At 38.2% G+C, this 72,089-nt stretch overlaps 3 protein-coding genes, 1 long non-coding RNA gene, 1 other non-coding gene and 1 pseudogene across 10 annotated transcripts; 2 read left to right on the forward strand and 4 right to left on the reverse strand.

The window, feature by feature from the left end:
* The first annotated feature begins 4,062 nt into the window (after positions 1-4,062).
* LOC115670829 (protein RADIALIS-like 3) lies at positions 4,063-6,888 on the forward strand. Its single transcript, XM_030592186.2, has 2 exons — positions 4,063-4,405; positions 6,540-6,888. Exons 1-2 carry the CDS (start codon positions 4,170-4,172, stop codon positions 6,565-6,567), a joined length of 264 nt encoding a protein of 87 aa, XP_030448046.1. The 5' UTR covers positions 4,063-4,169; the 3' UTR covers positions 6,568-6,888.
* A 2,833-nt stretch (positions 6,889-9,721) lies between these two features.
* Positions 9,722-9,794, reverse strand: TRNAA-AGC (transfer RNA alanine (anticodon AGC)). Its single transcript has one exon. It is a non-coding gene; the product is annotated as a tRNA-Ala (tRNA).
* A 13,168-nt stretch (positions 9,795-22,962) lies between these two features.
* Positions 22,963-25,131, reverse strand: LOC130138257 (uncharacterized). The gene is made up of 2 exons (XR_008816651.1): positions 24,809-25,131; positions 22,963-23,500 (listed from the first exon to the last, which is right to left on the reverse strand). It is a non-coding gene; the product is annotated as an uncharacterized LOC130138257 (long non-coding RNA).
* Positions 25,132-34,555: 9,424 nt separating this feature from the next.
* LOC115670776 (sugar transporter ERD6-like 6) lies at positions 34,556-40,149 on the forward strand. Of its 3 annotated transcripts, none has more exons than XM_056311421.1 (18): positions 34,556-34,708; positions 34,838-35,125; positions 35,386-35,448; positions 35,527-35,616; positions 35,729-35,788; positions 35,877-35,942; positions 36,031-36,096; positions 36,184-36,259; positions 37,245-37,309; positions 37,393-37,485; positions 37,671-37,926; positions 38,172-38,218; positions 38,326-38,388; positions 38,460-38,519; positions 38,616-38,681; positions 38,782-38,841; positions 39,459-39,573; positions 39,673-40,149. In XM_056311421.1, the coding sequence occupies exons 2-18, from the start codon at positions 34,934-34,936 to the stop codon at positions 39,783-39,785; spliced, it is 1,551 nt and encodes a 516-aa protein (XP_056167396.1). In that variant the 5' UTR covers positions 34,556-34,708; positions 34,838-34,933; the 3' UTR covers positions 39,786-40,149. The 3 variants fall into 3 exon arrangements, with proteins under 3 accessions (XP_056167396.1, XP_030447998.1, XP_030447999.1); XM_030592139.2 differs by lacking the exon at positions 34,556-34,708 and having other exon boundaries at positions 34,736-35,125; positions 37,671-37,751; positions 37,842-37,926; XM_030592138.2 differs by lacking the exon at positions 34,556-34,708 and having other exon boundaries at positions 34,734-35,125.
* Positions 40,150-40,904: 755 nt separating this feature from the next.
* LOC115670868 (uncharacterized) lies at positions 40,905-44,909 on the reverse strand. 4 transcript variants are annotated; one of them, XM_030592248.2, is made up of 10 exons: positions 44,783-44,909; positions 44,504-44,575; positions 44,340-44,414; positions 43,966-44,049; positions 43,114-43,194; positions 42,768-42,837; positions 42,596-42,687; positions 41,724-41,765; positions 41,539-41,619; positions 40,905-41,187 (listed from the first exon to the last, which is right to left on the reverse strand). In XM_030592248.2, exons 1-10 carry the CDS (start codon positions 44,807-44,809, stop codon positions 41,116-41,118), a joined length of 696 nt encoding a protein of 231 aa, XP_030448108.1. In that variant the 5' UTR covers positions 44,810-44,909; the 3' UTR covers positions 40,905-41,115. The 4 variants fall into 4 exon arrangements, with proteins under 4 accessions (XP_030448108.1, XP_030448110.1, XP_056167397.1 ...); XM_030592250.2 differs by lacking the exon at positions 43,966-44,049; XM_056311422.1 differs by lacking the exon at positions 43,966-44,049 and having other exon boundaries at positions 43,114-43,242.
* Positions 44,910-65,888: 20,979 nt separating this feature from the next.
* LOC130138173 (uncharacterized) lies at positions 65,889-67,957 on the reverse strand (annotated as a pseudogene).
* Between the last annotated feature and the right edge of the window lie 4,132 nt (positions 67,958-72,089).

Here is a 72,089-nt window from a genome sequence, read left to right on the forward strand (position 1 = left end):
GACAAAATCTCAGGGTCACTCTGAAAGGTAGTGTATCCTACTGTGGTTGGTGGGTTCAAAAGGTATGCACTGAAAAGAGGAATGTCTGTAATCATGATCAAATCTGACGTCGTACTAATACTCGAGTACTGATCCGCGACATGATCCGCACAAAATGTTGCCGGAGTACAATCAGTACGCTATGATATGTGTTTACTTACTCATGTGTGCTATATTTTCCTCCAATCTAGATCGGATGAAATTTCTTTCAATTGGGGCTCTGATTTGTCGAATTTTTACTACTATCATACCTAGATTAGTATTTGTCTTACAAAAAACAAACCCATTAAGGTAAAAAAGGTTCTACATTTTTCTCCGACCACCTTTTGGATTATTGGGTCTCACCTACATGCGAGATTCACAAAATATAAATGCAAGTGATATTTACGGTTCTAACCCTTCAATCAAACCAATTTCGGTAGAGCCGCCCATCAAACCAACTTCCCATGCCTTCATCATGCTCCCTCAAGCTCCGACGTGGCGGGGCGAACTTCAGGTTGCGGTGATAAAGGGCGAGGGTAGCTTTAGTTTAGAGAGAGAGAGAGAGAGGCGTTACGGGGCTTAATTGGAGAAAATTTCCTTCAATATTAGGGTTTGAGACAAACATGGCCCGAAATGAATAATGTTTTTCTTATACGTGGCACTCAAAAGCCATTTATCTTGACTAATGCCCTGAAATGGATACGGTCCCATCCATATCTATCAAAAAAGTTTTAACCTAGATAGGGTGGCGGGCATGGCCCCAAGGTTACTTTGAGTGGGGATAATGTGATTTGAGCATAGATCCGCCGTATTTAAACCGATAATTTAACCATTTAGTCAACTCCTTGAAGATACATCTTCAAAACTTTGAGATCCCCCCGAAGGTGATTAAGTGTTCTCAAAAAGAATATCTGGAGATATCAAGACTTTGTCGCTTACTCGATAAGATCAAACCGGGTGTCTATATAAGTAAGCCAAGAAATGGTCAAAACAAAGCTATGTAACCTCCTAGCTTATCGAGTATGGGGTGAAGGAATGGATGAAAGCAACGCCAGTCTAGCATCTCATTGTGGAAAATGCTTATGAGGAAAAGTGTGAAAGAACTCAAGAAATTAGATGAATTAATTAAGGATTATGTTTTCCACCAATCAGATCACCGATTGATGGATCAAAAATATGGGTATCACACATATGTTAACTGAAAATGTGGGTGATATGATTGATACGTATACACATTCAAGACATATTAATTAGAAGATTGATTGGAAGAAATTTCTTTTAACCAGGGATATTTGACCCCAACAAGAAAAATCAGTTAGTTATTTTCGTGGTCCGGAGCCAAAGAACTAGTTAATGCACGTACTTTATAAATGGGCTATTAGGAATTCCCACTTAAGAAAATTTTTGGGGAATGAATTACTCTTGATGGCACGTATAGGATTGTCAATTCCTATTTTTGACATCCGTGCCAACATGCAAATTAACCGTATTGTCTCAAGTCACACTTAAAGTTTAGGAAATGGCACAAATGGTCCCATAATTTTAATCTAACTTGCAATATTGTTCTTGGACTTTTAATTTGTTCAATGTAGTCCTTAAATTATTTGTAACTATTCAATCTAGTCCCAAATTATATGAAAATGTTCAATAGCATCTTTCCATAAGGTGACTTCCAATCAGTTAAGTTTGAACAATGGACAAAAAAAAATGTCATACATAGATTATCCAAATAAAATATTCATCTAAAAATTAAGAAATCATTTGTGTTATTTTTTCTTCAATTTTCATTCGCAATTCAGTTCAAATCTTGTTCCTGTCTTGTAAACTGATAGAGTGCCAGCCCGATGAATATGTCAAAGAAGCTTTACTTGGTCGTATGAATAAGCATTTGGGAGAAAAGAGGGTAATATTTGAAGCACCATACGTAAGAACTAAGAACTCAAGAAGTTGTGTGTGTATCTGTTTTGCACGCACATGCGATGCGTGTGTATATAAGATATACATAAAAGATTATTGAGGTTAACGCTGGCGTAACCAAAATCAGTATAATCTATATAATTAAGATAGTACATTATATTTGAACTTATAATATCGGAATACAAAAATAGGAAAGAGTGGGACTTATGAGAAATAAGAGTAGAAATGTAAAATATCTGCACATCTTTTGCTAGAATAGTTCATTTCGTTTTTTTTTAACTGATTAATTGTGAGGATGAATAAGATATAGTTGATGTTGATCAAAATGTATTTTGAGTAGTCATTGAAATTTAGGGAATATAATTGTAACACAATTAGTAGTTACATAATTTCAAACAATAACTGTGAAATTCAAAGTAGATTATGCTAATATATATGGGGCAAAAGTCATTAAAAAAAACCCCCATACTATGTTTCATTGTGACACATTTACCCTAAACTTTTTTACGTGATACAAAAAGTCTCAAACTTATACATGTCTGACACATTTACCCTTTGTAATTGTTCCGTCAATGAGCACCATATGCCTACATGGATGTCGGAAAGCAAACAATGTTGACATGATGCCCACGTGACTTAAGTGAAATAAAAACAACATTATTTTGACTAAAAAATCATATGATGGAACCTTGATGAAATGTAAATGTGTCGTATAGATACAAATTTGGGGTTTTTTATGTTACACAAAAAAGTTTAGGATAAATGTGCCTGGGCATAATTTGGGGCTTTTTATGTCCCAAAAAAACATTTAGAATAAATGTATTACGGTGGGTATAGTTTGAGGTTTTTGTTGCTTTTTCCCTATATATATATTTACCTATATATGGTGATAAATATTTCCATAACCAAAAACTCTTCTCCCCAAGTTGAACCTCTTTGATTATCGTCTAATTTGGTAGATCTTAATTGTCATACATCTAAAGAATCGTCATGGAGATTTTGGATGACTTTTAAGAGTACATTAGTCCAATAAAAAAATAAAGTTTGAAAAAGTTGTAGACGGATATTTTAGTCGTGGAAATTTGATACGATATTAATTTTCTAAGGTGAAAATTGGAATATAAAAGGTTTACTCTCGTTAAAAGTAGGAACCCTCTCCTCTTTATAGTAACTAGCAAGAATGGCACACACTTTAACGTGTTAAAAACGTGGAAATTTGCAATAAAGGAAAGAGAGAGTATGATATGATGTTTGGGTTATTTTAGGAAATAGATTCAGATTACTGCAGGACAAAGAAGATTGCTTGAATTCAAATTGGACATAGAAAAAGTTTATTATTTTTTTTGCTATGTTCCTGTATATATCTTCACATTTAATTTCTATTTCGTCCATTGTATTACTGTACACAATCATTATATTTTTAGCTAGCATGCCTTGAAGATTCCTTTTGTGTTTGCTTTATTATATAAAGAGATTTGGGGGAATTTTAGTCGAAAGTTTGAGATTATAGTTTCCTTTTGTGTTTGCTTTACTACCTAGAGAGATTATAGAATGCACCACTTGATTGTGTCCTTCATGTATACGTCTAGGACGGAAAGGAAAATTCGGATATGGGTAGAATACATTCATTGACAGTAGAGGGCACCCTTAGTAGCATCTTTTGAACGTATGCATACTAATCAAATAGGGCACTCATTGAAATGTTTTCTGTACTCACCGAGCTGTGGACCTAATAAAAATCCGAAATTATTTACCCATTGGAAGGTGTAAGTTTCCTCAGCATATCTAAATTTGTTAATAATGGATCTATGATCTTTGAATTGGGATCTAATACCCCCACCCAAGCCGATAAAATGCTCAAGCAAACCCACTTGCTAATACAAATATCACGCCAATAAGGGGCTTCATAGATTGATTTATCCCTCGAAAAGTTCTCAACCTTTAGCAATGAGGATTCTTGTTTACCTGTCTTGTCCTACTAGATCGAGGGAATCACATCTTCTTGGCAGTATCCATCAATTTCGATTTTATTTCCAAAAAAAGCCAACTTGGAGAGAATCCCACATCCTCCCTTGCTTATAAGTAGCCACATCGTTGCAATCTCTCAATACATACCACCAACCCTGGACCTCGAGTCTTCAACAAATCACACGATCGTTCTTTTTTTCTTCTGGGGTTTTCCACATCTTGCGTCCTTCTCATCTCGTTTGGTTATTGAGGGAGCAGTTGACATGGCATCATCATGGACAAGAGAGCAAAACAAGAAGTTTGAGGAGGCACTGGCTTTGTACGATGAGAACACTCCGGATCGGTGGCAAAGGGTGGCGAGAGCGGTCGGTGATGGGAAGAGTGTGGAGGAAGTGAGGAGGCATTATGAGGCCCTTGTGAGGGATCTCGTCAGGATTGAATCTGGCCAAATCCCTCTGCCCAACTATAGAGGATCCGACCAAAGTGATGAGACTAATAGGTAGTAATCTAACACTTTCTTACAAAAGTCATTCATGTAAGAATTATTATCTATTTAGGCATGGCGAGTTTTTATTTTTATTTTTTTGCTTGAAGTAATGCTACTTATGCAATGGCTTGTTTACAAAGTTAGTTTATGAAATTATGTGACAGTATGTGGTTGAGGTATTCTATTAGATGAGATATGATTCGATCATAATCGACCATCTCTTAAATAACAACTCATGATATTCGTTGTATTATTCTTGTTTTTGTGCTTATCTCTTCGGCTTTAACACTCTATTTCATTAGAAAACCGATCTGCATGAGCGACTGCGATGCTATCATAGTGCAGTGCCTAAGATCTTTCATAGAGATTATGAAGTTGAAAACCAGTCCCTTAAAAAAGGAGGCCTTAATTGTGTAATTTGTTCCACACACACACACACACACACATATATATATGAAAGCTCTAGCATCATGTATCAACTTGTCTTAAAAAACCCATCTTTCTTTTTCTTTTTATCGCAATATTATTCATTGTGATTGCAAAACTTTATTGAAGAAGGAACATCGAAAGACGTTGAAATCGAATCCGTGTAAAATTTTTGAAAGAAGTCTTCCAAATATATTCCTAAAAGTGTATCTTCAAAGATGTCAAGATATTTTCAGGATTGCACATTTATATCCAAGAAATATCATCATGTAAATATAATCAACAATTAAAAGTTACTTGATTAAGTGTCTACATTTATACAAGTTTTGATTGGGTGAACGATTTTCTCTTTTCCATGCACCTTAAGGTACAAGACTCGAACCATGCCCTTGCCTTCGTAAAGCGAAAGTTCCACTAACCCTAGCTTTCTATCGCAAGTTGACAGAGTCCAACCGGACTTCTACCGACCATTTCCCAAAGAAGCAAAGTGATCATTCAATATAGTCGTCTCTCATGTGCATGGCCAAGGATTTTATGTTAACATGATGGTTGAGCATAGCCTAATAGTTTCTAAAATAAAGCGTGTTGAGCGTGTTGCAAGGGAATCTAACATAACCTAATATTTTCTAAAATAAAAAGGTTGAGCATAAATTACATCTTACTTTATAATGATCAGCAATTCATTTGTCTAAAAATTCCTTTGTTTAAAGTATAATTTCATCTTAATTATTTTGCAATGAAAATAATTCGTCTTAATTTCAACCATCTATCATGTACTTAATTAAAAAGTTTGTCCAAACATGTTAGAAAAATGCTTATTTATACAAGGACGAAAACAATGAGTTTTTGGCTCGATGGTATGTGTAAGCAACCTAATATTTTTTTTTTAAGGATGTTTAATTGTGTTAGGACTATGAACACAGTAGACGACCTTTCTCTAGTGTCTCCTCAGGGGTCAATAGAGGTGCAAATATATAAGAATATTAAAACTAACAAAGTACATTGACGGCTGAAAGAATATTGGCAAAGTAGTAAGGAACCCAATAGTAGTGTACATCTTTCCGTGTATAAAGTACGATATTTCTCGATTTGGAAATAAGTTCTCAACTTTACTTCAAATATATTTCTTAGTATCCTGTTTTTTTTACGTGAAATTTCTTTAAAATAGCTTGTCAAAATCTTGGGATTTTGAAGAAATTTACAATCTTTAGGGGGGCCAAGGCTTACGAATTTTTTGTAAAATTCTCTTGTTAAATTGGGTCAATAAGCGACTTTGGAAGGTTTGGGGGCCTCTAAATTCTCCCATGGCAAAGTTCATGAATTGATTTGGATCGTAAGAAAATATGGCGGGGCTCGATTAAGAAAGCAATGATCGAGAAAGTATTTTATGTATCGATGACATCACGCGCCAAAGCGATGAGTATTATCCAATAATCACTATTCTTCACCTTGTTGACATAGTAAACTCCCTCTGAAGTTTTTTTTTTTAATAAATAAAATTTTTAGAGGCAGTGAATCAATTCCATGAATTTATCATATTATCAAGATGACACATGACATCACCAATTGACAAAGATGCAACTGGATCTAATAACTATATCAGATGCGACTAGATGCTACCCTTGAATGATTTATATATTATAGCATGACGATCCACAATTTGTTATGAAAAGGCATGATTTGATTCTCGTTCTTCTAATGGTTTGACCCCTCCTAACAGGCTCACGAGGAATATGAGGCTCCACTGAAAGCAAAGGGTCACTCTCAGATCAGGAAGTCCCTTAATTAGCCATAAAGAAGATGCTAAGTACGTGCCAAATATTTATAACAATAACTGTAAATAAAGAAGCCTAAGAAAGGTGGGGAAAAAAAAAAAGAAAGAAAAATAGGTAGAAGAGAAAAAAAGAGTGGTGATATTATGCGCTATAGGTATTAAGACTCGTGGGTCTTGACTACTTCTGTACCTTTTAAAACTTGTGTGCGAGCTGATATGGTTTCCTTAAAGACTGCCGTGTGTACTTGTTCTCACAAGATCCTTAATTGCCCTTGTTAGCTTACAATTACGCAAACATGTTTATATTCTTACTTCTTTGCGGGCTAATAGAGAGAGTGGTGAGCGCCGTACATTTTCTAAAACATATCTGTAACGTCGAACCCCGCGAGACGCACTACGTTTATAGGCGAGACTCGCTATGTTTGGTGGTCCAGATGCATTTTTGGCGCATTGATGCACCACAATCGCAGAATAATCCCCCGGCGCTAACAAATTCGAGATTGATTGTTACAAGAGGCCACCTCTCTATGCAAATTTTATCCTCAGCGACTTTTTCTTTCGCATGGAATTGAAATAGCGTAGTTTGGATGGCTAATATTACGATATCAGCATTTGTGGCCTCTGAGCACTTGAATGTAGTAAATCTATTTTTCGTTTCATTAATAAAAGTTTAAACCGGACATGTCGATCTCTTCGGATCATTTGTGTATGTTGCGTTCTTTTGTTTTCTCTTTATGCGGGTAGTGAGTTAAATAGATATTTAAGTTCAAAATGAGTCTTGATACCCAAAAAAAAACAAAGCAATACATAATGAGTAATTCCTTCCGACGAAGCTTGTAGAAAGCTGACCACACGCCACAAACAGAAAGCCCAGACGATAGAGGCCCAAGCAGTAACTTCTAGGACGAAGGCGAGGTGATATGATAGGTGGGGCATAGGGAGCGAGAATAAGCTGAGCCACTAGTGGGGCGATGAAGGATGCCTATCATACGAATATAACTAAATTCGTAACTGGTCATCCACCCAAAAAAACACAGGAAGAGAGAACCAAAAAACAAATAAGCTTAATAAATGGAGATGCAGGGTATCAATCCCCGTATTACGATATCAGCATTTGTGGCCTCTGAGCACTTGAATGTAGTAAATCTATTTTTCATTTCATTAGTAAAAGTTTAAACCGGACATGTCGATCTCTTCGGATCATTTGTGTATGTTGTGTTCTTTTGTTTTCTCTTTATGCGGGTGGTAAGTTAAATAGATATTTAAGTTCAAAATGAGTCTTGATACCAAAAAAAAAAAAACAAAGCAATACATAATGAGTAATTGCTTCCGACGAAGCTTGTAGAAAGCTGACCACACGCCACAAACAAAAAGCCCAGACGATAGAGGCCCAAGCAGTAACTTCTAGGACGAAGGTGAGGTGATATGATAGGTGGGGCGAAGGGAGCGAGAATAAGCTGAGCCACTAGTGGGGCGATGAAGGATGCCTATCATACGCATATAACTAAATTCGTAACTGGTCATCCACCCAAAAAAACACAAGAAGAGAGAACCAAAAAATAGAACCAAAAAACAAATAAGCTTAATAAATGGAGATGCGGGGTATCGATCCTCGTATTACGATATCAGCATTTGTGGCCTCTGAGCACTTGAATGTAGTAAATCTATTTTTCGTTTCATTAGTAAAAGTTTAAACCGGACATGTCGATCTCTTCGGATCATTTGTGTATGTTGCGTTCTTTTGTTTTCTCTTTATGCGGGTGGTGAGTTAAATAGATATTTAAGTTCAAAATGAGTCTTGATACCCAAAAAAAAACAAAGCAATACATAATGAGTAATTGATTCCGACGAAGCTTGTAGAAAGCTGACCAGACGCCACAAACAAAAAGCCCAAACAATAGAGGCCCAAGCAGTAACTTCTAGGACGAAGGCGAGGTGATATGATAGGTGGGGCGAAGGAAGCGAGAATAAGCTGAGCCACTAGTGGGGCGATGAAGGATGCCTATCATACGAATATAACTAAATTTGTAACTGATCATCCAACCAAAATAACACAGGAAGAGAGAACCAAAAAAAAGAACCAAAAAACAAATAAGCTTAATAAATGGAGATGCGGGGTATCGATCCCCGTATTACGATATCAGCATTTGTGGCCTCTGAGCACTTAAATGTAGTAAATCTATTTTTCGTTTCATTAGTAAAAGTTTAAACCGGACATGTCGATCTCTTCGTATCATTTGTGTATGTTGCGTTCTTTTGTTTTCTCTTTATGCGGGTGGTGAGTTAAATAGATATTGAAGTTCAAAATGAGTCTTGATACCCAAAAAAAACAAAGCAATACATAATGAGTAATTGCTTCCGACGAAGCTTGTAGAAAGCTGACCACACGCCACAAACAAAAAGCCCAGACGATAGAGGCCCAAGCAGTAACTTCTAGGACGAAGGCGAGGTGATATTGTAGGTGGGGCGAAGGGAGCGAGAATAAGCTGAGCCACTAGTGGGGCGATGAAGGATGCCTATCATACGAATATAACTAAATTCGTAACTGGTCATCCACCCAAAAAAACACAAGAAGAGAGAACCAAAAAGCAAATAAGCTTAATAAATGGAGACACGGGGTATCGATCCCCGTATTACGATATCAGCATTTGTGGCCTCTGAGCACTTGAATGTAGTAAATCTATTTTTCGTTTCATTAGTAAAAGTTTAAACAGGACATGTCGATCTCTTCGGATCATTTGTGTATGTTGCGTTCTTTTTGTTTTCTCTTTATGCGGGTAGTGAGTTAAATAGATATTTAAGTTCAAAATGAGTCTTGATACCCAAAAAAAAAACAAAGCAATACATAATGAGTAATTGCTTCCGACGAAGCTTGTAGAAAGCTGACCACACGCCACAAACAGAAAGCCCAGACGATAGAGGCCCAAGCAGTAACTTCTAGGACGAAGGCGAGGTGATATGATAGGTTGGGCATAGGGAGCGAGAATAAGCTGAGCCACTAGTGGGGCGATGAAGGATGCCTATCATACGAATATAACTAAATTCGTAACTGGTCATCCACCCAAAAAAACGAGAGAAACCAAAAAAACACAGGAAGAGAGGATCAAAAAACAAGTAAGCTTAATAAATGGAGATGCGGGGTATCGATCCCCGTACCTCTCGCATGCTAAGCGAGCGCTCTACCATCTGAGCTACATCCCCATCTTGGTAGATAAGTTGCATGCTTTTAATAATGAAGTGTGTCCGGTCCACGAGAAGTGTGATAAAAGTTTTAACATAAAAGATTCCGAAAGACAGAAAAAGAAAGAGCTCATCTATCGTGACGAATAGCGGCAGACATTTTTTCTTAAGACCGCATCGCATGTTCTCTAGGAATTAATCTTGCACGATGTGTTTGTCCGATGAAATCCATGTCGTCAAACCTCCAATCTTTCAATAGGAACTTTCTTTTTCTTTACTGTAAAAAGCCTTTTTGGAAGGTAACTTTTTTCGGTTGAAAGCTATTTTTCCGAAGGTTAACCCAAACGATGGAAATGGGAAGTATTATACTATAAGGCAACGCCATATGTCACTACTCACTATGGGCTTGTTGATTGTAAGGGCGTCAACGATTCGGCAGGTTTCCATAATACCTGATCCGACTCGAGACATTAAGGAAGTGTGTTAGCTACGATCGGAACTGCATATGGCCCGAACCAAAGAGACATTTTCACTTGCCTCGCGCTATTTCCACTCCATTATAGGCTCTTGACACCCACTTTTCATATTGAATTAACTATATTATCTCTTGCGGGTCTCACTCTCAATTTAAGATTATTTCTTACCTTTCTTCTTCATTTTAATTTGTTTCAATTTTATTAAAAGACAAAACTACCATCATCCATTTCAAACAACATTTTTGCCCCTAGCCGCGTCTCCCATACCCATTACAATTTAACATTTTCTTCATGTTTGTCTTCTTCTAAACTTATTCCACCAATAATTAACTTTATTTCCCCACATAATCATCATGATCGTGAATTTTCCGACTTCAATTTTTCGTACAAATATAAGACAATTTACTCAAAGATTGAATATTGTAGTTGATGAATGCATTATATACAATTTACTCATCTTTCATTGTATTGCTTTTTGTAGATTAGTCACTATGGAGGCACCTAAATTGCTTAAATGTATCTATTGATGATGAAATTGCGAATGGAGAACAACAATTGATCATGTTGACAAGATCATTTGGAGCTTCTTGCACTATAACATTGAAAATTATTCCTTGATATGTATTGGTTAAAGTGAATAATGATGTAATTAAAACTTTTTTTGTCCGATTCATGCAAAATATTTTTTTGAAAGAGTAACATTTTTAGGGGAGCCAAGTCGCTAAACAGATAATATCTTTTGTTAAGTTGCATATGCAACTTGTTATTATTGCAGCAAATCTGCATTTTCTGGATAATCTTTTTTTCATTGATGATTCTATGAAAACTCCTATGCATTTAGAATTGACAAAAAAAATGGGTTTGCAAGTGGTTTGATTGGGTTGTCTTATAATGTCATTACAATTGCCATAATTTCATGTCAATAGCTAATTATACCACGTAATCAAGGCAAAGATAGTATTATATGTAATAATGTTTTAGGGAGCATTTTATTTTGTATTTGCATGATAACAATGGATGTTAAGAATTTTTTATGTACTTAGCTTTGTCATATTTTTAACATCACGCAGTGATGGCATGAAAAATAATAAAAAAATTGGACTATTAGATTCACTTAATAAAATGAAAGTAACGAAGTTAAAATACACAGACTACAATGTAATGACACATATAAAAATTATAATTAAATGAAGTGCGTATTAAAACTAGTAGATGGTTCTTTTTACTCTTACTTGTGCCTATGTTATTTTTTAAATAATAGTTTCCTAGTACAAAAGAGAATATACAACTTATTAACATAATAATTAGTTAGCTATCTACCAAATAAAGTATTTTTTTGGAAAAGAGGGACACCAATTTTGTTTTAAATGGAGAAAGAAAAGGAAAAAAACAAAAAAGAAGAAAAGAAGTCAAGAAATAATCTTAAAAAGTGGGCCCCACATACTTTAATAAATATTATTTGAGAGAAGCGTGGATAGTTTCATCTCTAGCAAAATTAAAACAAAAGAAAAAGAAGAAAAGAAGGTAGGAAATCATCTTAAATCAAGAATGGGACCCACAAAAGATAATGTAATCAATTCAACGTGATAGGGAGTATCAAGAGCCAATAAGGGGTGAAAATAGCACGAGCCTGTCACTTTTACTTTGCCACACAATGTTTGTACTTCGCTAGAATTAAATAAAAGGAACACAAAAAGATAAGCTAGGATTATTTTCTCAAAATAATAGTGACATTCCCGTGCGTTGCAGAGGCTTGTGCTAATGAAATCTTATATGTAGTAAAGAGATTACTACTTTTCTTTCTTAACTTATTATAAGTTTGATAATGCGATAATTTATGGTTTAATTATTAGCAATGCTCTTGAAGAAGTGACGAGTATTCATAAAATCAGTTGCACCGCACAATTTGAATGGTAAGAATACAAATCAGATGCAAAATATATTGAATAGTCTCTGAAATGGCAAAATAGCTTTTGTATTATTATTCTTAATATTCTAAAGGAAACATGTCTACCCCATACTTTCATGCACCGCATAAAATAAATTTAAAAAAAAAAGAAGAAACAATAAAACAATAGCATATCAATTATGAGAATTTGTAAAGAGTAATTAAAGATATTTTAATCTGCAATGAGGTTAAGATATTTCTTTACATGTTAAGATATTGTTCTGCGGAGTTATCGACGACAAATTATATAATTCGAAACCTCTTAGTTCATGATCATACGGTATCTTATTAATGATCTTAATTACCAATTGCAGCACCGTTCCTATAAAAAAAAAATTGCAGACAAAAACTTGATCTAGTTATCTCCAAGATGATAAAATGAAGACGAAATGCATACTTTTAACCAGAACCTATAAACATAAGAAATTACTTTTACCTTTGAGATCTATTTATAAAAGTTGGAGATTGCAAACTAAATTTAAATGGAAATGGAAATGGAAATAAATGCTTAGTTTATTGCCAAATAATTGTTAGTATTAGCATTAATCTCCTGTATTAAAATTAATTAAGGGACTTATTTATGAATCACCCCGTCATATAATGACATAAAAATTCAATCTATTAATACAATTTTTGTTAGTTCATTAGTTCACGCCAATAAAAGTAAGAATCTACATAGTCATGCAAATTATATTTGCAAGATGTATCGGAGGTAATTGTTTATTTTATTGCCAAATTAGAGGTCTATAGCGAGGAATCCTGACCAAATCCAAAGTCTATCAAAAACGGTAATTACACTTGAGAGTGTGCATCGGTCATGGTCCAATCCCAGAACCGGTCCGGTTCCAAGTGGTTTTTGTGGGAATCAACAACATACCTAGCTTGATGATATCCTCAATGAGTTGCATGGATCGACGATATTCTCAAAGATTGATATAAGGAGTGGCTACCATCAAATCCGCATAAAGGAAGGTCACGAATGGAAGATAGCCTTTAATATAAAGGGAGGCCTCTACGAGTGGCTGGTTATGCCATTTGGACTTTCTAATGCTCCGAGTATCTTCACGAGGCTTATGAATGAAATCCTTTGTCCTTATATTAGTCACTTTGTTGTTGTATACCTTGATGATATTCTTATGTATAGCAGGAGCGAGAAAGAGCATATTCTCACTTAAGAAAAATCTTTGAATTCTCAAGGAAACAAAAACTCTAAGCTAAGATGGAAAAATTCAAGCATCATGTTCCTTGGGTATGTGGTTCCAAAAGATGGAATCTCTGCTATCAATCCAAGGTGGAAACAATAAAGATACGGTTGATTCCGAAGTCCATCACCAATGTAAGAATTTTTCATAGACTTGCTTCTTTCTATCGTCAATTTGTGAATGACTTCAGCACCATCATGGCTCCAATCAACGAATGTATGAAGAAGGGATCTTTGGAATGGACAAAAGCTACTCATAATGCTTTTGAAGTGATCAAACGAAAACTTTGTGAATCCGTTATTCTTGCCCTTCCTAAGTTTGATTAAGTATTTGAAGTTGAGTATGATATAAGTGGAGTTGGCATTGAAGCTGTTATTATCCATGCCCAAGAGCCTTTGGTGTAATCCAGCGAGAATTTGACAGAATCGAAAAAGAATTGTTCAATTTAACTTGGAGTTCTACACCATTATTAGAGTACTTGATCACTGGAGTCACTACTTAAGGCCAAAACAGTTTATTCTTCATTTAGATCATAAGGCTCTCAAATTTATCAATGGCCAACATAAAATAAATTCAAGACATGCCAAATGAGTATAATTTCTTTAATCCTTTTCTTTTGTCTCGAAGTATAAACCTGGCAACACTAACATTGTAGTGTATGCCTTATCAAGAAGATACTCTATATTTGTTGTTTTGGTTCCATAATTCTTGGTTTCCAATCGATGAAAATATTCTATGCTGATGATCTCGATTTCTCACCCATTATCGACAACTGTAAACATGGAGTTTGGGGCACTTATTCTATCTGGGATGGGTTTCTTTTTAAAGAAAATCAATTATGTGTGCCAAAGAGTTCCTTTAGAGAGTTATTAATTTGAGAATAATATAGTGGAGGATTGGCTTGTCACTTTGGTATTAACAAAACTCTTGAAATTCTTCAAGAGCATTTTTATTGGCCAAAGATGAATGGAGATGTGCATGCTATCATCTCGAGGTGTGCAACTTGTCAAAGAGCAAAGACTCATTTCCATCAAGGACTACATACTCCACTTCCGATTCCTATGCAACCCCAGGAAGATGTGAGCATGTATTTTATTGTGACTCTTTTGAGAACTCAAAGGGGGAAAGATGCCATCATAGTGGTCGTTAATCGATTTTCTAAAATGGTTCATTTCATTCCATGTCACAAGAAAAATGATGCATCTAGCATAATTGAGCTATATTTTAAGGAGATTCACCTTCATGGAGTACCGAAAACCATTGTGTCGGATCGCAATTCCAAGTTCTTGAGCTATTTCTAAAAGACATTATAGAGGATACTTGGTACTCGACTCTTATTCAGCACCACTTGTCATTCCCAAATAGATGGCCAAACGGAGGGAACCAATCGCACCTTCACCACTCTCCTTCAAAGTATGGTGAGTAAATCTTTAAAAGATTGGGATTTAAAGCTTGCACATGTTGAATTTGCTTACAACCCGATCACCGAGTTACACCACTAATTGATCACCTCTTGAAGTTGTGTGTGCAATTAATCTTCTTACACCTATTGATTTAATTCCAATTCCTTCCAACTGATAAGTGAACTTCGATAGCAAAGAAAGAGCCTAATCAATGAAGAAGCTTCATGAGCAAATTTGATGCAAGATCGAGAAGGCCAATGAGTCTTATAGGAAGAAAGCTAACAAGCATAGAAAGAAAGATCACTTCCAACCTAATGATCTTGTGTGGATACATTTGAGAAAAGACAAATTCCATCTCGATGGAAAAACAAGCTCATGCTAAGAGCCGATGGCCCATTATAAGTCCTCGAGAGAATTAGCAAATGGTGCGTACAAGGTAGAACTTCATGGAGAGTTTGGAGTTCCAGCAACTTTTAATGTGGGAGAGCTTTTTCCTCACTTGGAGGATGAAGACTTATCAAATTTGAGGACAAATATCAAACAACATGAGTAGGATGGTACGGGAGCATCCGACTTAAGAACCTGTTTGGTTCTGCTTTGCAAGTGGGCCTTGTCGGAATGCAAATACCTTTAACTTAAAGCCCTTTGGGGAAATACGAATTGAGTTTGGTAAACAATAATTGATGAAGTTACTTTGGCCTAAGTAGTGTATGACAAATTTTTTTTACAAAGGGCTTTTGGTTTTTTTTTTTACTAAAAAAAAAAAAAGCAAACCCTTCACTAGAGCCGGCGAAGGGCTACAGTCGCTGATGAGCTAGATCTAGCGCCGGCGACCATTGCCCGGGGTCGTGCGATCTCTAGCAAGGGTCGCTTGGGGTCGCGTGACCCAAGTCGCGACAGTTGCCAAAGGTCACACGACCCAGGCCGCCATTGCGTGTGCAGCCGCCCGAGCTTAAGCGGCCGTCGCTGGGGTTGTGCGACCTCGCCGGCCTCTCGCCGATCCTTACCGTCTCGATCTGGCTTCATCGACTCTAGCTAGCTACCCTCACGCAAAGAAGATGAACAATAACAATGAAGGACAAAATCGAAATATCAAAAAAATTAAGAAGGATAGTTTAGGAAGAAAAAAATTAGTTTCAGGATTCCCAATGCTGGCTTTTGGTTGAAAGCCCATTGGGAAGGCTTGCCAAATGCCCTAGCATTTTCTCAAGAGGCTTTAGAGGCCGAAAGCCCCTTGGAAAGCTAAACCAAACGGGGCCCAACTCCATCAACAAACTCAGCGCCATCGATGTTCATTAAAGCCAAGTCAAATTTTGGTCATAACTTGATTTAGTGGGTCGAGAATGAAGTTGTTGATGAAAAGACTAACGATCAGGTTACCGATTAAGGAATTGTCGATTCTTCCCTTGCCGTTCAAATATTAAGTTACCGATTCACCATATTAGTTGCCAATGTCAAAGCTAATCAACAACGTATCGATGAGAGGCCATTCTAAGCAATTTCCTCGAATATTTATTGAATTCTTAAGATGGTTATTCTTTGGTCAAGGCAGGTGGATGAATTTTGGAAGATGAATGGCAAGATTGAAGAGTCAAGATTTCAAGTCTCTGTGTCATTAATGCTTTTTCTAGTTACTAGGTCTCTAAATACTTTCTAGTTTCCATGCCTTTAATAATTGGGTATTCTTATGTCTCTGGTATTCTTATGTCTCTTTAATATTTGTTTATTTCCAATGTCTTAGTCCTTTTATAAATAGATGAGAGTTCTCCGTTGTAAGGAAAACTTGATGAATTTATGAGAATTCCTCTATGTGAGTGAATATTTATCTTGATTCTTTACCAACGTCGTTGGTGGTGAATCAAATAGTTCTTTATCCTTGGCTGGTGAAGCAATCCTTTACGCTTTGGTGGTGAGTTGCCAACTATCCCGATTCTTTATCCTAGGCTGATTGCTTATGCCTTTACATCGTGGTGAACCGTCCATATCATTCATCCTTGACACACCATTTCATTATCACTTATCACCCTACTTTGTACACTTCCCAGTTTCCAAAATCACTCACCCATGCATGCATCAAATCATATAAAATAAATGTCATGCCACATGGTGCAACCACGTTGATTTTACCCAACTTTGTAATGATATATGACATTTGGATCAACAAGAGTAAAAATGGATTAAGTTTTGCGGCCTAGGTTTTCCTTCTAGACCAAATGGGGTAAACCTTTCACATAACAAGAGGTCAATGATAAGGTCAATTCATTTGAGCCCTAGAGTCACGAGGAGAGTCTTTGTGTGAGTCCACATGAGCCCCCATTATCAACGATTATGATGCATTTGGATTTAGGCAATAAATTACTGCACTTACGATCACCTACCAATTCATTCTATATGTGAGTTGTGAAGGATTAAGATCCCATCCTCGGCTCCAATCAAACACGAGGGCATGGTTTTTGGGATTGTCCATGTTTGTCGTTTATGATTAACGAACCCATTTTCACAAATGGGTCTATCTCCACACATCGACTCCTCTACATCATACATATATCCTCCTCTCCCAAGGGCATTATTGAATCGTCGGGTCAATGAAGTTGGACAATTTACTAAATTCGAAATACATATGAAGCATACCCTGCACACTAATATAAATGAGAAAGTATTGGCAAAGACAGTCTTGCAACGTCATTGCTGAGACAATCTACCCAGCTCACGACACGTGTCCTTCGGGACCCAACGATCAGAAAATTTCAAAAACCCTCACCCTCTCTCTCCATTTGTTTCTCATTTGCTCTTTGTTACTGCCAACAGCAGCTGCCGGTCTACTCTGCTCTCTTCACACAAAAGCTTCTTCTCTCTTTCTATCCTCTTCAGCGACTCCGCTTCTCTCTCCGTTGTACTCTCTTCACGTCTCTGCACCTTTGCTCTTCTCTTTGCACTCTTCACTCTTTGTGACTCTGATCCATGTTCTAGGTCTAGCGAGCTCGCCTCTTTGTGACTCTGATCCATGTTCTAGGTCTAGCGAGCTCGTCGACCCCTTCGCGCACATTACTGCGTAGTGTTTTTCTCTTCACTCCAGACTACGCCGTTGCTTTCGTCATTGCCTCCCGGAGCCCCATTGGCAGCTCCGATTTGTCGTCTGCGTATGATAAACTCAGGTTAGCGTTAATGATTTTGTTTTGGCTTCGTTCGAATACTTCATTTGGCTCTTTTTTCTTTTCTTTTTGCCTTCTTTTGGCTTCTGTAATCCGGTAGTTTAATACCCATCATTGCCTAGCATTGTTGTGAAGTAAACCTTAGGGCATGTCAATTTTGTTTGGTCTATAGACAGCTTTGATGAAGATAATGTGCGAATGGATTGTGGTACTCTGTGTACGAGAATGCAGTGGTAGGTGATTGATTAGCTTCCCTAACATTGATTGGTGATGTGTCCGTGAGCATTGATTGTGGAAGCTGTGATAGATGGTGGAAATTAGGTCAGTCTGAAAAGTGATAGATGCTTAATTCAAGTAGACAAGCTATGTGATTTGTGACATCCCCAATTTGGACCGAGTCGACCAAAGGAAAATGGCCACGGAATTGGCGAGTAGATCGATCTGAGGGTTGGTCATGGATCGGCTAGTATGGTTGGAACTGGTATTTAAAGGATAGGTCATGGTTCGATCAAAGGATCGTCCATGGATCGGCCAAGGAATCGGCAATGAAATAGCTTTCTAGTCACGCAAGTCGATTAGAGTGATTTGACCATGGATCGACCATTCGACCAAAAGAGTCAACAGTGGAACGATCTCGAACGGCTATGGATCGATGCCGTGCGAACATATGTCGGTCGCGGGTGATTCCGCTCAGCCATGCACCCATTGCAGGCATCCATGGACCGATTCCGTTGTGTTCGATTCCATACGGCTACATAACAACCGAGGGTCGACCATGGATCGTTGATACTCGAACATGGACCGGTCGTGAATCAACCATGGATCATTGCGTTGAGTCAGGTAAGCCATAAATGGGCCATGTACCAAGCCAAGAGCCTTATGGCTTAGTCGCGGACTAGGCTTTATGCCGGTCATACAAGCCAAGCCTTTTGCCCGGCCATGGACCAGTCGTGAGCCGTCAATCAAGCCAAAAGCCAGCCTTGCACCCGGCCGTGTACCAGTCATTGTGCTTGACATTTGTGCCTAACTTTGTACCCATCAGTACCGGCTAAAACAAAGTCTAGTGCCGATCAGACTTGCCCGCGAACCAGGCATTGTGCCCGTCTGTATGCCAATGTATGTGTTCGGTCCATGTTCCGGCTCCTTGCTCATACAGCCCGGCCGTGAGCCAGGCCCTATGCTTGGTTAGGCCCAATCGAATAGGTCATGCGCTTGGTCAGTCCGGCTGGTCTAGCCTTACGCCATTCAGCTCGGACTTTGGCTCGATTATGTCCGATTATGCTTGGACATAGTTCTACACCGAACTTCGATCCGAATAAGATGGTCGATCATGAATGAACACGTAAACTCCTAGTTACCTTGGTTCGTCTCTTAAATAGGTAATAATGAATTTTGGGAGTTTAGTTATTGGCTTAGGTGTCTTGTGCCAATAAGTTAGTGATCTTGGAAAATAGCAACAAGCTACACACCCAAAGACTTGATGGGCAAGAAGACAAGTTGATTTAGTCAAGTCAATAGCTTTATTAGAAACTTATCTTGGAAGTTGGCTAATTTATCTTGCAATCTTGGACGTTGGCTAACTTATCTTGCAAGTTGACTAACTTTCCTAGCAAGTTGGCAAGATGGCCTATAAATAGAGGCATCATTCCTTCATTCTTCACCTCTAGCTCCCCTCTCCTCCTTTGCACGCCACTCTCTCTCTTCCTCTCCTCCCTCTTGCTCTCACGTCCTTTCATCGTCGCCTTCTCTCTCTCTCGCTCGTGCCCCTTACGGTGCGGCTCGCCCCCACCGCCGACCACCACCTTTAGGCATGTTGTAAGTAGACTTTCTAACCCTTGGTTATGGCATTGTGTTACGTCGGTAGGGCGGGATGTGTTCCTAGTCATTACTTGTGATTATATATGTTGTTTGAATGAATTCCTATTGCTTATTCATGTGAGGTTTCTATGTTTTGTTCACGTGCAACTTTGTATGGTTTGCTCATACGTTGGAAGCACACTCCGAGCCATGGACGGGTCTCGCTTGGTTGGGATCGGCGTCGAGATGCGTCGGAACGAACCTCGCTTGGCGGGTCGGTATTGAGGCGTACCGATTCAAAGCCTTGCTTGGTGTAGGTCGGTATTTTAACCAGTCAGTTTGGGCCACAAACTTGGTGCCGTGCCCGGCATGATGTACGGTTTTGGAAAGGTAAAGCATATTATATACTTGGCATGATTCACACCCTCGAGCTTTGCTTGTATCGGCTAATGTAACGAAGATAAGAAGCCGAATTGTGATATTTGTTTGCATGGTCACACGAGGGAATAAACCTAGCCGTCACCCTTGGATTAGGGGACATTGCCCGATTAAGTACCGATGCCCGATGGATTGGTTGTCGGAGGATCGCCGTCACCCTTGGATTGGGGGACGTTTCCCGATTAAGTTCGGATACCTAATGAATTTCGGATGATAGCCGTTGCCCGGTGAATTTCGAAAGAACCGTGTGAACGGTTGAAATAATGAATGAACCCTCTTGTGTATGCTCTTTGTTTTAGTATGATGGCTTTAAATTGTGTGAACCTCCCGTTGTGCTTGCTCTTGTTCTAGTGTGATGGTGTTATTCATGTGTACGCCATTTATATATCATGCTTGATGTTCTCTTGGTAGATGCGTGAACCATGAATAGTACATAGGCAAGGTAAGGCACGCCTTTGCTATTCATTGCCATCGACACTTGACACGATGATGTTCAAGTGCTTGGTTCGACAGTGAGGCATCCTTCTATCCGATGATTAGTAAGTTTACTTACTGAGTCCTTAACTCACTCCGTTGTTTTTCAGATTTGTAGGCATGGAAGTCTCACACCAGTTTTGGGAGCTGTAATCACGCTAGAGGAGATAGGAATTTCCCCCAGCCTACGCGGATACGTGTAATGTGTTGAAAAGAGAAAAAGGCCCGTAGAAAAGGGACTTGTAAAATACAATCATGTAAATATAAGGTTTGCTCATGATGCGTTTTTCCCTGATCCCGTTGTTTGAAAATGAAGGAGGAGAGAGAGAATGGCTTAACAACATCATCCAAATGAAGGGTTGAGATCATCCCTCGGTTCCCAAGTCAAGATCCAAAGGCTAGGGTTGCTTCTTGAAAAGATTTCTAGAAAGGGCAATTAAGAAAATAACCAAAGCAAGAGGGGCAATTTTGTCTAAGAAATTCGTTCACACTAGGGGGTTACAAAGACCAACATGCCCTTCCACTCAACCAAGAAGTCTTAGAACACTAAGGGGTGAAAGGGTCTTTTTCAAATTCCGAGCCGAATTTCACTTTTTCAAGAATTTCCGAATAAACCGATAACTAAGTGAGCTTAATGAGGCAACGTCCAATATAATAGTTTTGATATCCTTGAAAGTTCGATACCCAAGCTCGGATTCCAATTCATGGCCAAAATCGATCAATTGCGACTTTAGTATATCTCAAACTAATGGGCGGCTCTTAGGAGTTACGCGTATTCAACCCGTGGTTGATTCGATATCAAGCCACATTTAAGTTTACTCAAGCTATGGTGACCTCAGTTGTCATGTAATTGTGAGGGTCAATCATTCCGAAGGACACGATCGTTAGAAATTGGTTTAGGAATGTTCGTAATCCATACAATGGCCAAACAGAATCACCCGCGATCCAATTGTATAACATTGGCAAATCATTCCATAACCATCCTTGGATCGGTCTATAATTGCCCAAAATATCCCCTCGTCAATCCTTATGATTGAAGTGTCAATCCAAGGTCGAGTTCTTAGGTCGTGCGTACTTAATTCCTAACTAGCCATTCCCTAACGGTTAGTCTTCTCATGAGTGATCAATTCAGAGTAAAATTTAACTAGAAGTGCATCAATGAGATAATCATTTCATAAATCCCGAAAATGGGTCGAATTTCAGAATGTCACACCCTTCGTGGAAGTAGACTTGACTTCTATTAACTTTTTCCACGTGATGTTAGTTGTTTCTACAAGTTTCTAGTTACATTTTTGTGTCTTTCAATCGCATAATGTCTATTCAACTAGGGGTATTGGGTCTACAAGTTGGCTGAATAGACATTGCGCATAGCACAGGCCAACCCAGGAGGAACCCAAAGGTTCCATTTCGTCACCCTAGGCGTGGGAGGCTACTATACCTGTCTAACCAGTGGTAACTAGCCGAAACTGATGTAGAGTCTACCCTCTTCACCTAAAGCCTCCTAAGTTGCCTCCCAATCTTTGTCTTCCCAGAAGAGAGGGAATACGGAGAGAACTTACAAGGAGATCCCTCCACCATACCGAGAATTCCTTCCCCTGTCTTCCCTTAAGCCTTGTAAGGACCTGCTCAAGTCCAAGTTTTTGTGGTCTTTCTAATTTCAGAAATAAGCATTGCTCGGTTGTTACATGAGAACATATATTGTATAGAAACAAATAATGGTCGGTTGTGACAAACTCAGGTCTTTGCTCATTGTTCATTGACTCGTATTTTTGTTATGTTTAACGGGAAATTATGTGGGTTCACATGACCGGAGCGAGAGTAAATTGTTGCCCAATTCTTCCTTTGTGCAAATTGTTGTGGTAAAGAAAGCTGCTCCAACCTCCGGTCCGAGCATTGTACTCCAGTCTTTATGTCAACACTATGAATGTAGTGATAATAAGGATTGAACATTGGATACCATTCGTCTTCTAGCTGAAGTAGCTGTTTTTTTTATGTAGCTGTTTTTTTTATTCTATCTCCCCTTTAGTTTCTCACTCAACGGACATATCAAAGAATCACATCAGGACAATTTTTTACCAAACACTAGCAAGAGAGAGTTGAACTGGCTACTAAACTAATCGTTTCACACTTCGTTTCTAAATCGCCTCGAGTAATTGCCCATTGTTTCTCTAGGTGATGATCGTAGGGATTCCCACCAAATAACAACATGTAAGAGTGTGATTACCACCTTTGTCAGCGGGAATTGCAATCATTTGTCACAGTGAATGGTGTACACAATAATACTACAATAGACAAAGTAGAGAACCAAAATAGAATAATGAGAAGCATGAATAACCAATCAGCCATTCTAAAATAGCTCGTCGAATGAAACTTTGGCTTTTTAATAGCTTACACTAGCACTTTTAAAGTGAAATCTGCTCTTTTTTCATTGTCAAGGTGACGCAATAAGATTTAACTACTTCATCACTAGCAACAACCTTACAAACAATCCAGTCAATAAAATGTAAAATGATCATCTCCCTACAAGTACACTATTTGTAAGGGGGGGAAATCAGTCTCCTATTTTAGGGAAGGAAGAGACAATTGGCAAATATGACCCATTCAAGCCTTCAAATAGAAATCGGAGGTGAAATCTAACGAAAGCACCATATATTCCGTGTGCTCATCCAAAAACCAATCAGATTCACCATCAGGATTGACTCAAAATGATGAGGATTCCTCTCATCCAAGAATTATGAGGGTTCCTCCCGACTATTTATGCTACAACCATACATTGTCTCTGCCTATCGAATCGCTCAACTCATTCATCCCAGGTTGCTAAAAAGAATTTGATGACCCTGTATAAAAGAATAACGAATATATTTACATTCTACTAAACAACATGCCTAGATAAATATTGTCTCAAGTAATCGCACATCTTAGCCTTCCTCACTCCAAATCATTTGCCAATTGCATAGGCTACATACTTATGATATGCTTCAAGTTCATCTCAAAATACCATTCCTACTACAAACTCAAAATCTTTTTCCATATCACGCATTACATGTGCGAGATGGGATGTTTTATGCTGCAACCAAAAGAACAAAAAGTATTTAACGTAGTACTTTTTCAAGCAAAACATCTCATCCGTGACTTAACAAAGCATAATATGTTTCACATAGTATGAGTAAATATTACCTCTGATTCAGCCTTCTAATAACTTTACACGTGCAAATTAACTGTTTTGATGACTTTAAAATAGAGAAACAACAATAATCTTGGCAAAAGCTAGGTTCAATGGAGCAAAAATCACAATGGATGGATGTTCTAGTGGCTTCTCTCGGTTGTTCATAATTGAGTATTGAAAATTTACACCAAAACTGATCAATCCACTACAATACATTCTGGTTGTTCAGAATTGGCTTTTGAAAGTTCAAATACAAAACAAGTACCATATGATGTTTAACCACACTAAAAGAACACCATCAAAAGTGCTCACAGCCATGCATCTCACAAAAATGTCCTCCTGCACCTGCACATCTTTATTCTCAACAATTACAAAGCATATTCACAAAAAAGAAAGAAAAAAACATTCCTAATTATATGTAAATGATGTTTTGCACATCTCTAGTTTTGCTCTCTACTCATGCCTCTCAACGACTCTTCACTATTGTTTTAATTTCAAAAAATGCAAAATTATCAAGCATCTCGAAGCAAAGCCAAATTGAAACCACAAGATGACTAAGGGAATACACCACTAGCAACAAAAATCTCAATCAGTTTGATTTTATTCGAGCAATCACGGAGCTCATCTACTTGAATTAAGCATCTACCACTCTCAAACCGACCTAATTTTCACCATCTATCATAGCTTCCACAATCAATGCTCACGCACATATCACCAATCAATGTTAGGGAAGCTAATCAATCACCTACCGCCACATTCTCATACACAAAGTACCACAATCCACGCGCATGTTATCTTCATCAAAGCAGTCCGTAGACCAAACAAAATTGACATGCCCTAAGGTTTACTTCACAACAATGCTAGGCAATGATGGGTATTAAACAACCAGATTGATGAAGCCAAAAGAAGGCAAAAAGAAAAGCAAAACAAGCCAAATGAAAGATTCAAACGAAGCCAAAACAAAATCATTAATGCTAACCTGAGCTCATCGTGCGTAGACAACAAATCTAAGTCTCCAATGGGGCTCTGGGAGGCGATGGCGGAGGCTGCGTGGTCGGGAGTGAAGAAAAAGACACTACGCAGCAATGGGAGCGAAGGGGTCGGCGAGCTCCCTGGATCCTAAACACGGATCAGAGGCACAAAGAATGAAGAGTGTAGAGAGAGGAGCGGAAGTGCAGAGCCGAGAAGAGAGTAGAGTAGAGAGAGGAGTGGAGTCATGAAGAGTGGAGTCGCTAAACAGGACAGAGAGAGAGAAGAAGCTTTCGTGTGAAGAGAGTAGAGTAGAGTGGCAACTGCTATTGGCAATAACAAAGAGCAAACGGGAAACAAACGGTGAGATAAGGGAGAAGGTTTTTGAATAATCTCTTATCGGTGGGTCCCAAAGGACACATGTCGTAATCTGGGTGGTATATCTCAGCAATGACATGGTGAGACTATCTTCGCCAATATTTTCTCAATATGAACACCGACTCCAGTGGTTAAGGTGCTCTTTTATTTTGATTAGGGGTCAATCCAGCCTCATCTGCCTCAAGTTTCATATTCTTTCACCAAGTTAAACACTTGTTCTTGACCGATCTAGGTTGAATAGGAAAATTTGAATTGGCACATAGTCCTATTCCCGATCACACAGGCCAATCTAGGCTTGAAAACACTGCTATCGATGGCCTTTCCTCGAACCACTTTTTATGATGAGCCGCCATGTGCAACTCTTAAGAGCAAAGAGTCCGAATTAGCTTAGGCATCTCTCATCCCAAAAGCTAGCTCAAAGTGTGAGACTTTCCCTTACACTTATAAATTGACCACATGCCCCTTTCATGACCTCAACAATCTTCCTCTCACATAGGTAGTGGGTCAAACTAGCAACAACTCGTATCTTCCCTATGACTGTTGGGTCGGTAATCTGGGTTATGATACTAGTGTTGGATAGTTTTTGGCCCTTCTTACCCCTAAAGTTAGTTCAAAGAGTAAGGTTTTTGCTCACACTTATAATATTTATAAACTGACCACTTGCTTCTTTCATACGATATGGGATAACCCTAAAAAATTTATCCATCAATTCCAGGGTGTCAACTTTAACGCATGTCATTTATATCAATTTAGCTTAACTTCAACATTAGAGTAATTCATCAAAATGAGTGTCTCAAAAATAAAAATTGACATGCTTTCGAGATGAAAGTTAACATAATTGTTTATTTGTTCATTAAACTATCAAAAGAGAGCTATATTTTTCCTCATCCACTTAGTTTCGGCATGAGCATAGTGTAACGACCCGGTCCGACGAGGGTGGGAAGTGGTCGTCGGGGCCGGTGGATTTTGGCTTGAGCAAGGAGTGGCTTCTGGCAGGCTTCTAGGATGGCAATGGGGGGCATGTCTCTTATCCCACATCGCCTAGGAGGGGAGTCTTGGGCTACTTTATAAGGCTTGGGGTTCTATATCTGTGTAACGCGTTTTAAAGCCGCGAGGGTCAGTGGGCTCAAAGCGGACAATATTACACAGTGTAGACCCGGGGTGTTACAATTGGTATCAAAGCCGACTTCGGACCGCGTGTGGGGCCACAACGGGGACGCTATACCCGAAGGGGGGGGGGGAGAATGTAACGACCCGATCTGACGAGGGCGGGGAATGGTCGCCGGGGCCGGTGGATTCTGGCCTGAGCAAGAAGCGGCTTCTGGCAGGCTTCTAGGATGGTAAGGGGGGACATGTCTCTTGTCCCACATCGCCTAGGAGGGGAGTCCTGGGCTAATTTATAAGGCTTGGGGTTCTATATCTGTGTAACGTGTTTTAAAGCAGTAAGGGTAAGTAGGCTCAAAGCGGACAATATTACACAGTGTAGACCCGGGGTGTTACACATAATGTGTATATTATCTCTATCTATCTATATATATATATATATATATATATATATATATATATCTATATTATCTCTATCTATCTTATTAAAGGAAAAGTGACATTCGTCTCACTATAGATTTTCAATTGAAGTGAAAAAAAGTATAATAGATCTCTCATAAAGTTATTTTTCTACTTTTACTTTTGCTTATCAATTCCTTCAAAATTTAAAAATAAAAAGTTACAAATTTTAAAAAAACTACGTAAAATTCTATCCGTTATTATTTAGAAATTTGAAAGGTTTCAAGTCCTTCATTTTAAATAAAGGTTAAAGTGTGAATTGCTGCAAAAACGTACAAACAAGATAAAGTTAAAATTGTGAGTCACACAAAAATTAATTCTTATTCTTCGAGTTTCTTTTAAGAATTAACTTGCGCATGGATTTTACTTTTCATTGATCTTATGCTTCCTTCGTTCTACTCCGCATATGCACGGGCACCTCACCATAGTCTTCCCTCAACCCTCATCGTCCTTCATTTATCCTACACATGTAAGATAATGTAGGAGTCTCACTTTGGTTTTACAGGGTTCCCCAATCAACCTAACATATAAAAAAATGGAAAATTAGACTTTACATACATATTTAGGGAAAATCACCAAAAAATTCTAAATGTATTGCACTTGTACCTATTTAATCCTAAATATTTTCACATTTTGCCAATTGAATCCATCCGGCTAATTTTGGCCGGAAATTACTAACGTGGACACCGACTGTTCTTCGTGGCACAACCGGCTATGGCATAGATAATTTTTAATAATATATTATACTTTTTCGAATTTTTTATTTTCTTTTTCTTTTTCCTTTTTTTCTTTTCTTCTCTTTTCATTCTTTGCTTTTTTTACTATGGCCAACGAGGGTCGCCAAGCTCTCACTAGCCGTGAGCAATGGTCGCGGCTCACTTGGATCTAGTCCAAGCCATCGCAGGGGAGGCCACCTTGCCCATGGCCGCGGCTGGCAAAGGCTTCGCTGCCCTTGCCTAGTGGTTGGTGAGGGCCTGGCGACTCTCGCCGGCCACTAGTAAAAAAAGAAGAAGGAAAAGAGAAGAAATTAAATAAGGAAAAAAATAAAATTTTCAAAAAAATTGTCCACGTCAGCGCCGACAGTGCCAGATAGGACATCCAGCATCCACGTCAGCTATTTCCGATCAATTTTGGCCGGATAGACTCAATTAGTAAAACGTGAAAAGATTTAAAAATCAATTTGTACAATTAATAGGTTTAGGACTGAATTGGCAAAAGTGAAATAAATTTACGACTTTTTTGGTAATTTTCCCTACATATTTGTGTAGATTTACTTTACTTTTTTATTTTTAACATAATGTAAGTTTTATAATTCATGTCCTTTGACTTTTTTTTATAAATCCAAGACCCCTGAAACTTTCACAACACTCAAATATTGACACATTGATTCAAATATGGTTTTGTTGCTAATTTTCTAAAATATGAAAATCATTTAAAAGTTGACGATGAAATTAAAAGCATGTTTGGTGCAAAAGAGCAGGCCAAACTCTGTCGATGCCAGAACAAGAAAGGGTGCAATAGAACACAGAGATCTCGTGAGCTGACCGGTAGAGGCGCAATGTCTGGTTGCACGTGACATGCACAAAAGAAAGGTTAGTTAGGTGAGATGAGTGGGACACGTGACCCTTATTAACTCGGATCATGTGTGATGGAGGAACTCCACGTATTTCATCACGTGGTCTGATGTTGTCGCAACAATTTATGCATCCGATGCTTTTCTTGGCATGGACTAAAGGAGGTCTGACCATGTCATTGATAGACCGTTAGGTGAAGATTCGATATCCTCTTTGTGCAAAATTGAATCATTTGCCAATTTCCATATGCCGCAGCTAAATCTAAATAGTGTTATCAAATTGAGTAGTTTAGTCGTCAAAACACTACATAAGATAAAATAAAATATGAAACCAAAGTCAAACCGAAATACGGAATACGACGTTATAATCACATCTAATCCCAAAATATTTAAGATGGTATTTATATATTTCGTTTGGTACAATACTGGGTATGACGCCAAATGTAATGATATCCATTTCCCAAAAATGTATTCGGTGAACCTGAATTAGAATTGGATGTAAGTTTAAAAGTACCCAGATAAAGTATTTGAAAAGGATAAAAATAGACATTTGATCTAGAGATGTTTGTGGCAACCATCACTACGGCGTTGGTCACCTCTATTTCGTTAGAGAATCACCACGACAAAAACTTTTTGAGAGAGGAGAGGTTGGGTGACATGCATGTGAGTCACAATTGATAAGTTAGGCAATCACCACACGATGGTCGTCGTCGCCTAAGGAGCTCAATAGCGTGGTGGCTGCCTGAAGACAACGACCACCATTGTGGTCGAGTAGTCTTCGATTTGTTAGATCTATGATTGAGTGGGAGAAAAATGTGGTTTACTAATTATCCTGACTATTAAGTTGTAGACAACATGGCTAATGCGTCACATGGATGAAATTATTCCTTTTCTTTTTTCTTTATTTTTTTTACCAATTCAAATGATAGAATTTATATCCCATCCCCCTTAGACCCGGACTAGTGACCCCAAATAAGTCATCTACCATTTTATTCAGACTTATTCGGGTTTGTCCCCACCGAGGAAAACTCACCAAACGTCGGATCGAATAATTCATTAACCTGAGCTACCATCCAAGTTACCAAACATGTCTTTAGTACCAATACTAAAAGGGAGGTTGACAGAAAACCTATATTTTTTGTGTGGCCCAAACACAAGTTAATATAGAACACACGTTCGCCAATTAATCCTCTTCTATATCTGTGATAGCATCATGCAATGTTTTCAAGAATGGAGGAACCTTTCTCATACCGGCATTTTAATTGGTGGATTAGTGCATGGATATCACTCATGTTTTTATTTTGGGGTTAATACTACGAAAAACCTCAAATTTGTATACATATGATAAATTTATCCCAAACTAATGACCACCAAAAATCTCAAACTAGTATATCTGTGACAAATTTATCCCAAACTAATTTTTTGACTATCAAAAACACCAAACTAACACATTTGTGACAAATTTATCCTTCATTAAATTGGATTAATATCACGAAAAATCACAAATTGGTAAACTTATGATAAACGAAGGGGTAAAACTCTAAACCGGTATACCTGTCAACTGTCACGTGTCATCCAACTTAGTAATTTGATAGAAAAATTTAACGAAAATTAACGGAAGATAAATTTGTCATAGATGTATCAGTTTATGGTGTTTTAGGTCAAAAATTATTTTGAAATAAATTTATCATAAATATATCAGTTTGAAATTTTTCATAATATTAATAATTTATTTTGTTGCATTTTGATCAATGCGATGTCCATAACTTATAAAGTGTCAATCTTTCGTTAATAGACAGAGGGAGAATATAGCCCTTCTGCGAAAGGGCGTAAGGTAAGTACACGCATGCGTGCTGAAGTACCCATCTAACTTTTGGCCTATATTTTTTTTTTGGATGACGTGGCGGTTGAAATTTTCAATCAAATCGGTGGTTTGTCGAATTCACTACTGATTGGTGTCGAGACCGCTACGTCGATAATCACGTGGACCTATGGATTCGTCTGGCATTGGCATAGAAGGTCCCACATGACCCCCATAATTGAATAATCTGCTGTGAAGCCGATTGAATATTCGTAGTCGTACATAAACAAATAGCACGCGATCCACGCGCACGACTGATAAAGTTCTCGACAAGCGAGAAGGAATCCAATGGTCAACATTAACAATCACAGGGACATTTACAGAAGCTAAAACTAAGAAACTAAAAAGATTAATACCATCAAAAATCCTAAATTAATATATTTGCGATAAATTTATCTCGAACTAATTTTTTGATCACTAAAAATCCAAAACTAGTACACCTATAGCAAATTTACCCCAAACTAATTTGTTGACCGCAAAAAACTCCAAACTGGTACACTTGTGATAAATTTACCTTTCGTTAAATTGGATTGACACCACAAAAAATCATAAATTGATAAATATGTGATAAACAGAGGGGTAAAACCCTAAACTGGTACACTCGTTAACTGCCACGTATCATCCAACTCAGCAATTTGACTGTAAAATTTAACGGAAACTAACGGAGGGTAAATTTGATATAGGTGTACCAGTTCAAAGTTTTTCATGGTATTAATCCAAACTAAAATGGATTATGTGCTTTTCAATGATGAAAGACATCGAGCTGTTACGGCTTTTCTTTTGTAACTTGTCTTGTGGCCCGATATGTGTATACTATATTGATGTCGCCATTGGCCTGTACGCGTGGGCGAGGGAGGCTAGTGGTAAGAGTTCGGTTACCATCAAGTATAGATAATCTCATATTTGAGTCATTCACTCGGATTTTTACTCACATCTCACTTGATCCGTGAGTTTAACGGTAACTTTGCCGGGGCTACTTACTTAAGATCGGCTTCATTATTGTAAAATAATAATAATAATGACGTCATATTCTATTGTGTCGATTTGATGAGCCAGCCAATTTGTAATCTTGATTGATTTGGTAACGATGTATATCCTCTTCTCTTTGCAATTGGCGCCCAATTTGCAGCTGCATTTGCACTTCTTACTATCAAAACAACATTTAAACTTTTAGGGTTAATACCACAAAAAATTAAAAACTGGTACACATGTGACAAATTTACCCCAAACTAATTCTTTATATGAAAAATTCCAAACTAATACACATGTGACAAACTTACCCAAAACTAATTTTTTTACGACAAAAAACCCCAAACCGGTATACTTGTGATAAATTTACCTTTCTTTAAATTAAATTAATACCACAAAAAATCATAAACTAATACAACTATAACAAATGGAGGGTGAAACCCCGAACAAGTGCATCCGTCAATTGCCACGTGCCATCCAATTAAGAAATTTGATAATAAAATTTAACGTAAACTAAAAGAGGGTAAAATTATCACAAGTGTATAAATTTGAAGTTTTTTGTGATAAAAAATTAATTTTGGGTAAAAAAAAATTATGTGTACCAATTTAAAAGATCTGCAATACGTGCTGAAGCATCATGCATGTGCGCAAAATCTGGAAGTGTTGGGAGCGTGAGGCCCTCCTCTAAATATAGCTACTGTACGACGTACGTGCTGGGTTCATCGAGAAAGGGACCCATCTGATTCTTGATGACACCCTGGCAATCAAATCTCCACCTTCCTTTGTGCCACATACAGCTAAAGCCTACAGTCACGTTGGTAAATAACTTTGGATGCATTTGGGAGAACATTTGAGAGAATCCATGCATAAAATCAAACGACTTTTTAGATCATGACCCAAACACTTTTTTACAGACTTTGATATCATTCGGGAAAGTAATTTTTAAAAATTAAAATTTGACCCCAAAAAGTTTTCAAAAAAAAAAAAGAGCTCGAAGAGATCTCGAAATTAGGTGAGTGAGAGGCAGCTGCGATCTTAGGCGAGGGCTGCCGAGGTCGCGCCACCTTAGGTAACACCACCCTGAGGTCACACGACGTAGATGTCGAGATTGCGTGGCCTTGGTAACGCCACCTGATGCTCGAGCGACCTTAGGCGATGCCATCCGAGTTCATGTGATCCCAAGCGACCCTCGCTTGAGGCCCTCACTTGAGGTCATGCGACCTTAAGCAAGGGTTGCCAATGCCAAATTCAACTCGCCTATTCTAGGCGAGACGACTCTAGGGCCACGCCGCCTTGGCCGACGGCTGCTAGTGGCAGATCTGAGGCGATGCATGTTCATTTAGGGTGCATTTCAAGGACATGCGCCTCTCTGAGAACCGCAACCAACCAAACCAAACTACTTTTGAAGTCCAATCAATCAAAACACTTGGCAATTCCCATGACCATTCATCTCCCTTTTAGAGCTGTTTACTCTATGGGCTTTATGCCTCCTCGAATGTGTGAAATTCTTTGTGGAATAATGTATATTTTTGTGGGAAAAAATGCAAAAAAGTTAGATCGCCTAAATTTGGAGGCGTCGAATCTTTTCATACAAAAAGTGACAATGCGATCAATAAATTTGAAGCTCATTATCTAGAGGCAAATCTATTCCGAAAGTGAGGTTGAACTAGAATCTCAAAGTGACATCTCCCTTTTTGTCATCTCCCTTTTTGTGGGAAAGAGTTGTTGTAGGAACCCACGAGAGCACGGGAGAAAGAGTTGTTGTAGGAACCAACGGGCCATTGTCACACATAGTAAGACGAGATAAATATAAGAGACAAGAAAGGGTGGTGCCCGAATCATAGCTCTCAAAATTGGTCAATTTTTGGTTCGATCTTTGATTCGATTTTAGGTGAACAAGTAGTCTATCAAATCGCATGTGAATCTCTCGATTTCCTAGCGAATTTGCGATTTGATGCCTATCTAATTCAACCAATTGTTCGACCAAAAAAAAAATTCAACCAATTGATAATTTCTTGTATAAACTTACACATCAAATGTTGTATCTTTTGTTGTGTTTTTTACTATTGATGCTGTATCTTGATAACTATGGAAGATTAAAAGTAAATTTTACAATTTTCAATTCAATAATAATGATACGACTTCTGTGGCTTATATTTACATGTAATACGGCTTATTTAATATACATATATGTGTACCTTTGTTGAAGCTTACGAACCAATTTGATTTTCAATTCGCAATTTATAGATTTAAGATTTTGATTCACATACCTATCTCGATTAATAATTATGGCCTGAACTTTTTCCGATTGATGTCGTCTTTTTTTTTTGTCGAACTGATTGATGTTGTTTGTGCACCTTTTTTATTCATTCAATCGGATCCTTGAACTTAACAATTCTTTTTTGGTTCATGTTAATCTTTCAATGAGAAATATAGACGAAAACGTTCACGTAGCATGCCGTATCGTCGCTGAATAGACCAAATCAAAATGACAACACGGGGATCAAACATGACATCATGATGGGCGGAATTTTGCCCAATATATACGGACGGGACGTTTATTTACTTTGGTGAGGACTAATCAAATGATCAAAGAGAAAGATTTGGATATTTTTATGGTTAATACTATTAAAAATTTCAAACTAGTACATTCTTATCGTATTTACCTCAAATTAATTTCTTTATTGCAAATACTCCCGAATTAGTGCACCCGTGCTGCATTTATCCCAAAATGGCGCACTCGTGCCACATTTACCCAAACTACCTTTTATTTCACAAAAAAATTCCCAAGTTGATACACACGTGCTACATTTTCCCGAAACTGGTGTGCCCGCCCCACATTTACCTCCAAAAAATCCCATATTTACCACAATTTGGGGAAAATATGTTATGGATGTACCCGTTCGAGATTTTTTGTGACACAAAAATTAGTTTGAGGTAAACGTGGTATGGATGTATTAGTTTGGGGCTCTCGATGGTATTAGCCCTGAAATTATTATAAAGAAAATAATAAGATGGACGAACAAAACATGATAAAAAGAAAAAGCTGAAAAACAAAAGCCTTGGAAATTAGTTTGACAAGAAAAAAAACACCTCAACATTTTGTCAGAAATCTGGCAACTTGATTGTACTTTAGTGACAAGTTTTAAAACTTAAATGTACTTATATTTTAATGACAAAATTTTCGTATTTTCATTGAACTTATTCTTAAAAATAAAAAATCCTAAAAAGTGGGCTGAACAGTTGGTGGAAGTTCATTGACTCGAGGATCAACAGAAGATCGGAGGAAAAAGAAGAAACAGAAAAACAACAGATTTGAATCCCGTTGTTGAGGATGGTGGATCGAGAAACGGATGGAGAGACGACCCTCCTAATCCAACCGTCGTCCAGCAAATAAAGAACACAAACAGTCGAAATAGGAAAATGTGGAGGTCGGGGCGTTACAGCTCGGAGTTGCCAGATTTGCGTATCAGTGGTGGTGTGAGCACCTCGACGATAGACGGATGACAACGACACGACATGCCAGTTGCTACAGCACGTCGACCCTTCGGGGTTCGATGATTAATGTATGCCTATTATTAAACAAAACGAAAACCCCACCTTCCTTGTCTACTTCTGTTCTCACTGTTTCCCGTCCCTTCCGTCCTTAGATCTTCTTCTCTGTCCCTCGCACGGGCATTTCGGCGAACGGATAGAGTGCGGTCTTGGAGATTGAGTGCTGGGCTCTCTTCGGTTCGAGCCGTTCCTGATCCGATTGGGAGGAGTTCGGTGTTGGGAGCGCGGGGGAGAACATGAGCTTCAGAGAGGAGAATGAAGAGGGGAGGGATCTTAGGAAGCCGTTCTTGCACACGGGAAGTTGGTATCGGATGAGCTCGAGGCAATCCAGCATGATGGGCTCTTCTCAGGCAATTCGCGAGAGCTCCATATCGGTTGTGGCCTGCGTCTTGATTGTTGCTCTGGGTCCTATTCAGTTCGGCTTCACTGTAAGGAACTTTCTCACTCTGTCTTTGTCGATTAATTTGCCCCTTCCGTCGCTCGAGCGCGATTGCAAAAGCACTGCTATACGGCGTGAAAAGCCCTTTTTCTTGATTGTCAAACAACGAAATCAGCTCTGGTCAAGAGTAAATGAGGATGGGTAACTTAAGAAATTGGCATTGCTTTTGCACTCAATTCGTTTAACTGAAAAATGGGCAGTTTAGTTGCTGTTGATGTTCTTATCTGAGTGTTGATTGCTTATAAACAGTCGGGTTACTCATCGCCGACGCAATCTGCAATCGTGGAGGATCTTAGTCTTACTGTCTCCGAGGTGTGAATCTCTCAACTCTCTATCTCAAATTTGTACTGGGTTTTCTTGAGTACAGCGGTTAATCGGATTCTGGGTCAGTTCTCCTGGTTTGGTTCGTTATCAAATGTAGGGGCTATGGTTGGGGCAATCGCCAGCGGTCAGATTGCGGAGTACATTGGACGAAAAGGGGTTGGATTGAATTTGTTGATTAGCTTTTCTTTGTCAACATTGCCTTTTTGCAGTAAAGGTTTGCTTGTTTTGATTAATGTGATGGAGGCTTACTGTATGTTGTCAACTGCAGTCTCTGATGATTGCTTCCATCCCGAATATCATTGGATGGCTTGCCATTTCCTTTGCTAAAGTGAGTTCTTGTATTTAACTATGTATGCCATATGTTGTGGCATCTAGAAGGGAAGTGCTGGAGCATGACATTTACAATGTTCTCTTAGGATTCTTCTTTTCTGTACATGGGAAGATTACTAGAAGGCTTCGGTGTGGGCATAATTTCTTATACGGTACATTCTATTCTGCTCTAGTGTGTATCTTTTATAGTAGATTAAAGAATGGGAAAATTGATGATGCCACCTATTTTGATATCCATAGGTGCCTGTATATATAGCTGAAATCTCACCTCAGAACATGAGAGGTAGCTTGGGCTCGGTGAATCAGGTTGGCTTGCTTGATCACTAATTGAGATTTTCTTCCTGAAATAGGCTAAGTCTCCAGGTAGTAACAGCGTGATTTGTGGGTTTTTAGCTCTCAGTTACTATCGGGATACTGCTGGCTTATCTGCTGGGACTTTTTGTCGAGTGGAGGATACTTGCGGTTTTAGGTAAAGCTCTCAAAGCTTGGTTCATGGTTGTTAAGCGCATATTTTCTTTTTATCTATTGTTGCTTCATTAGTTGGTTAATAAAATCATTTAACTTGTAAATATCTTAGGAAATGAAATAGAGCTTTAAATGATATCCTTTATTACCAATGATTAGCTAATATTCTTGTTTCTTTCAAAGTCAGAGCCATTGTATTTTGCTAGGTGGGCTCTTCATAAAACAGAGATATTTCCAGATTAAAGAAAACAGCAATGGTGTAATCAAATGAAAAACAAATCTACCTTCTCCGGTTTCCTTCTTTGCTTGATAGCATCATTTAAGAAGTTTCCTCTGTCTCATAAGTATTATGAAGGCGTTGTTTCAATGTGTTGCATTTGCATCTCTCACAGAGTTTAAATTTACGCTAAACTTCACTTCCTATTGCCATGGCTCATCTTATTTGAAATTCTATTTGTAACTCAAATTAGCATAATGGTATCCCAGCTTTTCAAGTACCCAACTAATCCTAGCTAGGAATGGCAGCTCTGTTTCACGCGCATGCTGTGATTACCAAAGTGCACACATTTTTTGCTCTTGGGGCAACCTTAAGAGAATGTGCGAGCATGTTGATCCCAATCCAGGTCTTGAACAAGGAAGAAAAAAATAATTACCACTCGAGCAATCACTTAGACTTCAAAAGGAGCATCTTGATATGATTGACGCAATTTAACCTGGTTTTGTAGCAATTTTAAGGAGAACTAAACTGCATGTGGATGTGCAAGCAATACTTGAGAATACAAAAAGCTTGAGAGAAATAGAGGCCCTGTGTTTTGAGTACTTGAGCAATGGTAGAATAATTGAAATGAAAATTTCATGTTCATTAGTCTTTGTTCTTTCCGAGAATAGAAGAGATTAGATTAATATTTTAATACAGACAAACATTCGAAAAGACTTGACCATCTTCTTCCTGTATTTTTTATATTTTACTTTATTGGTTACATCCACAGGAATATTGCCATGTACAATATTGATACCCGGTCTGTTCTTCATACCTGAATCCCCCCGCTGGCTGGTAAACTTTGTTCAGTAAGATCATTTTGCAATTCTAGCTTAAGTTTTGTCTTAGTTCATTCTAGATTCATTCCTCAAATACAGGCGAAAATGGGCATGACAGAAGAATTTGAAGCTTCTTTGCAAGTTCTCCGAGGCTTTGATACTGATATTTCATTTGAAATGAATGAGATCAAGGTAGTGTCGAGTTAATTTTTCATTTGAATTTGCAGTTGTCATTGAAAACTTGAGATGTAGAAGCCTCCTTCCGAATGAGTTCTTTCTGAGCAAGCTGATGCTACATCTAGTTCGTTTACTTTAATGCTTGCTTCTTGGGGGCACTTGTTTAATTAATTGCAAGTAGTTTCCTTGGTCTTTCACAGAGAGCTGTTGCCTCAAGCAGCAGAAGAACTACCATTCGATTTTCAGAGCTCAAACAAAGAAGATACTGGTTCCCTTTGATGGTAAACACTTTCTGGAAGTTTTTCTTTCCCTTCATGTGTTTTGCCCTATTAAATCAAAGGGTTATTGTCTTCCACAAATGTGATCTGCAGGTTGGGATTGGTTTGCTTATCCTGCAACAGCTTAGCGGGATAAATGGGGTTTTATTCTATTCTACTACCATTTTTGAAGATGCTGGTAAGCATGTTGCACTCCCTTCCTTCACATGGTTGTGAAGAAGAATTTCCAGTGGAATTAGCTTTTAAATTAGGTCATAGACAGTAAGTTTACCCATGCTGACTACCCTGTGGCTGTCAGCTATGTTTTTCCTTTGTGTTGAGTTTTTCGAGCAAGCAAATTGAGTATCATCTTCTGTAACAACTTACCCTTATCAGTAAGCATCACACTCTAATTTCCTTGGTGTTTTCTTTTGTCTCAAATAGGGGTTACATCAGGCAACGCAGCAACAGTTGGAGTCGGTGTAGTTCAGGTAGAACATCAATAGGCTATTAATGGGCCTTTACATTTTGTGATTGAGATGTCAGCCAAAATAGATTATCTTCCTAAGGCATGATTAAGGGACAATATGGCTTTTAGGTTATTGCAACTGGAGTTACCACTTGGTTGGTGGATAGAGCAGGCCGCCGGCTTCTTCTTATTGTAAGTATGACAAACCTTTCAGTTTTGGGTATTGCCGGCTCAAGCAAAAGATTAATGACTGTCTATTACAGATTTCCTCAGCTGGGATGACTGTTAGCCTTCTTTTAGTTGCAGTGTCCTTCTATGTGACGGTAATACTGTAGTTTGCTTCACATGCTCAACCAAAGTATATTTCCTCTAGAAGCTTTTGGAAATACTCATTAAGGGTTTCCTCTTGATGAATACAGGGCTCCGTATCAGAGAGTTCTAGTCTTTATAATATTTTTAGCATCTTGTCCGTGGTTGGGGTTGTGGTAAGTCACTATGGTCGATGCTGGTAGATACATGTCCCATATGCTCATTGAAAACGTGAGGATGCATGGTAACATTGTCCTATCTCTGTCTTCCTATCAGGCTATGGTAGTTACATTCTCGCTAGGAATTGGAGCCATACCATGGATTATAATGTCAGAGGTAATATCACTCGGATCAAATCTGATCTTGTTAGAACTGGCATAATCGTTCTCTTGAAATGACAGTTTGGTTTTGCATGAAAGGAAGTTGTTCCACTGACTTTGCTGTTTATTTCTTAAGCCGGATATGTATGACCTACAACTATAATGTCATGGTCAACAAAAATCTACTCTTCAAAAAGAATGGAAGCAAGAGAAACTTGAATCATCATGTTTGTAAGCATATTCAGAAAGTTTAAAAGTTTGGACTTAAATTATGCAGTCTATCATTTTTATGCCCTTCCTTTTCGGCTGGACTGGGTTACGTTTCCTAGTATCCCTTCTAGGCAAAGGGAGAACCCAGGATCTTTCATCTTGACTTTCATGATAGAATAAACACAATCTAGTGAGCCCTACCTATGAAATGCTGGCCTAGATGATACTCTCTGCAGTAATCTGATGTAATAGGATGAAGTGACTGGCCCACTAAAATATCTTTGATGCTGAAGGAATCTGTTCATCTTGTATGGGTGTGGGGAGAGAACCACCACGGGGAAGATAGCAACTTTGCATTTTCATATGAAAGATATTGTGATCTTGTTTCCTCTAAATTCGAGGTTATTCTTCTGGTGAATGCAGATTCTTCCGGTCAATATTAAAGGCTTAGCTGGAAGTATTGCCACACTTGCCAATTGGTTATTCTCTTGGGTGATCACCATGACAGCAAATTTGCTTTTGACTTGGAGCACCGGAGGTCTTTCTCTCTCTCTCTCTCTCGATCGCGCACACATGCGTTTACTCTATTTTCAAAGTTGGATGTGTATTTGACTTGGCTACCTAACATCATAAACAGGTACCTTCACTATCTATATGGTTATTAGCGCTTTTACTGTGGCGTTCGTTTCCATTTGTGTGCCCGAGACTAAGGGAAGAACGTTAGAAGAAATTCAAAGGTCCTTCAGATGATAGTCTCTCCTTTCCTCTCGGGTTGCTGTCTTCCCTTTCCCTCTCTCTTTGAAGAGACAATCTCTGCATTCCCCGGCATCGAGATTTGGCACAAGCTCTGAGGGAAAGCAAGATGTACAATCACTTAGCATATAATTGCAGCCATTTTCTTCGGCCAGCAACCATTTTGCGACTGTATTGCTTTCATGGCTTCATTAAGTCACTCTTCAGAGCGTTTTTCTTTACAAGAACTTGTTAAGTTTCTTGGCATTGTAATTTATCTGTCACTTGAGGGAAGACTGGATTGTAGTGAATCTGAAGAAAGGAAGTTTTGATGGAGTTGTTTTGCTGCTTTTGGACATTGAATAGAATCCCAATACTTTTATTTGTATTTGGTAATACATAGACATGCATTCCAAAGTACCCATGAACATTACATTTCTTAGGATGAAGAATGACATGTTAAGCATATATCATGTCACGACCATCTAAAGCCAATGGATTTCAACTAAAGTCAGAATGGGAGTTGTGTTTATGATTACTACGTAATATCACTCTCACATTTTACATGTTTTGTTTTTCCTTTTCTAGAACCACCTAACTAGAAGTCAGTGCAGCCATAGCCTGAAAGAGAGACTGCAACCAACGTATATTTTTCTCTTTTTGGCCAAAAGCAACCAATGCATTGACCGATGGAAATATGTTACGAGTCAAAGGTTTCACTGTCCACAATGAACTGGTCATCTGATGGGTCACTGGCCTCTGCTTGTCAAGCATTTAAGGTACCAGCCGAATAGTGAAAGGTCAATTCAATGTCCTCATGTTCCCTTACCGGCTTAACGAGACAACTTACACTGTCCAAACAATAGATGTTCATTGTGAATCAACCCAATAAAAAGAACACGAAAACTCTTTTCACTGTTAACTATCTATTAGAGAGGAGAGTCATTTATAAATAAAATTTATTTTAGTCTCGAGGAGAAAGGAGGACAAGCGGTCTTATTTGACACCTCAATATTACTGGAGTCTCCTCATAATTAACCTTGTCAACCCAACATACCAAATATTCTCGGATTCAGGAATTTATTTAACTGTGAACCGGATAGAACTTGTGAGCCTAGAGCTAAAAAACGATTGGGATTGTCTCTATATCACATTCGACATATAACTGAAGAATGTAGCAACGTAACAGTGTCTTCCAACATAAGAGAAACCAAAAGCAAGGAAAGCAAAACACAAAGTTTATAGTTGGTGCAATGTAGTTTTTGTTGATTGAGCTAAGAAACCATTCTCATAAAAGACCAACGGTAGCATCTTTAAGGAAGGTCAACAGTCAGTGCTGTGATCGGATTCACAGCACTTCCTTTATGAGTTTCTTGGTGAGAGCTTTGGGGAGTCCCATGACGCTATCAGTTGTTCCTACCTGCAACCAAAATTACCAGCTAGTGTTAGTCTGCTCGCATAGTCTCAAGAAGCCACCAACTCAGGGTTGTGTACTCGAAACATAAAGATTAAAGAAATAAAAAGCAATTCATGTATAGACTATTTATCTGGGCACTATAACAATTAAGACCAGCCTCCCTTCTTTACTCTTTTTGAACAGTGTAACAGTTAGCCAACAGTTCCGTAATGATCTCTGAACAACAAAGCATTAACTAAGAAAGAAGCAAACTATCGCATTCTCCAAAACTAGAAGTCTACAACCATACAATGCCACAACATCATTGTTGACATTGCTGTGCCATTGTTAAATTATAGAGATTAGTAAACCAACCACTTGCTTCACGAAGGGCAATATCAATGGATGTTCTATAATTAGTCCCCCAGCAACATTAAGCACAATCCCTTCCTCCACCTGTACAACAAGAGAATATAAATCTTATTTAGCTTGCCATGTGACAAACCAAGATTTGATCAAATCAAAAGATAACATTACAAAACGAAAGGAACACTCTTCACCATCTTCTCGATGATATCATCTGGTATTTCATGAAAGAAGATCTGCAGGGCAGTACCACAAGCAATAGTTAAATAGATCGTCATTGTGGGAATAAAAGTTTGACCTTTGATTACAACTCTATCAACATCATGAAATTCACCATTTAAAGAACACAAGCAAAATGAAAATCCTAAAATTTCATGGAACAACACAGCCCCTTCTCACTTCACAAAGCGGGAAACAAGTTTCAGTGGCACATACTGGAGTGACAATGTCAGTTAAAAAAAATGATGAAATAGCAGGAACTTCTAAAGAAGCTTGAGTACTGTTGACTCAAAAAAACTCTAAAACTTGGACTCTTGTAAAATTGCAAAAAACAATCAGAATAAAGGCTTGCTCTATTTATACACAACAAACATAATTTGACAAAATAATAACCCAGAGATCTCTCCAGTCACCAGCGGAAGATCAAAAGCTAGACCTCTAAAGCATTTGATCAACATCAGGCAGTGAAGAAAGCGCAGTGTAAAGTAAGCAACACATTGCACAATGAGTCTACACATGTTTTCGAGAACTTTTGCACGGGAAATTAGCAGACAACTGCTGTTTCGCTCAATAAAAAATTTGCACCAACAAGTAATACACATTAGAAACTTATTTAGCCCGCCATTTGCATAACAGAAACTTGTCACTTGTTCAGCTTAAAAAAAACTTCGTACCCTGTTGGTCAAAAATCATATGGTCAAAATCAATGTTTCCATACTGTACTGGAGATCTAACCATAATGGTGTTCAGCATCTGTTGAAGCGATCAGAAGTCTAAATACCGGTCGAAACACTCAAATCAGAATGGCCTTCATTTTCTTTTTCTCTATGAGAAGGAGAGAAAGTACCTCCACACGATCCCATTCTCCTTTTCTACTTCCAGTTTTGAGATTCGTAACAGAAACAGATCCAACGGTTGCAGCATGTCCACCAGAATATCCTGCAACCTATTTGGTTTAGATTATACGGTCATGGAAAAGGGCATCAATGATGAAGTGGATTGAAACATTTTAAGCAAACCTTTCAGAAATTCTCGTGCTTCTTCCTTACTGGATGGTTTTTCCCTAACAGCATCTCCATAGACCACCACCTCCAGATCAAATTCACAGTTAGAAAAAACACAAAGCGGGCTGTTTCTAGAGAAGAATTCCGAACTAAGCAAAAGAACATGTTTTATCACCATCCAGGACAGCCATCTACGTTTGAGGATACAAGGTGTTTTTAGGAAATTAATAGATAGATACTCAATAAATTTCTCCTTTTAATATGCGAATGTATAAGCACTTCTATTATTGTAGACACACCACATATCGACAGTGAAGGAATTGATCAAGTATAGAACACATTAACAAAAAAGGACTTTTACTTGATCCGAAGTTATAAGTAATGTGGGGTCAGCATCCTTGATGTAGTCACCAAGAGGTATCTTCTGAGAGATGGCTTCTGCCTGACAAGAGGTTCCATGAAAGGAAGTAAGCACCTGAGTTACATCACACTGCGGCCACCAATGGAATCCAAGCACAGTGACAAACACATTATACAACTAAGTGAGATCACCAATTCTCTGGCTCCTGTTACACAAAAACGAACTACCGTCTAAAGAATGCAACATCTTGAGCATCAACTATATCAAATGTCAATAGCATTCAGTACCAGTCATAGCTTGTGACCCCATAAGAGAGTAACCAGCACATTCAAGACCAAAGAATTCCTACAACGAGGTGTCCGGTCCACAGACCAGAGTATAGGCTGTAGTTAATTTGTTCAAGGAAAGGATTTGCTCATTTTTTTCGTATGAGGTAAAAAGGTTCAGAATGCAACTCAGGCCAGGGCATATAGAAGAAACCTCACATAGATAAAGGACTTGCACGATGCTTTCACCTTGCCAAGCTACATATCAGCTTTCAGGAAAAAAAATTGGCCTGTTGCTGGTCCTCCCTTATCAAGATCCAAGGTCATGGGGGTTAATTCCTACTTTCAGTCTCCTAACCCCAACTTGTTTGTTGAAAGAAAAAATACATTGCACGTTTCCCAAATTTAAAATCTCAAAAGTTGTGAACCGTCAACGCGTGAAAAGAAAAAAGGGTGAAAACTAATAATATCAAGTTATAAAGTAATAAATTAATGTATCCTCAAATCCATAGATGGCGCTAGGTAGGTGACCAATTGAAAGGGTTTACATAAGGAAATTTGACAAGCAAGTGTAGGAAAGATGTACAGTGTCTGCTGCAATCAAAATTCTTGGTTCAGAATCCTTCGCTTGGCTATTTATCCGTTGTAATTTGGATGTGATAGCGGTGGCCTGTAATAAAAAAGCAATCAATGGAAGAGATCACAAACCCAAATTACATCTAATTCATTCCTACAAAAAAGAACCGGAAACCGGAATTAGGCAAGGCTGAGGACTAAGAACCTGCTCCTAACATGATATGTTATGCTAAACTGAAGAGTCCCTTCATCACTAGCAGCTCGACTAATAAAATCTTAGGGTTACATATAATGATGAAACATCCATAACACTCTCGGTAATCAAACAGCACATAATTTTCGAAATTATGCAGCACGATTCGACATTTTAAAGAATCACATCACCTTAGCCTCGGCGAGAGCCATCACCAACTCCTCCGGCTTATCCTTCCGGATTGATTTCTCATCAATATCTGCAGTCTACCTAACAAACCAAAGCTAAAACAAATTTCCGGGCAACACCGGCGAATTGCAATAACAAGAAGTAAACCCACGAGAGACAATCATACCATGACGGTGAATTCATACCCCATTTCAGCCAATATTTTCCTCCGGGCTATCGAAGAAGAGCCCAAGATTATCTGCACAATACAAAGCTTAGCATACCATTTTTACTTCAAGTATAACCCAAGAGAGAATACGAGTTTCTTTCTGAAACGAAAATGCAGCAACTCGGGGCACCAATTTAGCGGCTTTTTCTAGTTCCTCCTCTCTCTCTCTCTCTCTCTCTCAAGGATGAGAACAGCGTGCTTCAGTGGAATGGGAGGTGCGACAGGACAGAGGCCTACCTTGAAGGGAGAGCAGTTCGCTTCCATCTCTCCCGGCGACGAGAAAATTGAACTGTTCGTTCACCTCCGATTTTGTTGGGGTTGCTGGTGATATGATGTCTTTAGGGTTATTACAAACAAAAAAAAACAAATTTATTCTCAAATTAATTATTTGACCATAAAAAACCTCAAATTTATACACATTTAATAAATTTATTTCAAACTAATTTTTTTAATCACTAAAAAACTTCAAACCGGTGCACTTGCGACAAATTTACCCTTCGTTATTTTCCGTTAAATTGGATTACTATAACGAAAAATCACAAACTAATATATAAAACAGGAGGGTAAAATCCAAACTGGTACACCAATCAATTATCACGGGTCATCCAACTTAGTAATTTGACGAAAAATTTAATGGAAACTAACGGAGGGTAAATTTGTCACAGTTATACTAGTTTGGTGTTTTTTATGGTCAAAAAATTAATTTGGGATGAATTTATCATAAGTATATAAGTTTGGGGTTTACTTTGACAAGTGAAACGACAACGTAGAGATTAATATACCTTCGATTCCAGCCATTGATTGTACCCAGGGACTACTTTTGAATTGAATCTATTCGCTTGCATTGAATCAATTATCACGAGTCATCCTACTCAGCAATTTGACGGTAAAATTTAATAGAAACTAACGAAAGGTAAATTTGTCACAGTTGTACTAGTTTGGTGTTTTTTGTTATCAAAAAATTAATGTGGGGTGAATTTATCATAAATATACAAATTTGGGGTTCACTTTGCCAGGAGAAACAACAACGTAGAGATTGATATACCTTCGATTCCGGCCATTGATTGTACCCAGGAACTACTTTTGAATTGAATCGATTCGGTTCAACTTTAATCTCGCTTTTGTGTGTATATTCTCTTTTATTTTTTAAACAAGGTTTTGGTTGAGCGATGTATATTTAGTTCATGTACGTCTAAGACTCAGAAATCATAATTGCTTTTATCAATTGATTGATTAATCGTCTAATATATTTAGATTAGATTTTCCTGTGGTAGAAGAATGCTCGGATCTCTCCTTGACTATTCTTACTCTTGGCTGAGTCAAACACAACTTGTGAAGATTGATTTTGTCTCTATTTTCAAAGCCGGCAAAGTGGAGGACCATGATTCATGCTCCACTCGTGTTACACAAAATTTCACATGCATGGTAGTGTGGCTTTCAAACTTACTCTTAATAGCAAACATTGTGATTCGAGCACTATATTGCCACATTTAATCCAATTGTTTAACTACTCAATCAATCCTTGATTTGAAGTCTCCCCTAGCAGTTGGATCTCTATTCCGCTCAAGCTTTTTGGGATTTATTTTGCTCCGATGCTTTGGATGTTTATTCACAAGACTCTCTAAAATGAATGTTATCTAATTTTTTTCCGACAAAAAAAATGGGTTAATATCATGAAAACCCCAAACTGGTATACTTGTGATAAATTTATCTCAAACTAATTTTTTGACTACGAAAAACCCTAAATTGGTACATCTATGGCAAATTTACCACAAACTAATTTTTTTATCGCCAAAAACCCAACTAGTATACTTATGACAAATTTACCCTCCATTAAGCTGGATTAATACCATAAAAACTCACAAATTAGTACACTTGTGACAAACATAAAGGTAAAACCCCAAACTAGTACATTCGTCTATCACGTGTTATTTAACTCAATAATTTGAAGGTAAATTTACTAGAAACTAACGGAGGATAAATTTGTCACAAGTGTACCAATTTAAGGTTTTGGGTGGTTAAAAAATTAATTTCGGGTAAATTTGTCGTAGATATACCAGTTTAGGGTATTTCGTGGTATTAACTCAAAAAAAAAAAATCAATCATTGACTTGAGGGTAAAACTAAATAAGATATTAAACAACCAAATCCAATCCAACAGACCAATTAGTTTGATTTGGTTCGGTTCATACTATCACTTAGTTCAACTTTGATTGTACAATCCGAATAAGTTCAATACTAGGATCAAACGAGTCTTGAAACAGGATTTGATTGATTACATGTGCGTTTATTGCCTTAATTGTAACTCTTTCCCCGTGAGGATGCTCATTTTATGGTAAATGTGTTAAATATAGTTTTATTCCCAATGGCTTATTTCTTCTGTGATTTGGTCCCTGAATGGAATTTTTGCCATCAGGTCATCAGAGTATCTCGATTTGTGCAATCAAGTCCCACAGTTAGCAAGCTCCCATTAAAATGTTGATGTAGTGATGCTGGCGTGGTATTTTTAACTAATATGGCATTTTTTAGCCCAAAATTTCTTACGTGGATTTTATACTACTAAAACAAAAAGAAAATTTCAACTTAAAAATATGAACGTGAGAGACTAGAACCCTGAACTGCTTTCTCGTCCCCCACTTCTCTCTACCGCTTGCCATTTTGGGCCGAATTTTTTCTTTTGGTCGGAATTGATACCGCATCATTTAAGATATTCCACGTCGGCATCCCCACATCAGCATTTTAAGGGAGTTTCCAACAGCGATTACTAGTAGGTGTAGGAACTTAGACTGCACAATGGAGATACTTCAAGGACTTAGATTGCACAAAATCAAATTTAGGGCGCGAATAACAACATTTCTCTTCCCCGGCCCTATTTCTGGCCAGAAATAGAAAAATCTATTTCTTTTTCCCAGACGAGTTTATGAGCAAAAAGTAGCATTTGATAACGACGTAAAATTTCTGTTCTTGGAATAGAAATTCGTTTGATAACGACACAAAATTTCTATTCCCGCTGGTCAGAGAGCGGCGGCGGTGGCGAGTGGCTGCGGTGGACGGCCGGCAGGCGGTGGCGGCGAGTGGACGGCCGGCGAGGGGCGGCGGCAGACGGCCAACGAGTGGAGGCGCGTGGGTGGCAGCGGACGGCCAGCGAGTAGCGGGCGGCAACGAGTGGGCAGCGGTGGGCAGCAAGAGTGAGCAATAAATAGAACAGAGAATTGTTATTTTTGTTTTTATTCCAAAAATAGAAAAGTAGAAAATTTTAACTTATAATTTCTGTTCCAAATATATTTCTAGGCCAAAATTTGTCTCAAAAATTAAAAAAAATGAAGTTATTTTACCAAACGGATTGATGTTCCAAACCCGTTATCGGGGAAAAAAAATAGAAAAACAGGAAAACGGAATAGTTATCATTTGCGTCCTTAGTGTCTGCTTGATAATCCAAAGTGCTAATAATCAAAATTCAGCACTTAATGTGATTAAGCTTGTTTGATAATCTTAAATGCAATTGACTTAATGTTCAATTAACTCAAAAATCCACTTACTCTAATCAGTAAAAAGGGGTTACTTAGGGCACGAATGATAACATTTTATTTCTCTATTTTTCTATTTTTTTGTTCCCGGGAACAGGTTTGGAACAGAAATCCGTTTGGTAAAGTAATTTCATTTTTCTATTTTTGGAACAAATATTTAGTCCAGAAATAGGTTTTGGAACAGAAATTAGAAGTAAAAATTTTCTACTTTTCTATTTCTAGAACCAAAAGATAAACAAAAACTCTTTTCATCACTCGCATTCGCCTCCCACCGCACGCGGTCGCCGCCACCACCGCTGGCCGCCACCCGTCAATAAATGGAAAATAGTGTAAGAGGGAGAAATTTTGCGTCGTTATCAAATGAATTTCTGTTCCAAGAAGAGAAATTATGTGTTATCAAACGTGTATCTCTGTTAAAAAACTCATCCAAGGAATAGAATTTGGAAAAATCTATTTTTGGCAAGAAATATATTTCTTGAATAAAATGGTTATTATTCGCTCCCTTAATTTGTTTTACTGAAAGAATAATTTCTGGTATTTAAAATCTTGCCAAATGTTTTGATAAAAACTACCAATAATGGTCTTTTTTCTATGTTTGGTAAGGGATTTATAATGTCCAGCTATCAAATTTTAATAATCTGCAAACAACTTTTAATTACTATTTTCAACACTTAAAATTTTATAACTTAAAATTCGGTAGTTGAATTCTAGTACTTAATTTTCAGTATTGTCAAATGAACTCTTACACATGGTGAAACATGGAGGATGAGAATTGTACTTAACTTTTTAGTAAGTCAACGTAAATGTGATAAATAACTCTTTAATCATATGCTATATTAGTTAGCACGAAATCAGAAGGTTGACGGCAATTTTCTACCACTAGAGTACGATGACTCGAGACGACAAAGGGGCCCTCAGAAACCCAATAATTTTTTAACCCTACATACATGCATTTTGGCGAAAAAAGAGAAACCCAATTATTTTTTAAAAAAAAAAAGCATTGCCGATAAAAGTTTTTTCTTTATACAAGTTACGATTGTCCATATTTTATGCAAAACTAGCAAAAGTGTGCAAGCATCGCGTGTGTAATAAAAAAAAACTTTTAAAGGATTTTTGAAAATCTCCTTATAAAAAATACTTAATTATTATGCAACGAAAAAATTATTGGCACAATAGAAAAAAATTGGACAAATTTCTAGAAAGAGAAAATATTCAAGATTTGAAAAGTTCTGTATTGTGAGATTGATCATAAAAACAATTTTATGAATGCAAAGTTTATTCAATAATCAATGAAATCTCTTCATTATTGTGAAAACTTCACTTGAGTTTGTGCCTGAAACTCGAAGTGACAGGTAGAAATGGAATACGCAAAGCTCCTATGCAAAATTGGAGAAAATGCAAAGCTCCTATGCAAAGGAGGATAAAACCTAAAAAACTTCCCTACTCTCAATCCAGGATGTTGTTTTGCATGATCGGGCAATGGATTCGGTTGAATATTAGGATTAGCATTGCGAAATGAGAACACCTTCGCATCTAAATACGTTTATGGCAGATTTGGGTATGTAGCTTTTACAATTTCTTATTCTCCTTGGCAAGGAAGGAAATGTTTAACCGATCATTTTATTTGGTTTTACAAAGGAGTACAAAACCTAAAAAACTTCCCTACGCTCTATCCAAGAAGTTGTTTTGCATGATTGGGCAACGGATTCGGTTGAATATTAGGATTAGTATTGCGAAATGAGAACACCTTCGCATCTAAACACGTTTATGGCAGATTTGGGTATGTAGCTTTTACAATTTCTTAATTCTCCTTGGCAAGGACGGAAATGTTTAACCAATCGGTATATTTGGTTTTCTTTCCTAAATGAATATTTGATTTGATTTGGTATCATATTTTGGAGGAATACAAATTCCCAAAATTTTTACAAGGACCAATCCAATTTGGTTGCATTTTCTTTTTAGACATTGCCCATTCTTTAGGTTGGAAACGATTCTCCTACAATTGTATGATAAATGCGCAACATTTAAATTCAATTTCGATACTAGATTGGAAGACATTCTCCTACAGTCTTATGAGAGATGCGTAACATTTAAATGTCATTTCGTATACTTCTGTATTGTTTTATTCTTTAAACTAGGAACAAATGCGCAGACGTATGTGTGTAAGAATGGTCGTAAAAATTGATGAATAAATACAAAGTTTGATTTGGCCTTTTTTAGGTAACAAATCTAAATTACCTGTAACATTGTATAAAGCTAATAGGACCTTATACTTTTAAATGATCTCAATCATTTTATTCAAAATGTTCTTAGATTCTTATCTTATGTTGAATCCATGGGCTAATGCTTATAATCTAACATATGTTAATATTAAAATTTGTATATTTTCAATCCAAAACGACAATTTTAATAAGGTGTCAGATCTTGAAATCTGTGAATCTTTCAATATCTGTTTATGTATTTCCTTCATCAATTGTGCACTTTTCAATAATTTCTCCATTGTTTAACCATTCAAAGATTAGTGATACAGTATTTTTGGCTAATCTTTCAAAATTATCAAAATTTTCTGGATACACACAATACTTATGCACATTAGCTAGTGCATATTTTCTAGTTGAGAATGAAAAGAAGCTTTAATTTAAATTTAAAATATATAATAATTTTTCTCATCACATGATTGTTTAGCGCACACTTGAAAATCACCATTTTGTTCATTATTTAGGGCCACCCCACAGAACATACCTTTTAACTGGGTATGTCATGTAATTACCTGATATGTGTGAAAGGGAGACTGCTACACCAGTGAGGATTAATGGCTTGCTCAAAGAATCTCAAACACTCCATCCATATTAAAAAAATTGAAAAACATAATTTCATGAACAAAACAACTTAATTAGAAAAAGTAAATGAAATTCTCTGGGTCGGCAACTGTGACATTCCGAATTTTGGCCCATTTTTGGGATTTATAAAACGGGTATTTCGTCAGTGCGCTTATAGTAAAAATCTCGCCCGAGAATTGATCACTCTCGGTTATTATTTTTAAATCTTGAGATTTCGCTAGAATCGCATTCGATCGAATTTGGCCGTTATTTAGATCCTGACCTTGGCAGTCGATTTTCGAGAGTTTCGGGACGAAATAAATTGGACGGTGTCGATATTATTGTGGCCAGCGTCGAGGTGATTAGGAATAGTGAGAAAGTGGATTTTTGGACCGGATGCGAATTTGGACTGGTAGACCTCCCTCGTAGTGAGTCTTGAGTTATTTTATTTTGGCCCGTTGTCTTATATTATTGTTTGGGATTTTTCGGGGACAGTTAGATCTTTTTCCGGGTTTGAATCGCGATAGTTAGAATAATATTTAGTTTGAACCGTGTCCGTTGGTTCGCGCTCGAGGATAAATATTAACTTTTTCTCTCTCTTTCTCTCTCCTCTCTCCTCTGCCGCGCCGCCCGTCCCCTCCCCCGCGCACGTTTCTCTCTCTCTCTCTCTCCTTTCTTTTTCTTCTGGCCGCACGTCTCCTCTGCATGCGTCCCGTCCCGTCCACGCCCATTCCCCAAGCAGACCAACCCCTTCCCCCCCTTCTGACACACTCTCTCCTCTCTCCTCTTCCTTTCTCTTCTTCTTTCTCTTCTTCTTCTTCTTCTTCTTCTTCTTCCTTTTCGGGCCCGACTGTCTCCGTCCGTTCCGGTTCTGCTCGCCGACCGCCGCTCGGAGCCCGCCGTCGCGTCGTGCCGCCCGCCACCGTCGCCCGCAAGCTCCGCCGCCGTCGCGCCGTTCGCCCGGCCCGCCCCGATCGCCCCTCGCCGGCTTGCCCGCGGGCGCGCGCCGGCCGCAGCCGAGCTTGCCGCCGCTACTCGTCACCCGGCGCACGCCCGGCTCGCCGGCGCGTCGCCCGACCACCGCCTCCGCCCCGTCGACGCCGCGAGACCAGCCCGCCAACCCCCTTGCCTCTCCCCCCCCGGTCTCCTCCTGTCCAGGTTACTGCCGGCCAGAGCCGGCTCGGCAGCGCCGCGTCGCCGGCTTCCGCCGCCGCCGCTCCGCCGTGCGGCTAGCCCGGCCGTCGCCGCCGCCGCCGGTCCATTGCCTCCCCTCGGCCTCTGTCTCCCTCTCCTCCTCTTCCTTTCTCTCCCTCTCGTTCTCTGTCTCTCTTTCTCTCACCCGACCGGGCCTCTCCTCCCAAAGCGCCGCCACGCTGGCCGGCCGCTGCCGCCACGCCCGGCCGTCGCGCCGCGTCACCGCCGCCGCCGGTCGCCGCCCGACCAGCCAGCCTAGCCCGGCCGACCAGCTCGGACCGTGACCAAGCCGCGTGCCCACGCCCGCGCCCGTTGCCACACGCCGCGCCCGCCGCGCGCCGTTGCCCACGCCCGCGCCCGTTGCCCACGCCGCGCGCCGCCGCCGCGCCCGTCGCCGCGCCCGTGCTCGTGCCCGCGGCCGACCGCCGTGCCCGCGCACGTGCCTGGTCCGCACTGTTCACCTTGGCCATCCTAGGCCCGAGACGACTTTTCCCGAGCCAAAACTTGGTAAGTGACTCCCTAAACCTTACCTAGTACATTGGGTATTATTAGACTTGTCTAGGGGGTAATTAGTACCGGTTTAGGGGCTTAACGTGGATTGTGAGCAATTTTTGTACGTGCTTAATTGATAGTTTAAATTGTGAGAAGTGTGGGGCTTAATTAATGACTAATTATGGTGGGCTAATTGATAATATTGTAGTGGCATTCATGGGTGGACTTGATGTTCGTATGTGGTAGGCATAAATGACGGATTTGTGGGCAAGTGTGATGGACTGTGATGTGAGTTTGATTTGTACGTGGGTATTTCATCGACTTGTCTCGGGTTTAGAACGGCTAGGGCGTGTTTCATCTAATTATATTATTTTATAGTTTGCTACTTGAATTTGATTAAATAATATGCTCGATTGGATAATGGTGTGTGGCCGACTTGAACGTCGAATTTGTGAATTGAGGTGGCGAATTGTGAATTGGACTGAGTTGTGAGTATGGGTTGTTTGATGCAATTGGCGTGAAATGGATTTGATTGATTGGCGTGTGCTTGCCTGTCGATTTTAAGCCCGGATTGATCGGAGGGCTACGGACTTGGGACGTGTTGACGGCGGTCCGTGTGAAGGCATGAATGGCCGATGTGCCAAATGGATTCGGACTTGAGACGTGTTGACGGTGGCCCGTTAAAGGTGTGTTGGACCGGGACGTGTTTACGTCGGTCATTGGAAATTGATTGAATAGTGTGGCTTGGGACGTGTTAACGGCGGCCACTGGAATTGATTGAATGGTATGGCTTGGGACGTGTTGACGGCGACCATTGGAATTGATCGAATTGTGTGGCTTGTGTGTCTGTGAAACCGGACTTGAAACGTGTTGACGGTGGTCCGTGAGAGGAAAGCTGGTTGGACACGTGTGTGCGATATGACTGATTGGATTGGCTAAATGTACGTGCGGGTGCTTGGTTGGATTGGTTGATTGCGAGTGGGAGTGTGTGTGCTGGGTGATTGTGATTTGGTGGTGAACTATTCTTGCACTATCATGTTTGGACTAATATGCAGGGTTAGCACGTGGTTCGAGGCGAGGTAAGCTTGTCGTGTGAAATTGGTTGTGTTGTTTGGTGATTCGCATGTTAGACTTGTCTGGGTACGAATTAGCCTAGGTGGGGTATAGGTTGTTGCTTATTGAGACTCGTTCTCACGGTTATTGTATAACCACTTTCAGATCCGCGACCGTGATCGATTCGGAGATGCCGCCAGAGTACCATAGGGATTGAAAGATAGATCAAATTGCCCTGTCTTTTGAGTACCTTTTTGTAGAGGAGATAAGCTTGTCAACCACCGCTCCCTTTTGAAAATTGTGATTTTAAATTGGTAACCTGAGTTATCGTTATGAATAGTGACTGCTTTATGATGTTATGCAATTATTGTTTCGTGCTATCCTTTTGTCATCTTGTTAGTTGTCTGGGTTGTTTTATTTCGCTTCCGCTTGCGTAGTTCGTTTGGGTCGGCGATGCATCCTGGGACGTCGCGTTCAATGATCGACCATCGAGGGGTGTCGCGAGCCCGTTGGGGTTCGGGGCGTGATAGCAACCTTCTCTCTCCCAAAAAAATCCTCCCTCAAAGAAACTTCACTCTTAGCTTTAGATATTGAAGCCGAGAGTCTGCTTTGCTTTGCTTTTCTTTTATAAGCCTTGATTTCCTTTTTTTTTTCTCTCCCAATCAAATTTGTGGTCTTTTTTCGCCTCGTTTGGCATCTTCTTTCCCTCGTTGCTGCTGCTTTTTTTTTTTTTCCGCTCGTCGTTGTGAACCAACTTGCTTTCACCTGAAAGTTTTGTGAGAACATTATCACCAGTCCAGACAGTAGGATACTCAAGACATGGGTCTATGACTTCTCCAAGATTCAGTAAAAGCTCCTCTCTCTCGATTTAGGTGTAGATCTAATCTCCGAGCTTTTCTCTCTCGATAAAAATCTAGATCTGGGAGTTTCTTTGAGGAGTTTGATCTATTGTGGCTAAACATGTTATTCTTGTCTTCGTACAATGATAGTATTGAGGACGCCGAACCTAGACGTGCATTACAAGCCGTAGTTTCTATAAGGGAAGATCTCAACATATGCCCATCACTGATGATTCTTATGATCAGCCACCGATTATTTTTTGATGCTATGACAAATTTGATCTTTTGGGATGAGAGTGTACTTATAACTGCAAGCTGTCCTCTTTTGTGTTTATGGGTTTTGTTTTGTTTTTGAGCTCTTTTGGGATTTGCTTTGCTTGGAAGTTTTCTATATTCCTCTCATGTTGGGAAAATTCCAAATAAGAGCCTGAAGTAGATATTGTTTTAACTAAGAGCATGAAGTGCCTTCATTTTCTCAAATAAGAACATGAAGTGGACATTATTTTAAGTAATGGTCTAAAGTGGCTAAATCAATTTCAAAGAAGGGCTTGACCTCACCAGCTGGCAAGAGCATTTTCGTCTTTTATTTTTTTATTTCTTTCCTTATTTCTTTCTTTTTTTTTGCATTTTCCTTTCGATAAAAATAAACTCAAAGAAATTTTTTTTTATAAAATTTAGCCCTAAAAATTTATAAAAAAGAAAGAACGCATAGGGCCTCCACCTATAGCCAACTGCCCCATCGCCGATAGGGCGACGATGATGGCTGGCAGGGTCGCCGACGCCTTGCCAACCGAAAGGTGAGCTCGCCCTCGCCTCTAGTCGTGAGGGTAGCCGGAAACCCTACCTGCCATCACCATTGGCGATGGGCAGCAACCAGCCCTCTACTTTTATTTTTTAAAATTTTTAATCTAATTTAAATAAAATTTACGTTAAAATTATTTTTGGATGAACATGCCCTTGATCGGCCTCAATATTTAGCCGGTTGACGAGGTTAGGCCTTTATTTGAAGCTGTTATAGCCACTTTAAGTCTTTGTTTGAGAAAATGATGGCACTTCAGGCCCTTAAATAAAACAAGGTTCACTTCAGGCCCTTATTTGAGAAAATAATGGAGTTTTAGGCCTTTATTTGAAATTTTCACTCTCACGTTTTTTTTTCTCTACTCTCATGTTTAATTATAACAAATGAATGAAATTTTCTTTCGACCAAAAAAAAAGAAAAAAGTATATGAAACAAACAAAAGATATTTTGTTATCAGTGGATAGATTATTGATAATTTAAACATAAGCAAATTTATTCAGTGCAATGATAATTTATTAGACCATCGAACTTGTATTGTTTTTACACAATTATAATAGTAATTTTAATTTTGATTAATTTATCATTTTACATGGTTCATGCAATTACTAGTTCATTCGATATTCATTTTTCTTAGATTTGCAATGAGATCTCATTTTTTTTCTTTTGAAAAATAAGAGTGTAACTCATTTAAAACTTTGATTATTTTCTATCTGTATCATAAAGTTTATTTCCTTCTTTTATTGTTCACTGATTTTAATCAGTGATCGAAATTAATCTATGTATGTCTATATTTATATTTATTTATCTATATTTCATTTAAAACCACCTTTCAAATTTAGTGTTCACCCTTCGAATTTGCAGTGCAATGTCGCAGCATCATCAAATGTCAGCTCGTCATTGCTCATTATGAAAATCGATTTAGAAAGAAAAAAAGAGAACAAAAAAATTAATGAACGGAACAGGAAGAAACAAAAAGGAAAAAAAGATTACGGCTTACGAGCAATGGTGAGGTGAATTGATCACATCAAATTAGCTCGATAAGATTCAACGTCATGGTTTAATTTATTTTCGGGAATTTGGAAATCTCATAGATTTAGGTAATTTTATTTCTTTATGAGTTTTCTAATTAGATTATGGAATCTAGATAATATCTTAAGAGATTTTATTTACTTTTCTAAGTAGTTTTATCAATGAATTTACTTATATTCGGTCTACCTTTTGAATTTTGATAAAATTGAGAGTTTTTCCTCGATTACTCTTTGTGCATGTTTTGTCAGTTTTACTCATGTTGCAAATTGCAATTCTCATTTATCCACGTAGCAAAAATGAGGATAAACACGAGTACAACTCACAAAATACACAGACGTGCGCTAACACGCTTACAAGCACAACTCAGTGCAAACTCTCTCAAACTGTATTCTACAAAATTATGTCAAAAGCTGGTTCGAAAGATAATACTATGAATGTGGCCGAAAAATTCTAAAGATATTCTAATAAATGAGAATTTAGAAAACTATTAGAAAAAAAAAAGCAGAGAAAATCTCTTGAAATATAATGAATTTTTTTATTAGGTCCACTGCTAATGTGAAAAACTTTTTACACGTTTAACATTTGATTGGTGACATATTTACTTTGACATAGCAAATCTAAAACCTAATTAGTTAACAAATAAAAGTAAATTAAATTATTCAAATCTTCAAGATAATTACGTAAAAAATTTTGTAATCTTAAAACAATGGAAAAAAAATAAATCATATAATACTAAAGCTTATCACGTCTCGCGTAAAAACTAATCCACTCTTCAACTCATAGCCACTAATCCCTAATAGACTCACTAGTTGGAACGCAGTAGCTCTACCATAGGGAGAGGAACGTTTGGCTTGCAAGACTACATCTTCAAGTCATAAAGCTTACCGGTTTGCTTCCAGTCTCGTGCATACTGAATGAAAGATCGGAGGTACACTACTGGCTGGCAAGCTGACAGGAAAACTTTTACCTTATTGCGATTAGAGCTACCTTAGTAATAGAAAAGTCGATTCACCAGGACCAACCAACCCATAAAATTCTCAAAATCAAAATTCACATTATGGGGTTTGTTTCAAGTGGGTTTTAGCTCAATTATTTTTTGGTCGGAAGTCTTAGCTCAATTGAAAAGGCCCACTATAAGAGAAAATTGGTATCTGTGGCCCAAACCCGTGATACCATGTCATCCCATTATTCGGACCAGGCCCAAGAGCCCAGCCCGAGTCCCCTATTTACCGGAATATAAAAAAATTTAAAAAAAAATTGGAAAAAAAATAGCTTAGAAATAGGCCTTTATTAAGTTGTTAAGTTTTAGCATTAGACTTAGCTTAATCTTAGTTATTTAACATGCGTCTAGTTTAAATATGAGTATTCTAGATTGATCATTTATGTAAGGAATTGTCTTCTGATGTGAGAGCATCAAAACTTAAATCATCCAATGATTACATTGTCATCCCAACTCAAGCTTAATCAATCAATCAAGCCAACTTATCAATCACGGAAGCACATAGCAAATTCATCCTCAACATGATTCAATGGATCTAGAGCACTTAAGATAGCATTTGTTGATGGTTGGTGGCTCAAATGCAAGGTTGAAGAGGCAATTAATGTGTTCCCCTTGTTTAATGTGCTCAGTTTATCTTCTTGTGTCTTTTAATGCTTTAGTGTACTCGGTTTATCTTCTTACATTAAAAAGCCTTTATTGCAAGTTTGAAAGAGTGGGAGCTAGTCATCATTACTAGACTGAAGTGTAAGAAGGTAGCGTGTGCTCAGTTTGTCTTCTTGTCTTTAATGTAAAGTTAGAATGTCAAAGAGTCTTTATTGCAATAATATCAGTAAGTCTTCATTACTAGGCCGAGATGTCAGAATGTAGAGTGTGTGGTTATTTATTATCAAAGTGTTAGTACAATTTCCTAGTTTAGCTATAAATAGAGATGTAATTCATATGGAAGGTAGACCTGATTTGTAATACATGATATTTTCTCTTTAAGTGAGCAATTTCCTTCAAATTTCGGTTCTTTATCCATTTGTATGGTGGTGAGCCTTAAGTTCTTTTATCCTTGACCGGTGAATTGTTCATTTAGGCTTTGGTGGTGAGCTTAATCTATTCCAACTTCAATTCGTTCATAATACACTTCCATTTAGCCTCAACTCCACAATTCCAGTAAGTTCCCATTTTTATAGAAAGCAACAACACATTCCATCGTATACATCCCAGCAAACACTTATCCATACACTCAATCCTTTACATACTAGTCCAAAAAAAGAATCGTACTCAATTTGAATTTAGCTCATGAGAGTTGCTGTCCCAGGACTTAATCACAAAGCCACGTGTATTCTTTGCTTGGTGTTTTTTTGAGTTTACTTTATACACTTTACTTTTATAGCATTTATTGCGATTGTTTACTTTTCCTTGATTGCGCACTCACGCACGAACATTATTTAGTGGCATAGGTTAATAAAATGATCAAAAATTGCATGAATCAATTAGTCAACAAATCAATAAAGTTAAGGTACTGAAATGGCACATGTTAAACAATTAGTGTAATCAAGTCCCCATCCCTAGATTTATAGTTGTAAAGGAAGTGAGTTGTCCTCTCATGCCTCACTTGGCTCCTAGCCGGCCCCAATAAGCTAGTGGAGACTCCTAGTTAAGTTGAACCTCGTTAAAAAATTTATTCCAATTGATTTTCCAACATTGTGCAAAGTAAGGATTTGGGGGAACCTGAGCCATTTGGGGATTGTCTGTCCGCCTTTGACATTACCTCTAAACCCGTCTTTTATGGCCTTTTCATTAGTTGCCTTCTCATTTGATTGGGCCGAATGAACAAAATGGGCTGATTCCATGCATCAAGGTTAATAGCCGCATAAAATGGGTTCCGCTTGGGTTTTTCCGCATGGGCTTCTTTGAAGTTTTATGGGCCAAAATGATGTGTTTGGAGACCAGACCAAATAAATATCTCCCCTTATTATTATTATTATTATTATTATTATTTTCATATTTTTCACTTGGTTTTATGTAGTCATACTTTTAATTAGAAAAAGGGATAAGTGCACAAGAAGTCCTAAAACTTGTCACAAAAGTGCAATCGAGTCCTAAAATTTTCAAAAAGTGCAATTCGGTTCTAAACTTTTCAAAAAAGTACTATCAAATCATAAAATTTGTATCATTTTTCATTTGTTAAATTGGACGGAGTTCTGACAAATAAAAAGTTGGATAAAGTTGATGGAATGACTTAATTACATTAACTTGACAAGTTTTATGACTTGATTATACTTTTTGAAAGTTTTAGGACTCAATTGTACTTTTGTGACAAGTTTTAAGACTTGATTACACTTTTTGAAAGTTTTAGGACTCAATTGCACTTTCATGACAAGTTTTAAGACTTTAGGACACATCCCTAAAAAAAAAAGAGTTAATACCACAAAAACCCCAAACTTGTACACTTGTGACAATTTTACCCCAAACTAATTTTTTGACCACAAAAAACCTCAAACTGGTACGCATGTGACATATTTACCCCAAACTAATATTTTAATCACTAAAAATCTTAAACTTGTACATTTGTGACAAATTTACCCTCCGTTATTTTCTGTTAAATTGGATTAATACCACAAAAAATCACAGACTGATACACATGTGACAAACGGAGGGTAAAACATAAAACCGGCACATCAGTCAACTACTGAGTGTCATTTAACAAAGTAATTTGACAGTAAAATTTAACGAAAATAAACTCAGAGTAAATTTGTCACAGGTGTACCAATTTGAGATTTTTTATGGTTAAAAAATTAGTTTGGGATAAAATTATCACAAGTGTACCAGTTTGAGATTTTTCGTGGTATTAACCCAAAAAAAATACTTAAATGGTCGCTTTTACTTGAATTACTGATATTGCTCAAAATGTCAACCAAAAATCAGGTGTCAATAATAAAAAAACAATTAGAAAACTATTCAGAAAAAATAATTGGAATCTCTTAGAATATTGTCTATAGTTTATAATCTAATTGATAACTCATAAAGAAAAGAAAATACTTAAATCTCTAAAATAATAATATATATTTCTAAAATCCTTACAAAATAGAAAATAAACAAAATCGTTATCTTGAAACTTATCACGTACTGTGTCAGATTTCTCATGCTTCTAGATTGGAAGCAGAGTGAGGACATTGACACACAAATAAATTTTTTTTAAAGTTACTTTCATTTTACTAGTAGACAAAATATTTTTCATTTTAAGATTGTTTGTATTAGGACTTTTGCACATAGGTGATGCTACGTGAGTAATGTCAAGATGGCGATGTATATGCACTTTCTGTTTGTGTTCTATTAACGAGTGTTTTGATACAGTTTTAAGCAATCAATCCAGTAAACATGTAAACTGAGTTATCTCACATTGAATGTGGTTAACAAATACTCAACATGACGCTTTTCATTTAAGTTACTTGCATTCAATATATGCATATTTTCATCGGAAAACTACTTTCATGGATTAATTTTTATGCTCGACGTTATAAAGACAAATGACATCATCCAATTTATGAGCATTTATACGCTGATAGACAGCAAAATCTACATTCCTTTTATATGTTTTTTCTATTTTCAAATTTCCATATTTTTAAGGGTGTATTTTTTTGAGTGAGAATTTTTTTTGCAAATTAGTTTATGAACTTTCACACGTTTGGTCTACTAAAAATGATCAGTCAATGAAAAAAATTTGTTATAAAAAATATAAATGCTTGTTTAAAATTAGGAAAATGAATTCTCTAATCTGAAAAGGAGAATATTTTCCTGAAAAATGATTTCCCAAAAAAATTTATTTTATTATGAAATTTTTTTCCAAAACAAACACACGTTAAAATTCATTATGCCAAATATTTTCCTGAAAATTGATTTCCCAAAAAAAATTATTTTATTATGAAATTTTTTTCCAAAACAAACACACCTTAAAATTCATTATGCCCGTTGAAGAGACGGTACAAATATTAGTACAAAAGCAACCTATCATTCTGGTGTCTAGTTTTCTAACCAAGAGAAGACCAGAAGCTTCGACCCGTCACCAAAGCTAGGCCTAGTGAAGTTATCTCCAATCTCAGTCCCAAAGTTACATTTTACCTAAGAGTGATCGATACCCGGTCCGGTCCGATCCCACCTAGGAATCAGAAATGGATCGGGATGACAAGTTCCAAGTTTTTGGGATCAGGGAGTGGACCGGTCACTTTGGCAATTCCGCCTCCAAATTTCAGCATTCTGAAGGTAAATCTTTCCCTCTCCCACCTGCTTTGACTCTCTCCCTCTCTTTCTCTCTCTCTCTGCATTGTTGTTGTGCCTGCGACTGCAAGCGAGAGGGAGGAGATGAAGTGCTTCCACTTCACCAATGGCGAGAGACGAGAAGACGATGACGGCATAGTCTCCAAGGCTTTCAAGGTGTTGTGGGCCCGCTCCTTCAGCGTCACCTCTAGCACCGCTGGCACTAGGCGGTCCGAGTTCGACTCCAATTCCAGGGACTTCGGCGACTTTGTGGCCTTCTTCGAGCTCTTGACCTAGCGCCGCGCCAACGATCTGCGTGTCTTCTCTTTTCTGGAGCTCAAATCGGCCACCAGAGGGTTCAACAGAGGTCTCATGGTCGGCGAGGGAGGGATGTCTAAGAGAGAGCCAAGAAGAATGAGAAACTTTCATGGCGAAAGAGTGTCGAGCCACTTGATAGAGACTCGAGCGAGACGTGAAGGAATGGAAAGACAGAGACTTTTGCGACGTGTGCAGAGGAGATTTGGACTTGCTGCTATTTTAGGGTTTGCTCTGTTTTTAAGAAATTAGAAAAATTAAAAAAGAAAATACAGTAAGTCCGATCTGTCGATCCGGTTTGGTCTGGTTTGGTTTCCCTTGGAACCGAAAACCGGACCGACGCCCCTAGGAATCGCCCAGAACCGGCCGGTTCAGTTCAGTTCGGTCCAATCCGGGCGGTTCCCGGTTTGGTTGGTCTGATATGCTCACCCCTAATTTTACCTATCCAACAACTATAGTTCTATATATCTCCATTCGACAATTGCTTAGGTGGAACATTGAAGTTATATTTAGAATTAGGAGAGATCTATATGACTATGTCAATGCAATACAAACACTTTTAAGGAATACGTGGTCACCAACCTGAAAAAGAATTTGAAAAAAAGAATTTGAAAATTTAGAAGAAAAAGAAAAGAGGAAATAGAGAAAACTGACAAGTAGAACAATATAAGAATAAACTCCAACAAAAATTAAAAAGCAATATTCACCATTAATGAGGTTTTTGACAGCAAGGTAGTGGGAGCCTAAGACTTTGCAAGTACAATTATCTTAATGCGCGAGAATGATAATCATTCTATTTCAGAAATAAATTTTTGGCTAGAAATAGATTTCTATTTCTGATCCATGGACGAGTTTTTGAACAGAGAAGCGCGTTTAATAACGACCCAAAATTTCTATTTTTATAACAGAAATTCATTTGATAATAGCATAAATCTCTATTTCCTAGAACAGAAATTCGTTTGGTAACAATCCAAAATTTCTAGGGTTAATACTACGAAAACCCAAAATCGGTACACATATGACAAATTTACCATAAACTATTTTTTTGACTATAAAAAACCCCAAACTGGTACACCTATGACAATTTTACCCCGAACTATTTTTTTTAACCACTAAAAACCCTACACTGGTACACCTATGACAATTTTATTGCGAACTAATTTTTTAACAATCAAAAATCCCAAACTGATACATCTGTGACAAATTTACCCTTCGTTAGTTTCCATTAAATTTTACTATCAAATTGCTAAGTTTGATGGCACGTGATAGTTGGCAGGTGTACTAGTTTGGGGTTTTACCCCTCTGCTTGTCACAAATTTATCAATTTGTGATTTTTCGTGATATTAATCAAATTTAACAAACAGTAGCAGAGGGTAAATTTGTCACAAATATACCAATTTGGGGTTTTTATTGGTCAAAAAATTAGTTTGGTGTAATATTGTCACGGGTGTACTAATTTGGGTTTTGGTAGTAAAAAATTTAGGTCGAGGTAAAATTGTCACAAGTGTACTAATATGGGGTTTTTGGTAGTCAAAAAAATAGTTTAAGGTAAATTTGTCACAGGTGTACCAGTTTGGGGTTTTTTATGGTGAAAAAATTAGTTTAGGGTAAAATTGTCACAGGTGTACTAGTTTGGGATTTTTCGTGGTATTAATCCAAATTTCTATTTCCAAAATTTCTATTAGAGCAAATTTGATGCCAAAAAAGAAAAAGTGAAAACTCCCTCGTTGCACCAAATCTCTTGAAATGTCTTTGCGAAAAATGTCCAACTAAGAAATCACTGACTATTAAGTTTTGTTCTCACGAATCACACATTCTTCAGTATACCAGCAAAAAGAGCATACATCTGAAGTCTCCCCTGAGTCGAAGACTTGCAACGTTTGCACAGGGCAGGGGACTCATAACTGATCGGCTGAGGCCAATTGACATTCGGAAACCACTTTATCGGATCAACTCGGTGAAGTAGAAGTTTCCTCCTTGCCCCTCTCGCAAATCCGACCAAAGACAAGAACAAGACAAGCATATCCTATGACTTCTTCGAATGAAGTTTCTTCCTCGCAAGGGAAGATGGAACTTCAGCTTCCATTTGAGAGTTTATAGAGAACATGCAAGCCTTGATCGAATGGGGATAGAGATGAGTAACAGTTCCCAAATAAGGCCACTGAGAGTAAGTAGGACCATCTCACATTGCCTAATGCAGACTAAACAAGAACAAGCACGTAAATGCATTTGTGATGCTCCTTCAATTTCATACTTATATTTAAAGCAACAAAGATAAAAGGTTCTAAAAGTTTACTCATCTCAAAGAAAGAATGACAAATCCTCGAACTCTACTAAATACCAAATACCACATCATATTACAAGAGCAAACATAGGAGATCCCCAAATACCATATCTCATTACAAGAGCTAACATAGGAAATCCTCAAATACAAAATAATATACATTACAAAAGTTGAAAACAGAATTTCATGGAATCTCCGTCATATTATGATTTCTTGCCATCTTGTTGGCAATATTTTTCCTAAGCATGTTGATCTCGGTTCCCTCCCCGATCAATGTATCGTCTATAACCTCATCTTGTGAAGGTCCAAACGGGTACTCCGGATCACTATATAGGGAAAAGTTCCTATCCATCTTGTTTTGATCATGGATGTAATTATGGATAGCACAACAAGCAATTACAATACGTGCTTACTTTCGAATTGTAAATTGAGGCATGTGTTTCAAAATAAAGCAGCGATTCTTAATGCCGCAAATGATCTCTCAATGAAATTCCTTAGTGAAGAATGCAAATTCTCTTACTGTTGTTGGTCGTCTCACTCTACCCCTATAGTCATTTAGATGGTACCGTTCGCCTTTGAAAGGAGTAAAAAATCCCATAGCTACAGCATAATCAGAATCTACCACGCAGTATTTGCCTATCACAAGGTATTCATAAGTTGGTCATGATTTGCAACTGAAATACAGTTATAAATAAATTTATCCCAAATACCTAGTGGCGGTCGAGGAAATTCCAAGCGAGAAGTCTCGAGTGTTGCCAATAGGACCCGACAATCGTTCACAGAGCCTTCCCAACCAGCATACATCAAAGTAAATTTAATAACAAACAAACAAACACACATCACATTTTGAGTGATAATTCCTTTCCTGCCTCTAAATGGGATATGTTTCGACATAGGTATAGAGGCATGAACATGGGTGCCATCAATAGCGCCTACGCAGCCCTATCATTTTAGCAAATACTAGTATTGTACAACATCATCAACAAAATAAAACTGATGGTGCAAAGGAATGTATGAAAATTCTACCTTAAAGTAACGTTTGTGGGTAGGATCCATAAGAATCTCCTCTGGGATAACGTTAAAGGAAGGTGGTACGATAATCTCTCTTGCCAGTTTGAGAACTGCCTGCAACACTATAGCGAAGTACTTGTTGATAGTTTGTCCCGAATGTTGGAATCTCTTACATAAATCTCTATTTGAGTTCTTATGACAAATCATAGATAAGAAGATGCCAACCTGTTCATCCACCCTAATATATCGACTATCTTCCAACCAACCTCTTGCCTTCATAAAATTAACAAAGATTGAGAAAGACATGTCTCTCCATTCTAAAAGCTTAATATACTTTATCTGAATGTTCATAAAGAACCTCCCTTACCCATTCCGGTCCTGACAATACGCTGTCCCTAATAGGTTCTCTCGTTTGCATGGACATATCCAATGCAACAGTGCACAACCATGCTATTAGTGTATCAAGTTCAAAATCATCAAAGCCCTGTTCAACTAATTCAACTGATGCTACTTGATCAATACTCACGCTACTTTCACCCCCCCTTCCATATGACCAATGCCATCACACGAACTAAGAATATAAACACAACAAATAAGTACGGAATCCAATAGCAATCAACAATAGCCACAACGTCATCATAGTTGCATAATAATAATAATAAACAAAGCATCTCAAGTACATAAGTCATAGAGTGACAAAGAAGCCAATAAATCAAAGCATATTTCTCGATATCTACTTAAAGAGATTCAAGAAGATCACGTCTCCTTTCAAGTAAGGATATGATGAAAGTCTTTCTCCAAGTGGCATTAAGGCATACCTGGTTCATAATCTTGTTGTAAAGATTCTACTTTAAGTCAGGCATGCCATTTAGGACAGCAACCACAACTCCTATGGAGCAGGCGTCTTCGGGTGGTGGGGCATGTAAGGTGATGGAGCCACTTGTTGATTGACCCGTACTAGATTTTAGGGAAAAGTACACCACAAGTGCCATAACTTGTGTACGGCGATCACTTTGGTGCCATAACTTTTTTTCGGATCACTTTGGTGCCAAGTCGGAGGAAAAGAGATAACTTTAGTGCCAATTTGGCCGGAAATCCGACATGTCATTTTTTATTAATTTTTGACGCCGACGTGGCTCGCCGGAGACTAAGTCAGCTTATACAGTCAGCATTTTCAATTTTAAATATTTTTTTCCTTTTTTTTCTTCTTTCCTTTTTCTTTTCTTTTCTCCCCTCGCCGGCCAGTAGCCGGTGGCCGGCCGGCCACCGGCGAAGCCCGAGAAGGGCTGGGCAAGGCTTGCCCATGGCCGGCGAGGGGCGGCCTCACCAGATCTGGGCGAGGCGACCCTCGCCGGCGACAGGCAAGGCGGGCCCTCGCCGGCATCGGGCGAAGGAAGCCCTCGCCTGGGCGGGCGAGGGTCGCCCTCGTCTGAGTCGGGCGTGGGCGACCCTCGCCCGCCCAGGCAAGGGCTTCCCTCGCCCTACGCCGGCGAGGGTTGCCCTCGCCGGATCTGGCGAGGGCGACCCTCGCCAGATCCGGCAAGGGGCGGCCTTGCCTATCGCCGGCGAGGGTTGCCTCGCCCAGATCTGGCGAGGGCGACCCTCGCCGGCCATGGGCAAGCCTTGTCCAGCCCTTCCCGGGCTTCGCCGGTGGCCGGCCAGCCACCGGCAACCGGCCGGCGAGGGGAGAAAAGAAAAAAAAGAAAAGAAAAGAAAAAGGAAAGAAGAAAAAAAAAAGGAAAAAAAATATTTAAAATTAAAAATGCTGATTGTACACGCTGGAAAAAAATTATTTAAAATAAAAAATACTGACTGTACACGTTGACTCAGCCTCCGGCGAGCCACGTCGGCGTCAAAAATTAATAAAAAATGCCACGTCGGATTTCCGGCCAAATTGGCACTAAAGTGATCTCTTTTCCTCCGACTTGGCACCAAAGTGATCCGAAAAAAAGTTATGGCACCAAAGTGATCGCCGTAGACAAGTTATGGCACTTGTGGTGTACTTTTGCCCTAGATTTTATCATATCTTGAATGGCTTTGAAGGTGCCGAAAACATCATATGTGTTACTCTTTCTCCTCTTTTTGGAATTTGAAGTTATATCCAATTTGTGCTTCTCATAAACTAGTGTGGCAGGCATGTCAGGTGCAAAGACTCCCTCATCATTAGGATGTTCACTAAGTTCCTCTGGATCACCTACCGCAACGCCACCACCATTGCCACCGCCACCACCATTGTCACCACCAACACCATTGTCTTTCCCCTTCGACACCACTAAGTATTTTGCATTTTCTGCTGCATACTCCCCAGTAGCATATGTATCACTGAACACAATACATAGATCGGGATACTAAGGAAATCCATTCTTCCAGAATTTACCCCATTCGTTGTTATCCTGCAATTTTCACAATAGTGACATACGTCAGCAACATAATTGAAGCTTACATGCACAATACGAACAAAATGACCCAAGTAAAGTGATACCTTGATGTGAGACTCCCATACACTTGGATCCTCCATAGAAACCATTTTGTTAATATTATCCCATCCAAATCCAGATTGTGAAAGAAGATTCTTAAAACTATCATATTGTCTCATCAGTTTGTTTACCTTGTTCTTCAACTGAACTACACTAAACTAAAGTGCTGTTTGTTTATTGAATTCGGTAAGTATGTTATTCCACCCTGCTTTGTTGTAGGTAGAGGTGGTGCGATTTCCCTTTTTCACCTCTTCTACCGACAAGCTTACAAGTAGATTGGTTAACGGCTCGGTCCACTTCGCAATAAATGCCTCTTTGTGGGATGCCATTTAACCTTAACTTGTTGAGCATCAAATGAGCCATATCATATGGTGTACCAATTCAAGCATAGAAGATTTGATGTCAAGATCACATCTATCTAATGTTAAAAAACTATCAATAAAACAAAATGCACGAAGAAAATTGAAAGAGAACATCCGCATATCATATTGTACAAGCAAGCATATATCGCAAGCTTATATCATCTTCAGAAATATCATTGAAAGAAGCATGTTTAATATTAAAAGTAGAAGCAAAATTATAGAGCAAAGAAGAAGAATTACAGTTGAAGATTCAAAGTAAACTAACTTAGAAAGGATTTTAAAGCATTCCCAAAATAAAAATTGAAACTGAGGCAAAGTCATCAATAATGTAGCACAAAACCCATGAGTTTTAGGGGTATGGAAGATAAAAAGTTCTGGTTCAGTAAACAATCTAGTTCTGGTTGATTATCGAGCCTTGAATATTCAAGTTGAATCGAGCTCAAGTATTAAACCGTGTTGACTCAACTCCTACGCACAAGTCCAACAACTGAGCAAGGATATCTTTTATCTTTTCTTACGTGAAAAGCAAGAAGAATACCACATTTTTCCAATTCTTTTCATGATTGACTAAGAAACATTCTTGAATGACCAAAGTGAATATAGTGGTCGCACATAACAGGAATTAGCATAAGGAAGATGATTTAATTTCTCGCTATGAGATAACCATTTCCTGGGCATTGGGCATTGCAAATTAAAGTTGCCTTCTATAGGTAAAATACACATTGTATCTTGTGTATTCAAATTATCCCTGCATCTTGTGTTCTTAAAATAACAAAAGCTTTATATCCTATGCTAGGTACCATAATGGGACATTATAACCTATTTACCACAATGCCACTACAAGCTGCAAGAACAGGTAAGGAATCAACTTCACTAAAGAGTCCATACGATGGGTTCAACGTCTCGTTGTAAACTCAAACTGGCAAAGCTATATACAATGGCATCAAAGGGCTTATTGATGCCGAGGATACAAACAAACTTTGTCAAAAAAAATTTGGGACAATTACAAGAATGTATCATGATAGAAATATAGTAATTGTGTTCAAAAAAGTAGAATTACTTTTCCTTGAACTGGATTGAGATATTTACTGAAAACTCATGATTGCTAAATTTTATCTACACCTTGTTTAAACATATCTTGCTTTCTTGTCTTCGTTTGTCAAAGTCTATGCTACAAAAAGTACATCAAGTTTGTGTTATGAGTGTGCATGTGAAGAATTACATGATGAACGGGATTCACAGTAGATTTGCATTGTGTTTTCGACTTTGAATCAGGTTGTTATTGTGTAGAGAACTCTTCTCAATCTATAATTGATAGAGGCATGGCAAATTGAACAAAATTGGCAAATATTCTTCCTCGTATTGCTCATCTAAATACATGAAGGTGGTGATTGTGCATCTGCAATTACTGTTTTCCAGTATGACCATTCCAATCCAATTAGTCATCTCCGAATAGACCAAACATTAGCCATATGCAGCACAAATCCCTGAGTTTCGTGAGCATGATTAAGAATAGAGGGGACGCCCTAATTGAAAGACCCCAAAATTCATGCCACCGACCTTTGACCACAAAATTAAACTTCAATGCCCTAATCGAAAGACAAAAAATCACATCCTATTCACAGCACGAGCGAGACAAAGAGGGGAAGCACACCGATTGTGTAGGAAAGCAGGTCAATCACAGTTACCTAGAGGTGTCGAGAAGAGAGGCTCATGCAGTTGATGAGGGCGTTGTTCCGTGAGGGTCAACGAGGAGGACAGAGTCGACGCCAGTAAGAAAGATGGAGTCGGAGTTGACACCGACAAGGAGGACAAGTCGAAGTTGATGCCGACGAAGAGGATAGAGTCATATTCGGAGTGGATTGTGTGCAAAAGCCGGTAAATCACACTTACCTAGAGGCGTCGAGAAGATAGGCTTATGCAGTCGATGAGGACATTGTTTCGTGAGGGTCGACGAGGAGCACGGGGTCGATGCCGCGAGGAAGACGGGGTCGGAGTCAACGCCGATGAGGTGGACAGAGTTGAATTCGGAGTGGAGGTGAGTGACGGCGTGCCTAGGGTTTTGGCCGAACTTAGTTGAATTTGTTGAGCAACGGCATTGTTCCATTTCTATTTTAGTAGGTCGATCGTGAAGACTAGAAATTATTTTACCGTTGAAATTATTTCTATTTTTTGAACAAAAGTAGATTTTTTTTTACTTTTGAATTCTGTTCCAAACCTATTTCTAGAGTAGAAATTTGTTCCATAAATAAAAAAAATGAAATTACGTTACCAAACGGATTTCTGTTCCAAACCTGTTTCAAGGAACAGAAAAATAGAAAAACAAAGAAACAGAATGGTTATCATGTGGGTCGGCTGCAATGACTCTTTCTCCTCATGATTCCCGCTCGACCTGTGACTTCCTAACTTTTTTTCTATTTATTATGTTAGCAATTATTGTGTTATGTACAAATAAGATTTATGTTTTTCTACATGGGCATTATAATTGTCACATGATTCAATTACTTTCTTTCTCTCCCTCTCTCATAACCATAATTTATTAGCAACTTTTCACTCATATAAGTTGCCACATCTCCTAAATTCTCAACCATATGTTTTAAGCAAGAGATGGCAACATTTTAACCTCGGTTAATTGATACATTGAATGTGAGAAAATGAGAAACTTATTTCTCACCAAACACTTTTAGCACAGTATGCCACATTCCTTAGTTTATTCCATAATTTCTTCTTGCAAATTACTTTATTCCTTACATCACTTATTTTAACTCTAGCATCTTGATGCTTAATGATTGCAACCCAAAGAATGCTTCTCATTCATACATCTACTTGGGCGATCTTGTCCTTTCTCTCCAATTTTCATTTCAATTATTTTACTTGGCCAATTACTCTCTCTCTCTCTCTCTCTCTCTCTCTCTCTCTCTCTCTCTCTCTCTCTCTCTCTCTCTCTCTCTCTCTCTCTCTCTCTCTCTCTCTCTCTCTCTCTCTCTCTCTCTCTCCAATCATGATATTCAATTAATCTACCCAATTCCACTTCTTTAAATCTCACATATCCAACAGCCAAGTTTAAAAAATCTCCACTTGGAATATATTTACAACACTAGCACAAGAAGAGTTAGCTATTCAATCTTGTTAATCAAGGTTTTTTGTGGTAAGATTTCTCTCTTAAAGCTTTGAACACCTCAATATTGTTAGATTAGGTGTTTGATTTATTTAACTAGTGTTGATTTAGAACTGAATTACATTTTTTTAAGGTGGATCAAGCTCTATGTTCACTCAAAACTTTCCATCCAAGGCAGTGAAATTGTAGGGGCTAAATTTGGTTGATCCTCTCAATACTCCTGCTCCTCGTTTGATTTTAGCTTAAAGTATGAATAATATTATCGATCCATGTTGTTAAAAGGAGTTGGTGGTCATATGATGAGCTAATAAGAGGCAACACTATGTATGAATGATTTTATATGAGAATGATCCTTGTTGGTATTTACTTGCGTTTTTGTCATGTTATTAATATTACATGAAAAATCGATTATGTGCATGATGTCATTAAAAAATGCTATGAGTAATTCTAATACTATGGGTATATTACATGAATAAAAACATGGTTGAGTAATTTTAAGAGGATTTTGAATGACATTGATGAGCAAAAGTGTGGGAGAGATGAACCTATACAAATAACAGGGGTAAAATAATAATTTTGTGTAATACAAGGCAAGAGCGTAAGTTGACAGCATATAAATTCTTCTGTGAATAGTGAAATTTATTAATTAAAATGATTATTAGTTGGTGATTAAGTTAGATTAATAAATAAATGAATTCGAGTAAAAAATCTAAGTATCGTAAAATGAGGCTGTTTTGTATTAACAAAAAGCTAGAGGTCTCATGTTCTTAAACCGATAATTTTGCAGTCTATTTACATGTTAAGGATGCTTATGATGGTAGTTATTAGTTAATTTTGCAATTAATTGCCTAATATAGACAATTTATCCAACTAGTCAAATTTTAGACTTAATTGCAAAAATATTTTGAAAAGTGGGTTGTTTTGGTAGTTTTACAAATGAGACACACACATAAATATATATAGTGTCAATAAGATATTCAT

The sequence above is a fragment of the Syzygium oleosum genome, unplaced genomic scaffold (assembly GCF_021117445.2).
Source record: "Syzygium oleosum isolate NSW1041296 unplaced genomic scaffold, Sole_v2.1 Sole_v2.05, whole genome shotgun sequence".
In the NCBI taxonomy this organism is placed as follows: domain Eukaryota; kingdom Viridiplantae; phylum Streptophyta; class Magnoliopsida; order Myrtales; family Myrtaceae; genus Syzygium; species Syzygium oleosum.

Coding starts and splice junctions, on each gene's coding strand:
- LOC115670868 (XM_030592248.2), bottom strand. CDS start 44,809: ATGGAAGCGAACTGCTCTCCCTTCAAG. Junction 42,688..42,767: donor AGCACGAGAATTTCTGAAAG/GTTTGCTTAAAA, acceptor AATAGGTTGCAG/GATATTCTGGTGGACATGCT. Junction 41,620..41,723: donor ATGATATCATCGAGAAGATG/GTGAAGAGTGTT, acceptor CTTGTTGTACAG/GTGGAGGAAGGGATTGTGCT.
- LOC115670829 (XM_030592186.2), top strand. CDS start 4,170: ATGGCATCATCATGGACAAGAGAGCAAAACAAGAAGTTTGAGGAGGCA. Junction 4,406..6,539: donor CAAAGTGATGAGACTAATAG/GTAGTAATCTAA, acceptor CCCTCCTAACAG/GCTCACGAGGAATATGAGGC.
- LOC115670776 (XM_056311421.1), top strand. CDS start 34,934: ATGAGCTTCAGAGAGGAGAATGAAGAGGGGAGGGATCTTAGGAAGCCG. Junction 38,219..38,325: donor TTGGAGTCGGTGTAGTTCAG/GTAGAACATCAA, acceptor TATGGCTTTTAG/GTTATTGCAACTGGAGTTAC. Junction 38,842..39,458: donor CATGGATTATAATGTCAGAG/GTAATATCACTC, acceptor TGGTGAATGCAG/ATTCTTCCGGTCAATATTAA.